Source organism: Dysidea avara, chromosome 9, assembly GCF_963678975.1.
Source record: "Dysidea avara chromosome 9, odDysAvar1.4, whole genome shotgun sequence".
In the NCBI taxonomy this organism is placed as follows: domain Eukaryota; kingdom Metazoa; phylum Porifera; class Demospongiae; order Dictyoceratida; family Dysideidae; genus Dysidea; species Dysidea avara.
Genome location: NC_089280.1, coordinates 25296852 through 25364080, shown reverse-complemented (window position 1 = coordinate 25364080; position 67229 = coordinate 25296852). Strand labels below are relative to the sequence as shown.

The 67229-nt window shown below is 38.5% G+C and overlaps 3 protein-coding genes across 3 annotated transcripts; 1 reads left to right on the top strand and 2 right to left on the bottom strand.

Moving 5' to 3' along the window:
* Positions 1-6597: 6597 nt before the first annotated feature.
* On the bottom strand, positions 6598-17013 carry LOC136267611 (class II receptor tyrosine kinase-like). The gene is made up of 4 exons (XM_066062770.1): positions 16917-17013; positions 16330-16869; positions 16268-16288; positions 6598-8494 (listed from the first exon to the last, which is right to left on the bottom strand). The coding sequence occupies exons 1-4, from the start codon at positions 17011-17013 to the stop codon at positions 6741-6743; spliced, it is 2412 nt and encodes an 803-aa protein (XP_065918842.1). The 3' UTR covers positions 6598-6740.
* Positions 17014-42814: 25801 nt separating this feature from the next.
* On the top strand, positions 42815-44294 carry LOC136267610 (E3 SUMO-protein ligase ZBED1-like). Its single transcript, XM_066062769.1, has 2 exons — positions 42815-43342; positions 43554-44294. Exons 1-2 carry the CDS (start codon positions 42815-42817, stop codon positions 44292-44294), a joined length of 1269 nt encoding a protein of 422 aa, XP_065918841.1.
* Positions 44295-53530: 9236 nt separating this feature from the next.
* On the bottom strand, positions 53531-55771 carry LOC136266787 (class II receptor tyrosine kinase-like). Its single transcript, XM_066061801.1, has one exon. The coding sequence runs from the start codon at positions 55738-55740 to the stop codon at positions 53704-53706; it is 2037 nt and encodes a 678-aa protein (XP_065917873.1). The 5' UTR covers positions 55741-55771; the 3' UTR covers positions 53531-53703.
* Between the last annotated feature and the right edge of the window lie 11458 nt (positions 55772-67229).

The following is a 67229-nucleotide window of genomic DNA, read 5'->3' as shown; positions in this document are numbered from 1 at the left end:
ACAAAGAAACCACCATGTAAAAAGAGTTCAGCTGCAAACAAATCACCTGAAGAGAATTCACTACAAACAAATCACCCTGTAGAAAGATCAGCTAGAAGAAGTTACCTTGTAGAGAGTTCAGCTACAAACAAATCACCCTGTAGAAAGTTCAGTTAAAACAAGTCACCCTGTAGAGAGATCAGCTAGAAACAAGTCATCCTGTAGAGAGTTCAGCTAGAAGAAGTTACGTTGTACAGAATTCAGCTACAAAGAAACTACCATGTAGAGAGTTCAGCTGCAAATAAATCGCCCTGTAGAGAGTTCAGCTACAAACAAATCACCCTTGTAGAAAGATCAGCTAGAAGAAGTTACCTTGTAGAGAGTTCAGCTACAAACAAATCACCCTGTAGAGAGTTCAGCTAGAAACAAGTCACCCTGTAGAGAGATCAGCCAGAAACAAGCCACCCGTAGAGAGTTCAGCTAGAAGAAGTTACATTGTAGAGAGAAACAAGTCACCATGTAGAGAGTTCAGCTAGAAGAAGTTACCTTGTAGAGAGTTCAGCTTACAAACAAATCACCCTGTAGAGAGTTCAGCTACAAACAAGTCACCCTGTAGAAAAATCAACTAGAAAAAAGTCATCCTGTAGAGAATTCAGCTAGAAGAAGTTACCTTGTAGAGAGTTCAGCTACAAACAAATCACCCTGTAGACAGTTCAGCTACTAACAAGTCACCCTGTAGAGAGATCAGCTAGAAACTAGTCATCCTGTAGAGAGTTCAGCTAGAAGAAGTTACATTGTAGAGAGTTCAGCTACAAAGAAACTACCATGTAGAGAGTTTAGCTACAAACAAATCGCCCTGTAGAGAATTCAGCTACAAACAAATCACCCTGTAGAAAGATCAGCTAGAAGAAGTTACCATGTAGAGAGTTCAGCTACAAACAAATCACCTTGTAGAGAGTTCAGCTACAAACAAGTCACCCTGTAGAGAGATCAGCTAGAAACAAGCCACCCGTAGAGAGTTTAGCTAGAAGAAGTTACATTGTAGAGAGTTCAGCAGTTTAGCTGCAAACAAATCGCCCTGTAGAGAATTCAGCTACAAACAAATCACCCTGTAGAAAGATCAGCTAGAAGAAGTTACCTTGTAGAGAGTTCAGCTACAAACAAATCATCCTGTAGAGAGTTCAGCTACAAACAAGTTATCCGGTAGAGGGATCAGCTAGAAGGATCACCTTGCAGAGAGGTCAGCTACAAAGAAATCATCCTGCTTCATCTTTTCTTCTTCCTGTAGTAAAGAAAAAAATGACGGATTAAAAAGCCCTAAAGCCGGCCATAGGCCGGCTTTAGGGTATACAAATGCAAAAAGAAGTGAAATCTAATCCAAAACAGCCAAGCTGTAAAAAAAGAGTGCGGCCCTGAGAAAGGCTATGTTGAAAAAAGATGTGAAATCCAAGGTGGCGGCCAAGAAATGGCTGTGATGGTAGGTTAATGGTAAAAATTTTAATAACAACAATTCAGTGAATTTGGTGCCGCTTGGTCTTGGCACAAAATTCACTTGAATTGTTGTTATTAAATTTTTACCATTAACCTACCATCACAGCCATTTCTTGGCCGCCACCTTGGATTTCACATCTTTTTTCAATATAGCCTTTCTCAGGGCCGCACTCTTTTTTTACAGCTTGGCTGTTTTTGGATTAGATCTCCTTATCTACTACACCGCTCCTCTGAAGAATACTGTGACTGCTCTATTAGAGTATTTAGATCTGACTGCTCTATTAGAGTATATCGATCTTTTAAACAGGTATTCAGGGTAGGGACCCGCCGAATGTGCTCATTATTTTACCTATTATGCTATGCTGCACTGCTCAAAAATTTACCTATTATGCTTAAATTAATGCTCAATATTTACCTATTATGCTCAAATTATGCTCAATATTTTTACCTCAGTTCCTATGTTTTTCTAATAACTTTGCACTTTATGGGAAAACAGTAAGTGGTTGAAGCACACACTGTAAATCCTTGCTTGTCAAAATACATGTCACAGAAAAGATCGATATACTCTAATAGAACAGTCAGCTTCCTGATAATTTTATTAGAGTTACTGACTGTTCTATTAGAGTATATCGATTTTTTGTGGGATATGTATTTTGATAAGCAAGAATTTCAGTATTGCACAAGTTTTCTGCCTATTATGCTAGCATTATGCTCAATGGTTTCAGGCACCTATTATGCTCATTATTATGCCAGCATAATCGGCGGGTCCCTAATTCAGGGGGCCCTTCATGGGGCCTCCTGGGGCCCCTTTCAGGCTGGGGCCCGGGGAAAAATGTCCCAGTTGCCCCCCCCCCCCCCCCCCCCCCCCCCCCCTGTGGGCGGCCCTGATGACAGCTAGTATTACAACTGTTCTGGAACAATTATAGTGTCATTTCATCATTATTACACTTAGGTGACTCATGAAAGTATTATGAATCATTTAAACAAAGTGGCATCATTTTTCAGTCAAAAATATTGCCAAATTTTAATACTGAATAGGCTAAATTTGCAAAATTTTTCTGTAGGGGCATGCCCCCAGACCCCCCTAAGTAGAGCATGCTCCACATGCTGAGTGTGCTTTGCACACTATGGTTAGTTGTATTAACCAGTTGTTGCTTTTCTTAGCATACCAACCATTATGTTAGCACTAGAGTTGCACCGATATGCATTTTTTCACATTTGCCGATACCGATTATTTGCCTATTCCTGTAACCGATATGCCGATATTTACCGATATTCTTCATTTCTTCAGAACAGAGGAGGAGGAGCAGAAAATCACCTAAAGTTTATGCGTATAAACTGCATTTGTAATGATAATGTAATCAATGTAATTAATTACGTGGGCGGCCGACTTTTACAATGTTTTACACAGTTTTGCTACTATCTCCTTTCATGGAAAAGGAAGCCAAGTAGTTATAAAACAGCTAATCAAACAGTGTTTTAGTGGGACTACAGACTCTTTGTGAAGAGTGATCAACTAATTGCGTGGGCGGCCGATAAATATACACAGCCTACTATAGCCTTGCAACCACATTTGTGCAAACAAACAAACTCAAATAGTTACAAAACAGTTACAACAAACCACTTACTGCTACATTCACCACCTTCTTTACTTTCACCTGTTCATTGTCGTCAACTTAACGATTGATTGTGGGTTTCGGTTAACCGGCAAGTTATTCCGCTTCGTAGCCGATACCGATACTTGTAAAATTAGCTAATATCGGTTGTTACCGATAATTCAACCGATTATCGGTGCAACTCTAGTTAGCACCCCCCTTCTGAAATCCTAGATCCGCCCCTGCATAGGGCTCACCATAATCTTCCTTTTACACTCTAATTATCACTTGCTGTATATACATGTGGCCTGCACACTCTGAAATACCTTAGTTTCTACCATATCCATGGACTCAATGGATATGGTATATAGAAACTTAGGAAAAAACAGTAGTATCTCCATAAAACAGGGGCAGATAAGTACTGAAATTGCTTCTGTATAATTGTTTATTTGAGTTCAAATAGATATCTCTGTGTGTTTGACATGCTGGCTTGTTTGACTCTTATTTCTTTACTTTTTTCAGCGATTTCTATTCCCATGTTTTAATTATTTTTACTCAAGCTCGCTTCTATATTTTTTTGCTCATCCTCTGCACACTCTGTGTTAGCTTCAATTGGATTGTACTACATGGCTACTCAAATTTTAGTATCTACTTAAGTTGTACATCTACAACACTAGGGTAACTAATGTCATAGTCTACCATTGTGGTAGCTAGGCCTGAGTCAAAATAATATGCTCAAAATTTTGCCCAAAATGCTTTCAGGAATTTCTCAAAATTTTCACCCATTATGCTCTTTCAGTGTTCCTATTATGCTTGCATTATGTTCCTAAGTTTGCAACACTTGTTAGAATTATCTTGGAACATTTCAATCAGTGAATGTTCTATTAGAGTATTTCACTATAAAGTGACTGTTCTATTAGACAGTATCGATCTAAAGATCTATGTACAATGCAAATGAAATTGAGTGCTCTACTGCAGTTTCCACTGACTGCTCTATTAGGGAGTTTTTTTTTTTTCCCGGGCTAGATGTAATGCCCTTTCCTACCACCCCCAGCACAAGAGGCAAACGTGCTGGACAAGAACTGAAAATCGGGACATCTAAAAGTCCCTAGGGCCATTTGTTAGGCCCATTTCCGGGGAAGCATCTGGTGATCTAAACGAGATGGAGCGGCTTCCACGGATGCACATCGTCGCTGACCTCAACAGGGAGAAAGATAGGGTACAGCGAATCCACGCCAAAGTACTACTATACGATAAAGCACTACGTTTGGAAAGGAGCTCAGCAAGCCGGCGATAAAATGTGATGGCTTCCTTCCATGCCCCCAGTTGTGGCAAACACCAATGGAGCAAGGGGGTGTCACGTCGGCTCACGCTGTAGTATAGATCTGCGACCGCGGAAAATTTCACCTTGACCCTTGACTTGCAGCGTTTATCGTCTTTGACCTGTGACTTGAGAGTTTCTTGTCGAGCTTTTGACCTCCACTTATTTCTCTATTTTCCTACACGCACCTGCGCTTGTAACCTAGTATAATATTTTCTTAATGCGTGCTACCAGCAGCTGGGAGAGAAAAGTTATCAAAATTACGGCGAAACGCCTGTTGGACCTTTAAAACATCTTCTTGGAGATCCTTACTTATTGTGAGTTACGTATAATTCCGTAAACTTGATAATAGCTACGTATAGTTTTCGATTGTGGGTTTCGAACCTTCCGTATCGTCTTGACCCTTGACCCACTGTAAGAGCTATTTTGTGGCCTTGACCGTTGACTTAGAGTTTGACCGCGGTCGCAGATCTACCTACAGCAAGAGCCTGAGTGACACCCCCTTGTGGAGTAAAGGATGCAAACTCCACCTCACGGACACGGTCACCATACTCCCTCTTCTGCATCTCATGACGCCTATACACAGATGGTATCGAAACATTGCGGTAGCTTTGTGCGTTTGGGTGAAAAACCCTTACATCGAAAAAGGCAGTTTGCCGCCGCCCCCAAAATCCATGCATGATGGCATCATAGATACTACACCCCCCGGGGGGTGTAGTATCTATGGGCGAACAAAGGTCAAACCACCATGTCGACAGATCATTGCATGATCAGCAGTGAAAGGTGAGCCACACACACAGTGGCTAGGAGTATTCAGTAAAGTCCATCCATAACGCAGGTGAAGAGCATCCCAGAACTCTTGCTTTGTCAGATGGTAACCCTGGTCTTACAGTGGTAAAGCCAAAAGCCAAGAAGAGGCTCCAGGTTCACTATTCAGATCAATAGCTCTTTGAAGATGTGAAGAGAGACCATTTCTGATCTCAAGAGCCCGTTTCTTAGAAGCCTCACGCCGGTGTTGGTGAACCTGAGTCTTGATGGATCGAGTATCTGGGGGATGAGCAAGTGCTACCTGACTAATAATCAAGTCTTTTAGTGGTGCAGTAATTCACAGGGAAGCATCAAACTGAGATTCACAGAAAGCTGTAGGGTCACCCATACCGAGCCCACCGAAACGACATGGCAGAGAGAACAACTCACGTTCACCGGTGGCGCATGCAACATGTCCAGTGATAGAAGGAAGAAGTTTGAGTCTGATAGCATCCTCTAACGGCTGAAGTAAAGAACTAATGTTTGGAATGGTTCTCATCAGGTAGACCCAGCAGCCCATCATACCGTGGGTAAAAGCACAATATGCAGCATGTGGCCGACTACTTGCAATTCCAACCAAGGCAGATACCTCAGCAGTCCAAGACTCAACCTTTGAAGCCATGTATTCTTCAGCAAAGTCTCTTGTAAGTGATCTGTATATTAGAATCAGCAAAAATAACTTGTGCAGTGGATAGATGTTCTGGCTTCACAATTAGGACTGTCTTGGTAGCATTTGTAAAATAACCATAATCAGGTCCAACAGAAGAGAGATGCTGCCACCAGGAAAAAGTTTTGAGTGATCCAACAGCAGTAGCATCATCCGCAAACCATGCCTGAGAGACATCGGGCACCGTTGTACGGAGATGTCTAATCAAAGGTACAACTCCCAAAGCATACATGGCCATTGCAAGGGGGTCTCCTTGAGTTGTACCCTCAGTTGATTGAATTTCCCCCTCACCCACTACAAACAAACGAACAGGTGCACCATAAGTATTGTGCAAGACGGTTGCAAAAGATGGGCAAAGAACTGAGATGTTATTAGGGAGTAATAATCTATTTTCATGGAATTAAGCTTCATAGTTTGAAATACCCACTTAATATGCTAGCATTTTGCTGGCACAGCCTATTACGCTTTTTATTATGCTGGCATATTTGATGCAGGCCTAGTGGTAGCTATACTAACTTGTATGTAATTGATGTTATAATATAATAGCTGTTCTAGTGTATGTAAACAGTACAAATCCTCTTCAATACCAATTTCATACACAAATATGCAGATACTTCATGTGTGACAGCAACCAGTACAAATTACTAAAGATTTACAAATTTTCTATCTTTAGAGCCTATAAGGTGATTTAGAATCACTATAATAAATGAATTATAGCAATGAAATCACAGAGTATAACTATAATAAAATGTTGAAAATATATATACAAAAATGTGTACAAAATATTTTATCCTTAAACTGTTATTTCTGCAAAAATGATTTTCATAACTGTCCTAATAAAAACTCAACAAAATAAATGAAAAGTACAAATGATAAAATTCTACAAAAGGTTTGAATAAAACTCATTTAACTGATCACACAGTACATCAAATCCTGCCCTCTCAGATGGTTCATGTGGGAAGCAGCTCTTCATAATGGTGTATACACCATTTGGACAGATCTCAGGTTGTTGGGGTATCATCCTGTCCTTCCCTTTGATAGCATTCTCAATTACCTGTTGATCTGATAGCTCATAGAATGGCTGGTGCCTGCACAGTGTGAATATCTCCCAAAGAGTAATACCATATGCCCACACATCTGTCTTGATTGAGAACTTTCCAAAGAAACACTCGTAAGCCATCCAACGAATAGGTAATACAATACGACCACCAACTTTGTAATAGTAAGCAGAGTAGAGGTTCTGACTCATACCAAAGTCAGCAATCTTCACAGTGTAGTCCACCCCAACTAAGATGTTTCTGGTAGCCAGGTCACGATGAATGAACTTGTGAGAAGAAAGATACTTCATGCCACTGGCTATCTGGAATGACATGTACACTAGGGCAGGAAGGGTGGTCTCATCTGGACCAGGTAGCTTCTCTGTTTCTGATGTAAACTCAAACTGCTGCAGGTACTGGTTGAGGTCTCCATTCTCCATATACTCCATCATTATGAATGGTGTGCCAGTAGTACAAATTCCCAACAGTCTAATAACATTATCATCCTTCAGTCGTGACATGAACTTGATCTCTTTCTCAAATGACTTCTGGACTTCATCAGTAGGATCAGCTTTAAGTGTTTTAACAGCCACCTTGATGGAAATACTGCTGTTGGTACTGTTGCCTATTCCAAGGTACTGGTGGCTAAGTCCAACAGTGTTAGCCAGTATGACTTCCCCAAATTGCCCAGTTCCTAATTGATGAAGAATTTCTATGTTCTTGTTAGACACAATAGGAGGACCTTCAGATTTGTCCAGGGGCATAGGATCAGCATAGATTGAAGCATATGGACAAAGATGATCTGCCAATAAAGCACTATCATATGATGTACTACCCATAATGTCACTGGGATTAATGGTTTCACTATATATCGGATCATCTTCATTTTCATCAAACATTGTACTAGCTTCTGTGCGTTCAGGTAGGTCAGGGGCAGCATATATATCCAATTCCATCCTACGTTCATAGTCAGGATTTATCAGTGATAGTGTTTGCTCTCGTGAGCGTACTTTCATTTCTGGTGAGCGTTGTGGTCTGTAGTTAAAGTCAATACTTGACCTCCTTCGTAGCTCAGTACTCTTTCTCATCTCCTTCTTTTCCCTCTTGTTGGGAACAGCATATACCATTTTGGGTTTTTCATCACCGTTGGATTTTTGCTGAGTTTCACCTGGACTATCGTAGTAGTCTTCATTTTGTACAGATGAGGTATGCTGGACAGTGGAGTAGTAGGGGACATCTCTACTAAGGTCTGTAGTTTGATCATAGATGTGGTAGGTCTTCCTTCTTCTCCACCAGATGAACACTATTAACACTACTATTATTATGACTGCTATTAATATGATGACTATGATGGGAGCCACTATAACACCAACATTAGTAGAACTACTAGAACCTGAACCTGGAGAGGATGATGGTTCAGTACTGATAACTGTGGTAGTAGTAGATGCAGAAGTAGAGGTGATGAATGTTGTTAACATGTTAATGTTCATAGTCGTTGCAGAGCTACTAACAGTTACAGAGTCACCAGCAGTTGTAGAAACATCCACAGTAGTAGAAACATCCATAGTTGTAGCAGTAACAGTACCATTAGGAGACACTACAAAGCAGATGAGAGTGATAGCTATACATGCGAGTGCATCATTATAGTGATATAACATAGCTACACTAATTTACAGCTTTAAATTAGAAACACATTAGAAAGCTTAGGATACTTTTTGCATTAATACAGTCTGAAAATAATTTTCATATACACAAGTGGTTGATTTTAGCCTGAAAATTGGAAGTTAAGAAAAGTTTTAGACTACGTATAGGAACCACATGTGACCCTTGATTCACATGCATGCACCTATAAAAGAAAGGGTCTGCAACGGTATGAGACTACTGATTTATGTGCGTATGTGTGAATGTAACATTTACTTCTTAACAAAATATATTCCATTAAAGCTCTTAGTCAGTGACAATCAAATTTTTTGACAGTGACATCCTTTCTCACAGCTCAGCTGTTTTCATTAAGACAAGTAGAAGGAAAATTAGGAATTTCATAGGGATCAAAGGAAAAAAGTAGTGAAACAAGAGATACCTGCATAGTGGAGATTTAATCCCTGTACTTCAGTCTATATATACGTATCAGTAAGTAAGTATGGTACTGCCCAAGCACAACGTCGTTTCTCACAAATACACGCAATTAAAAAATCACTAATTAAAGGGCATGGCAGCCATTTTACTTGCCAGTCATTATCAATAACACGCACTTGCGAGAAACAGTGTTGCACCTGGGCGGTACCATAACTAAGTAAGCAGTGTTGGGGGTTATGCATTACTTATGTAATGAGGAGTCACGTAATGTTATTACTTAAATAAGTGATACTGTAGGGTGAAGATAACAAATTTTGAGGATTTTGTGGATAATTTGTAAACCATGAAAATAAATATCCTCAAAATTTTGTCCTGTTCAAACTTCGGTTAAAACTGCCATGGCGCCAAAATTTTTGTTGTGTAGGTGGTGGTGAAATGGTTTTGTGGAAATGCTTCAAGTGAAAGATCAAGACTCCTTTTCCATCATCTAAGGTAGCTACTGCTCAAATGCAACATCGTCTTGTCTGATCTTGATCTACCTACTCTGCAGAGCAGAAGAAACAAATTAAAATTGCAAATGCTGTATAAAATCATTCATCATTTAGTTGATGTTCCACATGATTGTTTAACTCCCGTTCCCTCCTTTCCGTTCCCTCTTTTCTACAAAGTGTCTATTTTAATCAACTAAATACTAGAGTGGACAGTTTTAAAATTTCCTTCTTCCCTTCATAATTAAACTATGGAACAATCTACCCCCAGAACATTGCACGGAACATCGTTAATGCTCCCACATACACTGAGTTTTGTAATGATTTGGACACTTTTATAATTACACCTGTGTATTATAATCATACATGATTCCTGCACAGTACACAATAATAATTATACAACCAAGTACTAAAGATAATATGAAATGTGTGGTCAAAATTACGTCGTAAATAATGAATTAATGTACGCAAAAACTGCAAGGCATACAGACATGCACTAACCGGCAATAGAATTGCCATTGAATGAAGGCACAAACATATAATGCTTACTCATTTTCATACTGGTGACTAAAAAGCCATGTTATTCCATATAACGCAGACCACAAAACAGTTAAATAAGGAGGCCACGCCCGACACAATACGAAGGAAGTTCGCCCAGCCAGCTACACAAGACAAGAAGAGGAAGAAGATTAATAGCAGTATGTTTGTTTGTATGTATTGTTTATTTGTATGTTACATATTCTTCCACCTGACTTGCTAGGCTCTGGTTGGCTTGGCTGTCTGTTTGTAAATGTATTGTAAACAGCGTGGTATGTTTTAATGTTTACTTGCATTGTACATTTTTCCTTCACCTGGCTTACTAGGTTCTGGCTGGCTTGGTTATCTTTCTTTATCTGGCTCACCCGGCTAACCCATACTCTTAACTACTACAGTATTGTGTATCTCCTACAAGTTATGTATGTATATAGTGTGCACCTATCATTGTGCTATTGCCAAACCACTGATGAACCCCATTTGGCTACCAGCGACCTCTAGTTGATACTGTGCTGTATATTGGCTAGCTACGTAGCTGACTATTTTCCATCTTTGGTGATATTGCCAATAATGTATTACTGCATACAATACTACAATGATGTATAGCTCTCTTCTGTATGTTTTGTATGCATATACTGTGTACATATCACTGTGCCATTGCCCCACCATTGACACCACTAATGTACCAGCACTTAGCTTCTAGTTACGATGCCACTATTGTGTTATATCTGTAACTATTGTGCCATAAGTTGATCTGGGACCATTGTTATTTTGACTGTGCCTTCACCACCTAGTTGTGTGCATAGCCTCACCAGGGGGTTGTCATGTTGGTGTATGTACTTGGTTGTATGTGACCTGGCCCTAGTAATTATATAACCAAGTACTAAATAATAGTTAGACGTCAAGAACCAGGGTTCTACGGGATTTAGAAAACTTGAAGGCTCTGGGCTGTAGCGCCTGAGCGCAGCGAGGGCGCTACTAAGGGCCTGAGGGTTTTCTAAATCCCGTAGAACCCAGTGGTTCTTGACGTCTAACTTATTTAGACTACAACTCGTTATTGTACCTTGAGTTGACAGCTGCTTGTAAATAGGAAATGTATGGCTAATTACTAGAAACAAGCCCTCTACACCTCCCGACATGGCGGGACCTCAGCGTGGCTGTTGCTACCCGTTTAAATGCCCATGCGTTGCCAATGTTACAGGCGCGTGCTATGTATTGAAGTACTGGACTCAGCGAGTGGACTACAACTCATTGTTGCTGTTGTTGTGCCTCGACAGCTGCTTGTAAGCAAGTAATGTAGTGTTGATTAGTACAAACAAGCCCATTACACCTCCCTCTAATTCAGTACGGCTGTTACTAGCCATTTAAATGCCCATGCGTTGCCAATGTTACAGGCACGTAATTATCGTGTTTCGTATCGCCTCAGAGCGTGGTCTCTATTGGACATGACCATGGCTCTACGAGATTTAGAGACCACGTTTTCAGCCAATCAAATTTCAGTATCAAACTTGTTGTAGTCTAATAATAATACAAAATGTGACATCATAAATGATTAATTCACAGACAAAACTACAAGATATAGAACAGAACACTAACCGGTATGGGTGAAGCGATATCCAAACATTAAATAAAACGATGGGCTTGTTTCTGTAACCAAGTATGGTTTTTTAAATAACGCTGTCCTAGCAACATCAGTTCAGTTCCTAGCAACCAGTTCAAACGTATCACATGTTACTGAGGGATAGTGGTAAAACCAGGAACAGAGAAACAGGAAATGGGAAATGGGTGGAATTCCTTCACTGCAGAACACTCTTCATTTGTAATTGAAGGGGTAGCAGAGCACAGATTTTCTCACGACTTTGGTGGCTGAAGTAGCAGTGACTGTTGTATTAGAGTGTTTTGCAATAAGCATATAACTGTACTAACAGAAATGGCAATTGTATAATGTGTTGGGTCAAAATTACTGATGGAAGATCATCCTGGTGGTATCAGTGGCTTAAACTGAAGTGACTGCTCTATTAGATTATAATTATAGTCAGCTAGCAAATGCACTGCCACTACAAATTAACTTAAATGACATTAAGGCCTAAGGCTGGCATGTATATATATACCACTGTATTAAAATTCTCAGAAGCTTGTAATGATGTTAAACTTGTAGTAATACTCTGATCATACTGTGATGGAGCAGTCACTTTAACTTAAGCCACTGATATCACTGAGGATACCATCAGGGTGATATGCATTATCAACCATCAGAAATTTGACTATTATTATAATCCCTGTGTAAAACTTCTAAAAGAGTTGACAAACACAGACATTCATACAGGTGGTGCGAAGGGTATAAGTAGAGTTCAAGTTCTTGTATAAAATCATCAACATCATTAGTGATTAAGGAATATCATTTGATAATTTTACTGCTAAAGGTAAGACAGAATGTAAATATGTTTTAGTTCTAATTGGTGGACTGATATAACATGACGACGAGAGTGACCACAAGTACATGAAGTTAAGGGAGTTAGAGTAAAATTGATGAAACTTCAACAAAACTGTGAATCAATTTTAAAGAGCAGAAGTAGCTTAAGACATTCTCTTCTTTTGCTCTGAAGTTTGCCAGGTCCAGCATGCTGGTTACACTACTGAATCGAGACTGATGAAATGGGCTGCACTCCTCTGGACTTTATTCTACTGATTTAATAGATTTGATATTGTACCAAGACATTATACAATTGCCGTTCTGTTGGTACAGTTATATACTTATCTTATCATTATTTAGCAACTGAGTTGCAAAACACTCGAATACAGCAGTCACTGCTACTTAAGTCATGAAAAAATCTATTCTGCCAATGAAGAGTGTTCTGCAATGAAGGAATTCCATTTCCACCCATTTCTCATTTCCCGTTTCCTATTTCTCCATTCCTGGTTTTACCATTACCCATTACTAAACACCCACTTGTAAAACCTGTTTGAGTGTCCAGCAACTACATAGTTTATTAAGTGCGATTTTTCGCTCATAGCAACCGGTCTATATGTGCTGTGCATTAAACTAGGTGTTAGATATACTGAACTTACACGCCTCTATAATCTACAGTGGAATTTTGACCTCATGATGCCCCGAACCATAGATAAAAGACACCCCCACCATCTAAGCCTGAACTCATGTGATACAAACTCGATGTATTTGTATAACCAAAAGTGTATACAGCAAACTCTACAGAACTGGACCTAGAATCTCGCCTAGAATGGGAGTGTGAGACAATCACCAAGCTAAACCGAAAATCGGAACAGAGTACAGTGAAATGGAATATCAACTGAACGGAAGTGAAGACAAGCTGGCTAGAATAGAAGGTTTGCAGCTAGATAAGTGTTGGAATTAAATAGGCAGAGGTAGAAAACAAAGAGATGCTGAAAGTACAGCAAGTGGGTGGACTCTAGTGCTGAATTTCTGTACTCATAACCACACCTTCCCCCACACAGGTGGATCCAGGGTTTGGCAAGGTGGGTGCGCCAGGGTAGTAGGTATATGGGGCAGGGGTATAAGAGTATGGGATGGTGCTGGGGGCAGATGCAAGTTTACTTGCGCATTATTAGCCGTGGTGGATTTGGTTATCTGCAGTGACTGTTGTATTAGAGTATTTGACTTTTTGACTGACTGCTCTATTAGAATATCTCAATCTTGTATGCATTTTGTGGGGCATACACCCCCCTTGGATCTACCACCACAGGTCTCTTTTTGTGGTCCAGCTTTTGTTGCATGTGTCTGAGGACATACCTGTGTTTTACATGTTGTCACAGAGCAAAGAAATCGATTTATACAGCAACTATAATACAGCATGAAAAAGGTGGGTTGGTTGGGCCCATGAAACATCTAATTAAGTTGACATGGCCTAGTTTGATTTTCTGAACAGTTAACAATATAACGTGATTGTTCTATTAGACTATCTGATCACACATTGTTACATATGGTTGGCTTTCATGTTTTAACTCCACAGTTGTTAAATTGATTACAATGCAAAAGATTTGAGCAACTATGGTTAATCTATGTACTGTATCTACAAATTCGAGATGGAATTAATGTACAGTGAAACAAACTTCAAATTAACCATGCAAACTTCAAAATGATTGTTCTACTAGAATAGTTTAAGATTTCACAACATTTTTATTGTTTGAAAATGTATTACATTTCAGAGTTATGGACTGTTGGTCCCCAGGGTGCAAACAATCTTGGGGTTGTTACTTTTTAAAGTAATATAATACTTATTAGTCATTACTAATAGCAAAAGTAATGCATTACAGATTTCTGTAAAATAAAAGCAACTACCAGCAAACGTAACGTGTTATAGTTTTATATTATACTGTAAAATTAGCAATATATTAAGATATATTAGAGATCCAATTAAAATCAAGCTGCCATGTCTTCTTCCTGCTGGATCTTGCTCCAAAACTTGTTCTAGTTACACATTAACATGTCTTCAGCTCATGTTAGTCATATTTAACCTGTCAACACTTTGATTCCGCATGAAATACAAATTTCACATAATTAGCCTAATAATTTTCACTTATTAGAATAGTGTCATAATGGCCATCTGTAAGGACTATAGCAAGGATTGTAGGCTACGTGTATGTAGTTTACTACATTAGTTGCAGTCAGAAGACAACTTATGTAAATTACAGTAATGCATTATAAAAGTAACACGTTGCTTTTTCAAAGTAACAACCCGTTACATATTACTGCCCCATGAAAAGTAACATGTTATATTACTTATTATTTAACAATATTACGTGACATGTTACTTATGTAACGCATTACCCTAACATGGTTCAGATAACTGAGATTGCTCTCAAAATATCTATACCAGTCAAAAGCATTTTTTCGGAAAGTTGTGGATTGACAGCTATTGGGGTTAGCCTGAATGAGCCCCACACTGGCAGTACACAGTGGACCATCGTACGTACAAGCGTCACAATCCTGAGCGCTTATGTAATGAACACAGAAAGTCCCACACTGTTAGTAGAATATTCAACCATCATACGTACGAGTGTCACGTTCCCAAGCATTTACGCAAAGAACACGGAAAGTCCCACACTGTTAGTAGTTGATTCAACATAGTACGTACAAGCATTACGTTCCCAAACGTTTATGATAGTAATTGGGAAAAGTAGCCTCCAGCACTAGTGCACGTGGAAAGTTGTGACTTTTATTGCACGTGGTGCGTTCATTATGGCGAGTAATGTTGAAAGTGCAGAAGAGAGGGAAGAAAGACTCAGAAGAAGAAGAGAGACCAATAGGCTTAGAAGAGAATGAGAAACTGAAAAAGAAGGTTTGTTCCTTTCATATGGTAGATAAATTTATAATTAAAGTACAGTACTACATACAGCTGTACCGTACTGATGTTATATAAATAGCATGCCACTTTACAAAAATTACTAGCTACAGTAGAAAGTACCTAACTACCTTCACCCAGCCTTTATCTCTCAAATTGATAACAAGAGCATAATGACTGACTGCTTGAAGTACCCCACCTCAACCTTTAAGCACCCCTTTCGTGACATCATAAGTGTATCAAAAGTACCACCAGATTAATCTTACAGCACCTATTATTCAAAATTAAAGCATGCTGACTACACTTCACATACAGTTATATAGCTATATACTGGCAAGCTACTGAGCCTCCCAACTTGAACTTTTTTCACCTTTCTCCAGCTACCTCTAGAGTAGCCTGAGCATTACTGTATGTATAGCTACAAACACACATGCATTAAACGCTTAGTAGCGCCCTCGCTTCGCTCGTGCGCTACAGCCCGGGCCTTCAGGTTTATAAATTTCATAGACTCCACATTGTGCTCGTATAACTATTATATAAAGTTGATGCCGCATCAGTTTTTACACAACTCAGGCTCACCCCATCATGCTTTTAGGGTCTGTCTAGTTCATAATATATGGCAGGCAGGCGGGTGGGTGGGTGGGTGGGCAGGCAGTCAGTTAGTAGAAAACTCTGCTAAATAAAAAGCATCTTTGACTGCTGTATAGACACTTTGGGCTTGCTTATACCTCACCAATACTGTCAAGGCACCATGAAGGTACTGTGAGGCTGGTTTTTGGGGTGATTTTTTGGCCAGAAAAGCCAAATCTTGATGATCAGTACTATTGTACTGTATGATTTGCAATTAATGGACCCTGGGATTAATTCTACTGTGTATTTATAGTATACAAAAATGCTTTGGCTTAAGCAGTCAACAACACATTGTGTGCAAAGTGTTTAACTTTGTGTTACCTTGGTCACTCAAACACAATACTATATATACATACATATAAATAATTATAATGTGTACTTACCACAAAACAATACTTCACTTAAGAATATATATATCCCCCCAGTAAAGTTCATCACTATTCTCAATGACTGAACCATCAAACCATCATTGGTAATGTCAACATTTAGTCTGTATCGCTCATTCTCTACAAGTACTGGAGAATCACTAGTATCAATACTGATCTGATTGGATGGTGTAGTGAAGTTATCATACAGTGTCAAACTGGGGAGTGTTATGCTACCAAATGGAGCATTCCAAAACCACATACTTATCCTACGGATATTAACTGGTAGAGAAAACCTGAATGTTGTGGATACACTTCGTACAACAGCGCCAGTCCTATTCCACACCAAATATTCTGACAAATCTGACAAATTGATACTTTTCATAACTCCACGTTCACAGTCCATCAGAGTAGTCCCCACTCCACAGTTAATGGTCCCTTGTCCATCAATTGATGTACATTCATCATTACTGGGTCGCGTGACTTGTGTCCCACTTACATACTCATCTGACCTCATTGTAGTATATGATAATGGTGGTTGTGATATTCTAACAACATCTACAACTCATTATGTTATACAATGATACAGAACATGTCATACTCACCATTACGTTGACAATTACCACAATTAGGATACTGTTGGCCACTAGTGGAGTGAGCCAACAACAGTATTGTCAGTAAAGGGATGAGCACTTGTCCCATGTTCTACAAAAGATACACCATTTTTATATACTTATGTGTCTGGAAACTATAGGCATTTGACTAAAAATGCAGTGGGCTAATCAATGGGATTACAGAACGTCTTCCGGGGGACTAAAAACAAATTGAAGCCTATAGCCTAGTTATGGCAACAATGCATATGAGACTACTGACACCTTACTCACAAGCAGTGCATCATAACAATAACCATATTATTAGAAGAGTAATTACTATCTAATCAAAAACAGCCAAGCTGTAAAAAAAGGAGTGCGGCCCTTGAAAAGGCTATGGTGAAAAAAGATGTGAAATCCAAGGTGGCGGCCAAGAAATGGCTGTGATGGTAGGATAATGGTAAAAATTTTAATAACAACAATTCAGGTGAATTTGGTGCCGCTTGGTCAATTGGCACAAAATTCACCTGAATTGTCATTATCAAAATTTTTACCATTAACCTACCATCACAGCCATTTCTTGGCCGCCACCTTGGATTTCACATCTTTTTTCACCATAGCCTTTTCAAGGGCCGCACTCCTTTTTTTACAGCTTGGCTGTTTTTGATTAGATTTCACTTCTTTTTGTATTTGTATACCCCAAAGCCGGCCTATGGCCAGCTTTGGGGCTTTTAACCTGTATATTTTTCTTTACCACAGGAAAAAGAAAAAGATGAAGCAGATTTTATAAATACTTTAACTCATTCTGATTTTATCAGTAAATGTACAAATTATATATATAATGCATATATCAAGAGTTCATAATATAAAAAGAGAGCATATATTTATTACATGTCAATTAATCCCCACAGGATAATTTGCAGCTGATCTCTCTACTGGGTGACTTGAAATGTAGCTGAACTCTCTACAGGGTGATCTGCTTGTACGTAGATGAACACTTTACAGGATTCTCTCTACAGGGTTACTTGACCCTAGCTGAACTCTCTGCAGGGTTATCTGTTTGTAGTTGAATTCTCTACAGGGTGATTTGTTTGCAGCTGAACTCTCTACAAGGTAACTTCTTCTAGCTGATCTGTCTACAAGGTAACTTCTTCTAGCTGATCTGTCTACAGGGTGACTTGTTTCTAGCTGGTCTCTCTACAGGGTGACTTCTTCTAGCTGAACTCTCTACAGCGTGATCTTTTCATAGCTGAACTCTCTACAGGATGATTTGTTTGCAGCTGAACTCTCTACATGATGATTTCTTTGTAGCTGAGCTCTCTACAGGGTGATTTGTTTGTAGCTGAAATCCCTACAAGGTAACTTCTTCTAGCTGATCTTTCTACAGGGCGATTTGTTTGTAGCTGAGTTCTCTACAGGGTGATTTGTTTGCAGCTGAACTCTCTACATGGGAGTTTCATTGTAGCTGAACTCTCTACAGTGTGACTTCTTCTAGCTGAACTCTCTACAGGGTGACTTGTTTCTAGCTGATCTCTCTACAGGGTGACTTGTTTCTAGCTGAACTCTCTACAGGGTGTTTGTTTGCAGCTGAACTCTCTACATGGTAGTTTCTTTGTAGCTGAACTCTCTACAATGTGACTTCTTCTAGCTGAACCCCCTACAGGGTGAATTGCTTCTAGCTGATCTCTCTACAGGGTGACTTGTTTCTAGCTGAACTCTCTACAGGTGATTTGTTTGCAGCTGAACTCTCTACATGGTGGTTTCTTTGTAGCTGAACTCTCTACAAGGTAACTTCTTCTAGCTGATCTTTCTACAGGGTGATTTGTTTGCAGCTGAATTCTCTACAGGGTAATTTATTTGCAGCTGAACTCTCTACAAGGTGACTTCTTCTAGCTGAACTCTCTACAGAGTGATTGATTTTTTTGCAGATGAACTCTCTACATGGTGGTTTCTTTGTAACTGAAATCTCTACAGGGTGATTTGTTTGTAGCTGAACTCTCTACATGGTGGTTTCTTTGTAACTGAACTCTCTACAAGGTGACTTCTTCCCGCTGATCTCTCTACAAGATGACTTGTTTCTAACTGAACTCTCTACAGTGTGATCTGTTCATAGCGGAACTTTCTATTGGGTGATTTGTTTGCAACTGAACTCTCTACATGGTGGTTTCTTTGTAGCTGAACTCTCTACAGGGTAACTTCTTCTAGCTGATCTTTCTACAGGGTGATTTGTTTGTAGCTGAATTCTCTACAGGGTGATTTATTTGCAGCTGAACTCTCTACAAGGTGACTTCTTCTAGCTGAACTCTCTACAGAGTGATTGATTTTTTTGCAGATGAACTCTCTACATGGTGGTTTCTTTGTAACTGAACTCTCTACAAGGTGACTTCTTCCCGCTGATCTCTCTACAAGATGACTTGTTTCTAACTGAACTCTCTACAGTGTGATCTGTTCATAGCGGAACTTTCTACTGGGTGATTTGTTTGCAGCTGAACTCTCTACATGGTGGTTTCTTTGTAGCTGAACTCTCTACAAGGTAACTTCTTCTAACTGATCTTTCTACAGGGTGATTTGTTTGTAGCTGAATTCTCTACAGGGTGATTTATTTGCAGCTGAACTCTCTACAAGGTGACTTCTTCTAGCTGAACTCTCTACAGAGTGATTGATTTTTTTGCAGATGAACTCTCTACATGGTGGTTTCTTTGTAACTGAACTCTCTACAGGGTGATTTGTTTGTAGCTGAACTCTCTACATGGTGGTTTCTTTGTAACTGAACTCTCTACAAGGTGACTTCTTCCCGCTGATCTCTCTAAAAGATGACTTGTTTCTAACTGAACTCTCTACAGTGTGATCTGTTCATAGCGGAACTTTCTACTGGGTGATTTGTTTGCAGCTGAACTCTTTGCATGATTGTTTCTTTGTAACTGAACTCTCTACAAGGTAACTTCTTCTAGCTGATCTCTCTACAGGGCAATTTGTTTGAGCTGAACTCTCTAAATGATGGTTTCTTTGTAGCTGAACTCTCTATTAGGTACCTTCTTCTGGCTGATCTGACTACAGGGTGACTTGTTTGTAGCTGAATTCCCTACAGAATAACTTGCAATGTAATATAATTGAGTAAATTATAAATACAGCTGAATGCTTTATTAGGGTGACTGTTCTATTAGAGTATTTCGATCTCGCATTTGCTACACGTAGTTGCCTTTCGAATCATAACTCAGTGGTTTGTAAACCGATTCTTCTGTACTACTGCAAGGACTTTCTATGATGATTATTCCAGCTACATACTGATTTTCAGCTCATTGCTCTAAGCGGTTTGCCTGATAGACACGACAACTAATAGTATTTTTATTCATAAAAATCGATCGCGTAATTTTGACACAGGTCGGGTTTTGTGTCATATCTCCGTGGTCTTTATCCCGATTCCTTTCAAACCACAAAAAGGCACTCCTACGATGGTTGCTCCATCTACATAGCAATTTTCAACTGATTCCTCAAAGGAGTTTACCCTGTAGGCGTGACAGACCTTCGACCTTATTTTACACAAATAATCGGTCATAACTCCATGAACGTTCATCGGATTCCTACCAATGTTGGTACAGAGATCTGCCTTAATAAGCCCTTTAAGTGTGCCAAATTTCAGCCCGATCTGAGCATGCATTCGTGTTTTATGGCGGATTTTGCGAAGTGTGCGAAATGACGAAGAAGTAGAAGAAAAAAAAATGAAGAAATTAAAATGAAATTTTGCTCGCTTGTATCTCGGAAATGGTTGGAGCGATTTTCTTCAAATTTGGTGTGTAGACTCCCCTTGCTGGCCGGCACCTCTCTAGCAAATTTGGTTCCAATTGGATAAGGGATCACAGAGCTACATAGATGTGAAAATTGCGTTTTCTTTCTTCCTGTTAATATACTCACGGGTGGCACGCCGGCTTCTTGGGCCGCACAACACACTACCATGTGTCTTGATACATTTGAACCATATGCAAAGTCTGAAAAGTGCTTTTGCAGTGAGTTATCTATTCCGGTTAAACAAGTACTGCAAAATTACCCAACAAGCTTTACACAAGAACCAACCCATATTTTTAAAAAAACATACAAGCTCTTATACACTGGACTGACCAGCTCACTAACTCCCTCCATTAGGCCACTATTTAATGATCCTGTTTTTCATCAGTGCCCGCATATACTTTTACTGCCACACGTATTTTCCCAATACAAAAGATTATTTGATCTGATTAACAAAGTATTGAGCATATGCAGTTCACTCTTCAAGATTGCTGCACTCATACGGTAGCTTCGTCATGCATTGTAGCCAAGAGAAGTGAAAGATTTATGAAGTGAATGCTCTGACAACAGCATTTGCAGAATTTTGCTAGTATGAACCTCTAGTTGAATTCATTGAACTGACACGAAGGATGACTATAGCTACGTAGCTACAACTGAAGTGGACCAGAATCTTGTGGTTGTTACTTTAGAGGATACCACACTATAATTACAAGTGAGCTAACTGCCATTTATGCAGAGAGTTGAGGTGAGGTATCATACAGTACGGTAGTGCTGTATAGTAGGGATCATGCAGAACTGGGGTTTTCCAGCTAAAAATATCACCCTAAAACCAGCCTCAATTTCCCTTCATGACAACTTGGCGGTATTGGTTACAAGCCCAAAAATGTCTTCAGATCAACCCTAAACCCTTCTGAAAAGTTTCTATGGAATTTTTTCTATTTAACAGAATTTTATTTTGACTAACTGATGCCTTCAGCCAAGCATAACTCGACAATGTATATAGCTACAGGCTTGATTTTTTCACTGTTCGACGTTGCTTCATCCCGAGATGTGCCTTTTCACCAACAGCAGTATGTACAATACATGCATCATGGACTTTCCTTTGTCCCCAGTTCTTTTCACTGACAATGCAAGGTGTTCATTTATTTGTGATAGCACATTAGTGGCTTCCTGCTAATAATTTGTTCAGTATGCACTGCTCGATTTTCTGTGTTAGCCGCTCATGTTTGTTTTTCATGCGTTTGAGTTCACATGATTGTTCCAGATGACGGGTGTACTATAAGAACTCGTTTTTTAGCAAAGTAGAACAGGCATGTGCTGATTAGTTGGCACAGTTTAATTGCTCGCGTTTCTCTTTAGGCCAATGAAACTTGATTAACAGTTTCATGTCATCACCCACATGCTTTATAAACCTGCATGGAATTTTCATTATTGGTATTTCAGATCGAAATACTCTAATAGAGCAGTCACTTTTACTCTAATAGAGCAATCAATTATATTCTAATGGAAAAATCATTTGATTAGGAGTAACAGAAATAGCTGAATATTCTTATATGGATTAGCAATGTACTTGAGCTATTTACCGCAAGAGTAATTAATGTAATTTGTAGCTTTTGGAGTGATTATAGGAGTAGCTATAAGCTAACTGATTACTTTTATCCTTTATTATACTACGTTCTTAGACATAGCTGTTAGATTGATCACCAATTGATCACCAATTCTATAAAAAGAACAGAAACAAGTATAAGCAAAAATTAGGAATTTTAAACTAGAGTAGGGATCAACTAAATATAGTGCACCAATAAAAAGTACTGAAACAAGCTTAAGTTAGTAATTGACAGAAAATTACTGTACACAAAAAGAAGTGGATATCCCTACTGTGCATTTTAATTACAGAAACTCCACAGCACATTATGGATTTTCACTTCTTTTTGTGTTGCAGTAATTTGCTATCTAACTCAAACTTGTTTCAGTACTTTGTATTGGTGCACTATATTCTAGTTGATCCCTACTAGAAATTCCTAATTTTTTCTTATACTTGTGAAAATAAGCCTAGCTAGCTTTATTGTGGAAAGTAGTATAGGGATAATGGATAATGAACAATGGTAACGACTCGTCCACCTGCCTGCACTCTACATTTGGAATTTTCTGGTTAAAAAAACAACAGAAAATCACCAAATATATAGTGGTCTTATTATTAATTACTCCCATAAGAAAACTGGCAAACCATAACTCTTTTACCAATTAATTTTACTTGGGTCTGAGACATAGTTTTGAACTTACATAGTACGAGTGATAGAATGCTTGCATTATGAACTTACAGTATCTTTCCCCTCTTTATATGTGACTAAAACCGGCCTTATTGCCCACAACAGCAGGTTTGATTTTTTGTCACAAACACAAAGCTACATGAACATATTATCAGATTTCACTGTCACAACCAGCCTGAGTTAACTGGTCTGCTCATGCTGGTTGCTTTTTCCAAGCCCAGTGGTGAGCTGTACGAGTGGTCTTGGGCCTAAATGGAGCTCTTGTCAACAAGTAGATGACTGTACAACTCCATGGTGTTGGATAAAGACTAGTAGTACTGTTCATTTACTTTCATTTTAGCCAGGTTTGAGCCCTGAATGGCCCATAACTTGGTCTTATTCGCCCTTTGCCTTCCTCTTCCATTTTCCTTCATTGACCCCTTGCCCTCCCACCGCCACCACCTCCACCCATTGTAATGCTCGCCTGATACAGCCAAGTCATGGTCAACCTTGGTAAAAAAACTATCTAAAATGGCAGGAAACATGGCTGTTGGCTACTTGTTCACTAGATGGTATTATTAAAGGTAACAAATTGGTAAAAAACGTGTGAAAATTTTGTACTCGTAACTAAAGCCATTGGTGAGCTACAACACTATGAAAACTTAAAACCGGCATAATTCAATACTTGTAAATAGGCGATCAGCCCAGTTTTGTCAGACCAGGTCACATATGTAACTACTTATTTTTCACCAAAACGTTCATGCTGTTGTCTCAACGTAACATTACTGAATCACACCTTTTGCTATGAAAATACGGGCATCAATTCCAGGGAAGATATATGTAGCTCAACCATATCAAAACTAGAGATGGACCGATACCACTTTTTACCGATATTTCCAATACGAGTATTAGTACTGAAATTATTTGCCGATGCCGATACCGATACCGATACTATCTAGACAAGTTTATTATAGAAATTTCATTGTTGTGATACATAGCTCAGAGACGTACCGAGGGGGGTTTCCAGGGGTTTCAGGAAACCCCTTTGGATTTTATATGCTACTTGAAACGTTAAGAAATTGAAACTTCCAGTTTCCAGAATCTGGAATCTATCATGGAACAGGACACATTTTAAAACTTTTAACTTAGTTAAATAATAATTTCTAACATGATAGCAACACTAGCTTATAGTTAGCATTTTTCTGAATTGTGATTTTTGGTGAAAAGATCGAGATACTCTAATAAAACAGTCAGGTAATATAAACTACTCTAATATAGCAGTCCTGTAGCTGTAGTGGAAACCCCTTTTCAAAATTCCTGTGTACACCCCTGATAGCTAGCTATTAAAATATCACAGTAATTGATTGATCTCAGTTCAATTAAGTTTTAAAATATTCATTGTATAACAGCTAAACATGATAAACATCATTGTGGATTACTAATTTCTTGATTTGAGGTAGTTTTCTTGTATGCTTATTGATAAGGCAATTAATTGCGTGGGCAGCCGATAATTGTACAATGTTTGTTACACCTTCTCAACCAAACCTTTTCATGAAAAAGCAAGCCAAGTAGTCATAAACTTATTTCTTGGGGAACAACTGCACTACCATTTAATTACAAAGGATTCACGTGCTCTAATATATTAGAATACACACGGAGCAATTGCAGCAATACTTGGAAAAGAGTAACAAAGGCTTTGTTTCGCTACTTTGTTAAGTTACTGATTAGCTCAACTAAGTTATTAGCAGTGATGCACCGATACCACTTTTTCACTACCGATCTGATACCGATACATTTGAGGCCAGAAATGGCCGATACCGATCCGATACCGATACTTTTCCCCACAGGCATTTCTCACAAGAAACAGCTAGTGATTTAGCCATAGATATTAGAGAGAAGGGATAAGCAACCGAGCGCGCGCCGTGTATATCTACCATTGATTGTGGTTGAAGCACTCCTCGGTATTGATTAAATCCATGCGGACAGGATGGCAGTTTGTGGTTTAGTCGTCTTACAGTTGATTTCAACCACCTTGTGGTATTGTAGTTGATATACAAGACTTTTAATGCTTCTGGCTTCTGTTGTTTAATCGTCTTGGGTGGTTTTCATCGCCATTTACGATTTTGATCATCAATGGATACCTCCGTTTTTTGTCTACCTGTTACGAAGAACAGAAGTCTAGTTCCACTGGGGAAATAGTGCTGAAGTCTTCGCAATACTTTGAAGTTTTGCACAGTACCACTGAAAGATGTTTTTCGCATAACAGCGCTTGTGTTGAAGTTGATAAATCATGGAGTAGTATTTTAAAGAACCGAGATGAGACTGCCAAAGGGCATTAATCAAGCGGAATAATAAAATGAAGTACACCATGCAAAACTATGTTACTTTAGGGTTACTGTGGCATTGTTTGCCAGTCGAAAGTGAACTTACCATGAACACAACAGGTACACAAAAAAATCGTGTCAACGGAGATTAAAATGATTGATGGCGGCAAAAACTCACAACAAGACTTACAATAGGAGTTTGCCTAGTACTTGTAAAACATAAAGAGATTGTCATGAAATACTCCACGCCCGTAGAAAGTAGTCCAGAGCAGAAGACACTATTTTGGCCTCATGAATTCACCAACGGCGGAGTGTTTCAGGGCGCGCGCTAGTTTCTAATCCCTGTACTCTAATATCTATGATTTAGCTTACTAAACTCAGTTGCTAATCCCATCAACTACAGATTGTTGGTTTTGTGGCTATCAATTACATGAAGATAATAGTTTATGGCTTCATGAATCTTATTTCGTGGCTTACTTCAGTTTCCACTGTACTAATAATGCTAGTAGCTAGCTGGCTTCTTTTAAGGAATTCATGGCTTATATCAGCTTTTGCTCAACTCCGTTCAATGCGCTATGTACGCCACCATCTTGATAAGTAATTAAACGACGTCATCTAAAGTATCGGCTGGTATCGGGAATTTATAGCTTTACCAATGCAAGTCCGATACCGTCAAAATAGGGCCGATACCGATACTAGTATCGGTATCAGTACATCACTAGTTATTAGCTACTGGAAACTTAGCTAGAGATGGTTTAATAAAAGTGGTGAGTGTCTACTGTGGTATCTGTACCTTGTATTACCAATACCGATCCGATACCGATACCACTGGTATCGGCATCGATACCGATACTGGTATCGGTATCGGTCCACCTTTAATCAAAACAGCTAGCCAAGTTCTAAAAAATGTTTGGCCTTAAAAATAGCCATTGGCATTACTTGATTTTACACCTGTAATAGCATTACTCATGTGAATAGTTGTTGTATCTAATTATTGCTCCCCTGATAACATCGATTGTAAGTGTTACCTCGTGTTGTTTGGTGGTCATCATTAAGCTTCTATTGTGCTACTTTCACTGAGCTTACATCAGTGCTGAAACCAGGGACATGGCAAATAGTATTTGTATACCAGAAATTTTATATCATGATGGTGCAAGATCATGGTTTAGGTGATTCAAACTCTGTGCAGCTACCAATGAGTGGGACGCTGTCAAACAACTGCTACGCCTTCCAACATGCCAATCGTGGGCAATATATGAACCTCTTGGTGATGAACTCTGGGAGTTTACCAGAATGCCTTTTGGTTTAACTGGTGTAACAAAGACCTACCAGAGAGGCCTTAACAGTATTCTGCAGAAATGCAAAGACTTTGTCGATAACTATGTAGATGACTGCATTGTCTTTTCTGATGACATGAGTGGACCTAGGTGCAGTCCTTTCCACTACCAGGGGCAGAGTGATTGAATGTGCTAGCTGAATACTAACCAAAGCAGAACAAAGCTACTCTACAACTAAGAAAGAGTATCTGGCCATCGTCTGGGCATCGTAGGGTACATTTTGTTACTGAGACTGACCACAAGCCTTTAGAGTGGCTACAGTTGAAGCAACCTAGTCATGCATGCTCCCAGAAGCTAGAGAGGTGGACCCTGCAGTTATGAGAATTTTATTTTCAATCACACAGTCAGGGATCCGCAATCAACGTGCTGATGTACTTTCCAGCAAACCAGGCTCTATGGTAGCTATTAGCAATGAACTGGACAACACAGCGATTGCAGCAGCCAAAGAGACACCATCACTTACCAACAAATGGAGAAAATTCCGTCTCAAAATATATTACCAGATCTGGTTCCAGCTGACCCTCCATGGTTCTGTACTGTACCGTAAAGTGAAGACACCAACCATGCAAGAAGAAAGCTACTCCTGATTGTACCAAAATCACTACAGAGACAACTCTTGAAGAATGCTCATGATCAGGCAGGACACCAAGGAGCCGATAGAACAATGGCACAACTCTCCGAAGCACAACTGAGTCACATGTCAACACACCAAAGCAGCAAGCATGCATCCAGCCCCACTACAACCAGTGATAGCAAGCAAACCATGGGAACTGGTAGCAGTTGATATCTTCAAGGTACCAATGTCACGCCATGGGAACAAGTACATGCTTATCATACAGGACTACTTTTCAAAGTGGCCTTTTGCTGTACTTTTATCCGATCAGACAGTAGTCAAGATAGTGCACGCCTTAAAAAACCAAGTATTCACATTGGTTGTACCCCAAAAAGGCTGCACTCTGATCAGGGCAGAAACTTCGAGAGCCAGATACTTAGTGAACTTTGCAAAGCATTTAGAGTGACAAAGATTCGCACTACACTATATCATCCCATGGGTGATGGACTAGTGGAACGGATGAACAGATCCATATTGAGTCTGCTGCGTGGTCTGGTTGAGAAAGAGAAAGACTGGGAAGAGCATCTCCAACTTCTCCTTTATCTTTACAGAACAACACAACAAGTTTCTCCCCATATGAGATCTTATGCGAATCTAATCCACCACTACTGAACATTCCAACATCTGGCATAATGTCACATCTGGACCCATCAGACTACTGTTCTTGTTTACAGGGAAACTATTGGAGTTAAGGGAACTAGTTGAAACTAACACTGTGGAGATGGCTAACAGAGTCATCATGGCAATGGACCCTTGCGATTACAAGTTGGATAGGAAGTACTAATGGATAATCCCACCAAGGGAAAGGAAAGCTGGACCCACGTTGGACTGGACCCTAGATGGAAGGGACCCTAGATGGAAGGGACCCCTGAATGTAAAAATAAGAATGAACAACAAAGAGTGGGTGGTTCACGTGTATAGAGTTAGACCACTTCTGAGACCAGACCCAAGGACTGAATGCTCAGTACCTGAAGGACAGTAGGGTCCACCATTGTTTCAATACCATTGTGATGAAAATCCAGCTCTTGCCACTTGTGATGAGCCACCAGTAACTCCTCAGTCTGGACAACCAGTTACAACTAGGAGCGGAAGAGTCGTAAGACTTGTTGACTATTATTGTTACTGACAATACATACATTCATTTTATTATTATTAACACTTTACAGTGACCAGCACTGAAGGTCATTTTCATGCATATGCACAACATCTTTTTTCTGTAATGGTGTTTAAGGGGGGAGGTATGTAATAGCATTACTCACATGCATAGTTGTTGTTGCTCCCCTTGATGATGTAGATTGTAAGCGTTACCTCGTGTTGTCTTGTTTTGTGGTCATCAGTAAGCTTCTATTGTGTTGTTGTCACTGAGCTTATACACCCTAGGTTGCACCTTTCTTTCATAGCATGTACAAAATGGTATGCATAAAATGCTTTGATCTTTTGGAAGATAATGAGGTCTTTAAAATCCACTAAGAGACCTCTAAAATGGTTAGAGACCTGCTAGCAGATGTATCCAATCCAAAACAGCCGAGCTGTGGAAAAGGCGCGGTATAAGAAAAAAGTACTATTATATCAAAGGCGGTGGCCAAGAAATGGCTGTATTAGTATAATAAAAAGTAAATTTAGAAATAAAGTTGGGTTCCAGTGATAAAACAAGAGATAATGGTAGCTACGAGGCATTGTAGCAATGTAGGATAATCCTTTCCAATACCAAAGTAGCCACATTGCTATAATATAAAGCGGGTATTTTCCCTCATAGCTACCATGATTTCTTGTTTCAATACTTTTGTTGCTGGAACCCTACTTCATTCTATTTAAAATTTTCACCAGTTGCTAGAGCATAGTAGGACGTACAACAATAATGATAACATGATTATTGTGATACCTATGTCATTATTGTGATACAGATAATGAATTTTCTACTACTGATATCACAAGATAATAGTAAAACTCTGTAAACTATTGTATATTAAAAGCAGGCAGATGATACTCTTGTGAGTAAAGTCACAATCAGCTGTGGTAATACTAAAAAGGTGATTTTTCTAATCTGATGGTAAATGGGTTTTATTGATTTCAGCTGTTACCAAAGCAATTAAGCATGCATAAATTTTTTTATATAGCATACATATTTTTTACCCAGTATATTTCAATACATTTTTATGAATTTTGCAAAAGCAGTCAGTTTTTGCTCAGCCAATCAGCATTAACACCATTACAGCCATTTCTTGGCCGCCACCTTTGATATCACAACTTTTTAAAACCCAGATACTTTAAAGCCACACCTTTTTTTACAGTTTGGCTGTTTTGCATGGATTTCACTTCTTTTTGTGTTTCAACTACCATGTAGCCAGTCATAAGCTGGCTTTGGGGCTTGTTTTTACCCGATTTCCTCTCCTCTATAGACATAATGATACATAATTGTGGAAGATAGAAGTTACAATAATATTGTATTGCAGACTTTATTTGACTATTTTAACTTGTATATTAAAAATTATTAATTAAAAATGAATTACGGATCCAAGTGATATAAAGTGGTGAAATGAGAGATGAACGATAGTATTACAGCATAGCTCAGTGGGAAAATTTGGCATGTTATAACAATCATTTTGTTCAATGCCAAAGTAGGGATTTTCCCACCAAGCTATGCTGTAATACCATCATTCATCTCTTGTTTCACTACTTTTTATCGCTTGGATCCCTACTTCATTTTAAAAATAACTTTTAATATACTAGTTTGTTTGGTATTTTGTTATAGCATACAGCTCTACATATGTGACTGTTCTATTAGGGTGACTGCTGTATCAGAGTATCTCAAGTTGGCCTTTCACTACCAAGGGGTGTGTCACTATTTCATATTTTCATTGTGTTAGCATTAAGAATACAGCTAGATCAATAATAACAGGCTGTGTCATCATGATAGACTGTTAAGAAGAGTGGTGGTCTCAGTGCTCGATTGTTATTAATCAACCAAGATCGCGCTAATTAATTAATAAATAAATAGCCGTGAGGTTACAGGTATCTACCAAGTGCAAGCACTTAAATAAGTCTGTGGCATTTAAATATGCTGCTCAAGGAAAGTATTTATAGGAAAAATTTGTGCCTCAATACAGATTTATCGCAACAAGAAAAAAATGTTCATCCTGATTGAAGATAAAAGGAAAGAACCATTTAAGTAGGGATTCCCCCAAACATTTTGCGTGCTGCCCAAAATTCCGCCTTTGAAAATCATCCTAGAAACATCTTACAAGACAAAAATCACCTTTACAGAGTAGTACTAGTCCATATAATACATAATAAAGCATTAATTACTTACAGGTGGCTGGATATAGAATTTTTTTTTATATCGCCAAAACTCAAATTTTAGACTGACTACCTGACTGCCTGACTAATCAGTCACAAGGCTAGAGGCCAAACGAAGCAGCACACGGCCACCATTTTATGTCACAATAACAAACTCACCAGTGGGATGTGCCTTTTTGGGGTTCCAACGAGTGTAAGCCCTCTGTGCCTTGTCTTTTATCTTCAATCAGGCTGCTTGTCTTCTTCATTTAATGAAACCATATCGAGTTGTTAATTTTTCGTATCAAGATTTTCTTTCAGCAGAATATTTAGATGTCGATTTCAGAAGCACTGCAGTCCTGGCGCTACTAAGAGGTATACTAGCTACAACTTCACGATTGGGATCTGTTCGCAACTAGGCGAAGACCACATGCACACCTCTTAACAATCTAGCTATTTACTTAACAGTAAACAAGATGACTCACCCCTTATTGGTCTAGCTAGCTGCACACCCCTTGGCTGACTCGAGACCAAGACACACGATAGTGTGTCGTGCAGCCAAGAAGCCAGCACACAACACCTGTGAGTATATTGACAGGAAGAAAGAAAACACGATTTTCACACCTCGGTAGCTCTGTGCTTCCTGTATAAAACAAGATGATTTTAGCTGTGGATATGCCCACCAATGTCAGTACTCCACATACCAAATTGAGCAAAATCGCTTGAAGCGTTCCCGAGATATGCGACTTCAAAAATTGGCTTAGTTTCTTCATTTTTTTTCTTATTTTTCTTCCTCTTTTCGCACACTTACAAAAACTGCCATAAAATGTGAACACCATCTCCGACTGCCTTGAAATTTGGCATACAGAAGGAGGGTATAAAGGCGCATCTTGATACCAAGTTTGGCTGAACTATGACAATCTAATACAAAACAGCCAAGCTGTAAAAAAGAAGTGTAGCCCTCAAAAAGGCTATGGTGAAAAAAGGTGTGGCGGCCAAGAAATGGCTGTGATGGTAGGTCAATGGCAAAAAATTTTAATAACAACAATTCAGGTGAATTTTGGTGCCACTTGGTCTTGGCACAAAATTCACCTGAATTGTTGTTATTAAATTTTTTATCATTAACCTACCATCACAGCCATTTCTTGGCCACCACCTTGGATTTCACATCTTTTTCACCATAGCCTTTTTGAGGGCTGCACTCTTTTTACAGCTTGGCTGTTTTGGATTAGATTTCACTTCTTTTTGTATTTGTATATCCCAAAGCCGGCCTATGGCCGGCTTTAGGGCTTTTTTAACCTATCTTATATATGGCTGTTTTGGATTAGATTTCACTTCTTTTTGTATTTGACCACTCTTATATACCACAGGAAGAAGAAAAGATGAAGCAGATGTTAAATACTTTAAATATTTCTGACTTTATAAGTAAACGTACAAATTATAATATATAATACATATATTTATTACAGAACTCTATAGTATGTTCACGTTGAGCTGAACCCTCAAAAACATTTAATAACTCATGGATGCAATTACACACGATCTTGAAATTTGGCTCATTTGTAGTGCTGCTTGACCCGCTAAAAATATTTCAAAATCTTTTTGTTCAAATGTTTGGCATAATATTTATGGCCAATCAAAATTTTCACAATAGATTTCCTATGGGGAAGCCATATAAGTACAGTGTCCATTACAGCCCTTTCCGGAACTTGTAATGGAGCCAAAGCATACGTGTCTGTTCTTGACACCTTTGCTGTTACCAATAATCATCTGGTGGGCTGAAATGTTAACTCTATTGAGAAAAAAATCCGCTTTTAATTTTTAGCTGTTTTTCAGGATTCAGCTCAACGTGAACATACTATACATGGTGGTTTCTTTGTAACCAAACACTCTACAAGGTGAGTCCTTCTAGCTGATCTCTCTACAGGGTGAAAATTGTTTGTAGCTGAACTATCTACAAGGTAACTTCTGTACAGGTGATTTGTTTGTAGCTGAACTCTCTACAAGATGGTTTCTTTGTAGCTGAACTCTCTACAAGGTAACTTCTTCTAGCTGATCTCTCTACAGGGTGATTTGTTTGTAGTTGAACTCTCTACATGGTGGTTTCTTTGTAGCTGAACTCTCTACAAGGTGACTTCTTCTAGCTGATCTCTCTACAAGGTGACTTCTTCTAGCTGATCTCTCTACAGGGTGATTTGTTTGTAGCTGAACTCTCCACAAGGTAATTTCTTCTAGTTGATCAGTGAATTGATTGTAGCTGAACTCTCTACAAGGTAACTGGTCTCTGTGATTTGTTTGTAGCTGAACTTTCTACAGGTGATTTGTTTGCAGCTGAACTCTCTACATGATGGTTTCTTTGTAGCTGAACTCTCTACAAGGTAACTTCTTCTAGCTGATCCCTTTACAGGGTGATTTGTTTGTAGCTGAACTTTCTACATGGTAGTTTCTTTGTAGCTGAACTCTCTACAAGGTGACTTCTTCTAGCTGAACTACGTAGTTGAACTCCCTACAACGTAACTTCTTCTAGCTAATCTCTCTACAGGGTGAATTGTTTGTAACTGAACTCTCCACAGGGCAATTTGTTTGTAGCTGATCTCTATACAGGTTACTAGTTTCTAGCTGATCTCTTGAATTCTTTTCAGGATGACTGCTCTATTAGAGTATCTCGATCTCACACTTGCTACACCAAGTTGGATTTCGTGTTATAACTCCGTGGCTTTAAGTCTGATTCTTCTACAGCATTGAAGAGCCTTTCTAAGATGATTACTCCATCTGTACAGCAAATTTCAAAGCATTACCCCAAGCGGTTTTTCTGGTAGGCGTGGAAAGTAGTCGTTTTATATCAGCTAATCTCGATGGCATAATTGTTACACACTGTTGGTTTTTTTTGTTGTATCTTCCTAGTTTTTAGCTCGATTTCTTTCAAACCACAAAAGGTTTGAGGTTCAATAGTTAACCTATTCACCTACCAATTTTCAACTTCTTCCCATACACGGTTTACCCTGTAGGCGTGACATATTGGTGTTGTTTTTCATGAATACTTGCTAATAACTCTGCCTGTTTATTGTATTCCAGCCAAAGTTGGTACAGAGATGCGCCTTTATACTCCCCTTCTGTGTGCCACATTTCAAGGCAATTGGATATTGCGTCCATGTTTTATAGCAGTTTTGTAAGTGTGTGAAAAGAGGAAGAAAAAAAATGAAGAAACTAAGCCAATTTTTGAAGTCGCATATCTCGGGAACGCTTGAAGCAATTTCTCTCACATTTGGAATGTGGAGTACTGAAGTTGGAGGGCATGTCCACAGCAAAAATCGTGTTGTTTCATCAAGGCAGCACAGAGCTATGGAGGTGCGAAAATTACGTTTTCGTTCTTCCTGTCAATATACTCACGGGTGTTGCGCACCGGCTTCTTGGGCTGCACGACACACTACCATGCAGTGAAGGAGTTATTAGTGATTATTCACAAAATATAACACCAATATGTTGTAATGTCTACAGGGTAAACTGCCTATGGGAAGAAGCTGAAAATTAGTGGGTGAATAGCTTAACTATTAAATCTCAAACCTTTTGAGGTTTGAAAGAAATCGAGCTAAACATCACAAAGATACAACAAAAAAAACTAACAGTGTGTAACAATTATGCAATCAAGATTAGCTAATAAAAAACAACTACTTACCACACCTACCTGATAAACCGCTTGGAGTAATGCTTTGAAAATCGCTGTACAGATGGAGTAATCAACTTAGAAAGGCTCTTCAATGGTGTAGAAGAATCAGACTATAAGTCAGAGAGTTATAACACGAAATCCAACTTGGTATAGCAAGTAAGAGATTGAGATACTCAAATAGAGCAGTCACCCTGAAGAGAGATCAGTTAGAAACAAGTAACCCGCATAGAGATCAGCTACAAACAAATCACCCTGTAGAGAGATCAGCTACAAACAAGTCACCCTGTAGAGAGATCAGCTAGAAACAAGTCACCCTGTACAGATATTAGCTAGATACAAGTTACCTTATAGAGATCAGCTACAAACAAATCACCCAGTAAAAATATGTGCTGGAAAAAAATCACCATATAGAGAGATCAGTTAGGAACAAGTCACCCAGTAGATAGTTCAGCTAGAAACAAGTTACCCTATAGAGAGATCAGCTACAAACAAATCACCCTGTAGAAAGACCGCCTGGAAACAAGTCACCCTGTAGAGATATCGGCTAGAATCCAGTTACCCTATAGAGAATCAGCTACAAACAAATCACCCTGTAGAAATATGTGCTGGAAACAAATCACCATGTAGAGAGTGCAGCTAGAAACAAGTCACTCTGAAAAGAGTTCAACTACAAATGATGAGAGTTTCAGCTACAGTTCAGTTATGTAAGAAGTCACCTTATTAACTACAGTATGTAATAATCATTAAATATACAAATATTTTATACACACAATTACTTCTTTGTTCCACAATTCCTGCAGTAAAGAAAAAAGTTAAAAGGAAGCACCAAAGCCAGTTTATGGCCGGCTTTGTGGCTTGCAATACAAAAAGAAGTGATATCTAAACCAAAACAGCCAAGCTGTAAAGAAAGAGTGCAGCCCCCAAAAAGGCCAGGGTGAAAAAAGATGTGAAATCCAAGGTGGCGGACAAGAAATGGCTGTGATGATAGGTTAATACCAAAATTTTAATTATGACAATTCAGGTGAATTTGGTACTGAATCCAAGTGGAGGAGACAATGCAAATTGACCTGAGTTGTCATAATTAAAATTTTTGCCATTAACCAATCATCACAACCATCTTTTGGCCGCCATCTTGGATTTCACATCTTTTTTCACCCTGGCCTTTTTGGGGGCCGCACTCTTTTTTTACTGCTTGGCTGTTTTGGTTTAGAAACTCTAATACAACAGTCACTCTAATACAACAGATAATCTAATAGAACAGCCACAAGTTACACTCTAGCTAGCTGTGCTACTACTACAAAAAAAAATAGTATTTTTAAAAATTGTTTTAAAAATGAAGTAGGGATCTATGCAACAAAAAGTAGTGAAACAAGAGATGAATGATGGTATTACAGCATAGCTCGGTGGGAAAGTCCCTACTTTGGCACATTAGCTCTAACAATTATTTTGTTCAATGCCAAAGTAGGGACTTCCCACCGAGCTATGCTGTAATACCATCATTCATATTTTGTTTCACTACTTTTTGTTGCATAGATCCCTACTTCATTTTAAATTAACATTAAAAAAAAAACTATATTAAAGTAGTTAGGCATGTTGTCACATACGTATGTAAGTGAGCTATAATGAGAGTGCTACCACGCAGTCAAGTTATAAGTATTTTGGGGGCAAGAATTGGTAGATTACAATAACATATTATAGTTGAACCTTTTCTCTAGCATTGCCTTGGTCTTGAACAAGAACATGTCACTCCTTTTCTATTAAATAAGAGAATGTGACATTAACTACTTCAGTACAATCTGTAACTGCAGTTAAAGTAGCGATCAATGGACAATGTATCGGCAGCAAAAAGGAGGGAGGGCTAGTGAATCAAATTCTCTCCTCAACCAGCTAAGGGATCTATAAGTAAGAATTTGAGAGGAATTAAAAATCATGAAAAATATGTACTCTAATAGAATATTCAAATACCCTAATAGAACAGTCAAAGTGCTAAAAGGTGCCTTTCTGGAATGCTTTTGAACATGGCATCTGCAGTTGGAAGGACCATCAAAATCATTGCAAATAATTGGCGAAGCGTTAAGATCTCTTGTGACAGATCCATCTCTCTTATAAATGTGACTGGGTTTGCGAAAAGGTACTTTTTCCACATATTTTACATGCCAGCAAACAAAGTGATGTAACACTTGACTAGGCATACTGATTAACTTGCTCTTAGTTTCAAAATATACCACGTTAGCTTGGGCGTTCAAAGGTGCCGCTCGGTGTTTAACTTGCATATTGCCCAGGGAATATCAAGCTATTGCCCAGGCAATATCATGGGAAAGCGGTTTTCCAATGATTTTGATACCCAGCCAGTTCAAAGAATGGATGCGCTTTGACTCGTTATATTGAGTGACACAGAGCTTTGCATTGTACAACTCATTTTGTAGTGTGTGCTAAGCTGAGTATATTTGCTAAGATAGACTGGTTGGTTGTTACTAAAGGATAATGAAGGCACAAAATAATTGTTTGGGCGATTGTAGATGCATGTTTTTACCCACTGTGTATCAGCCTTTGAACAGACCATGGAACAGTAAAGCTACTACTGCTATATACGTTCAAATAGGTTAGTAACTTACAGTACTAAGTACTTAACTTAATATAATAACTTACTTACTGTCCCAATAGCGAAGTTAGTTGGCTTAACTTAGTACAAAAATGATAACAATATAAACTCCATCCCACAATCACAAGTTTTCTAACATTGCGTGTTGAAGCATAGTAACATATTAATGATGTTTAACTTATGGATAACGTTCTGATGGCTATTAGCCCACACTATTAAAACCACGATCGATCTTCAGATGCTACTGTATAAAACAAACAGGATGAGTTCTCAGTAGTTCTTTCACCTATTAGGCGAGTGCACCCCAAGTGATATATATCACATATACCATGGCTGCTTGGTATTTGCTGATATTATACACCTGCAGCCCTCAGGCTTTGGGTGTATATATCAGCAAATCCCTTGCAGCCATGGTATAACTATTAAATGTAGCCAGATACCTTAGCTGCACCCATGGAAAATTTCAGGCAATTATATGCAAAGATACAAAAGTTATGAAACTTCAAAGTTCAAAAAAATAAGTCAAATTTTGTGTGCAAAAAGCTACCTTTTTGCAAATCCGGTCACAAATTGTGTATAGTTATGTGTTCATTGTCATTGATATTGGGTTTAACTTGACTACTACTGACTTGGCACTATTTTGCAGCCATGCATATTGTTGACTTTCACTTTGACCACGGTTACCTGTTTGTCTGTTTAAATCACTGGCTTTTATGAAAATGGCACATTCTACGTATGGGAATATTACAGAAGCAGATCTAGACATTTAACACAGGAAGAGACATGGTAATTGCACTAGTATATTAAAAATTGTTAATTTAAAAATGAAGTAGGGATCTATGCAACAAAAAGTAGTGAAACAAGAGACAAGTAATGGTGTTACAGCATAGCTCAGTGGGAAGTCCCTACTTTGGCATTGAACAAAATAATAGCTAATGTGCCAAAGTAGGGACTTTCCCACTGAGTTACGCTGTAACACTATCATTCGTCTCTTGTTTCACTACTTTTTATTGCATAGATCCCTACTTCATTTTTGAATTAACAATTTTTAAAATACTAGTTTGTTTAGTTTTTGTTGTTGCACAAATACCTACAATGTAACTTGTATTAGCCCACTTGTATTTTCCGCACCTGTAGGTATGGGAAAGGCAGATACCATCACTTATAAACATCTTGCCCATTTGCTCAGTGAGAAGTGGAGTTCCCCATATTCTGTGGTTATGGGCAGGCTTTGCTGTACTTTGGAGTTCTCCTTGCTGCTCTCTTCAGTGATATGTATCAGGGGATCACGTTCTAGATCCAAGCGTCCCTGTGTGCCTCCAGCCGTCGACCTTGCTGTTGCTGAGGGGGGTACCTGTCTCCTTTAGAACAATAATACTAATGTTATATTGGTTAGCTTGCTTCTTTTTCTTATAAAAATAACTTGCTATGTCTACCATAAAAGTGTAACTTGTAACTCTTCTATCATACATGACTGTTGTATTAGACTCATTCAAAAGTCAGCCAAAGGCTAGCTAGACCTGAGGTGATCTTGTTTATTGTTAAGTAAATAGCTAGCTAGATTGTTAAGAGGTCAGGTCTCAGTACTCTTTCACTATTAGTCCACCTAGATCTTTATTCAGTGGGTGCGGTCAAAAGCATATCGCGAAGTGGATACCAATCATGAAGTTGCAGATATCCAGCAAGCATATTTCTCGTAGTAGCGCCAGGAATGAAGCGCTTCTGAAATCCAGCTCTGAAATAATTCTGTGGCATCTAAATATGCTGCCGAAAGAAAGCGTTGATACGGAAAATTAACATATGGTTTCGTTGGATGAAGAAGAAGACAAGCAGCCTGATTGAAGAAGAAGACAAGCAGTCTGATTGAAGATAAAAGAAAAGACAAGGCGCAAAGGACCTATACTCGTCGGAACCCCAAAAGGCAGATCCCACTGGTGAGTTTGTTATTGTGACGTAAAATGGTGACCATGCGCTGCTTTGTTTGGCTGCGACTGTGGTCAGTCAGGCAGTCAGTGAGACTAAAATCTGAGTTCTAGCAATTTTTTAAAATTCTATATCCGGCCACCTGTTAAGCGTTTTGTTATATTTAATGCTGTAGTATGCATTATATGGACCAGTACTATTCCGTAAAGGTGATTTTCATCATGTAAAATGTCTCTAGGATGATTTTTGAAGGTGGAATTTTGAGCGGTGCCCAAAAGTTTCACCACAATCCCTACTTAAACGGTACTACTGTAGCGTTTGATATTTAGCTACCTAGCAGTATTTCATATCAAATGATCACTGTTCAGCAATGTTTCACTGCTAAATTTTACAATTTAAGCCTTTAAAAGGATCTGTAATAGCTTTAAAATAGCAAAACAATATTATTATTATTAGAGCATATGAAGATGTTGGGATAGCACGTTTGTGTGATTTTGCAACAAAGAGAGGCAAAATGAGTGTTTTGCCACTATAAGTGTTTGACTGACTGATAAACTGATTAGTTTACTGAACATAACCTTTGAGATCGAAAAGGGGTTGATTTGACCCTTGAAAATTTTGAAAACTTCACGACACTGTAGCTTCCGCATGCTTTGGGCTATACCAATGGGGTCACATTTAACAGATTGTTTGATGAATGGGGATTCCAGTGATGTATGTTTTAAAAGACAGGAAATCGTAAAGAACATCATGTTAAACAAGATGCCATTTTATAAACACACGTAATTTCTTCTTCGAAATAAACACGGCCATAACTCCTGCATACTTCAGTGTACGGATTTGGAATAAATGTCATTGGATTTGCCACGTGATTCTGCATACAATGGTTCTTAGTTTTCGATTATGGGAGTTACCATCACCAAGATATGGACGCTTACCAAATTGGTGTCAAACATCACAAAGCCGGAAGAAAGGTTAAGGATTGTATGGCATGTTCCACCCCTATGATTCGCCTGATAATCACTGCAGAGGTGAACCATTGTATATAGATCGACTTCATAAAGTTTCCTTGTGTCCGGGAAGAAGAATTTAGACCATACAGCAAATAATCTATTAACACCACAAAACCGCAAATTATTTTAAACACATTTTTCAGGTCTCAAAGGGAATTAATTAAGGTAATTAATTAACAGAAATTCATCAAGGAATATTAACACTCTTCTGAAAGTTGGGTTCCATGGAGTTCTTCAAACCTCCCCTGGATCTGCCCCTGTATTCGCTACATAATAATCAAATAAAATGTTAAGTAATGTAGTCAATGAAGTGTAGGGAGTTTGGGCATAAAGGTTCCATAATGAAAATTGATATTTACAACAGACTAACATGCACATATGCCATAGAATGAAATACAATTAGAACAAATCCTTTGCCAATTTTCTCATAATTAAGTGATTTCAGTTATCATACAGTACGATAGTAACTGTATAGTAGGGACCACAAAGAAGTAGGCGTGGCCCACGAACTAGCATCATCCAGAAACCAGCCTCAATTTTTCCTAACGATGATAAGGCAGTATTGGTTAGGTAAATCTAAGCCCAAAAAAGCCTTCAGATCGACCCAAAATGCTTTCAACAAGTCGCTACGGATTTTTTTTTTTTTAATTTATTCAACAGAATTTTCTACTGACTGACTGACTGACTGATGTTTTCAGACAAGTGTACCTCGATAACAGCTGCATCTAAGGGCTTGATTTTTTCACTGTTCAACGTCGCTTCAGCCTGAGATGTGCCTTTAGGCATGCCGCAGTGCGTACCATGCATTCTTCATGGACTTACCGTTGTCCTCCTTTGTGTCCCATTCATCTTTGCTGACAGCGCAAGGTGTCGATTCAGTGATAGCTATAGCTAGCCGCATGATGGCTTCTCTAGGTTTGTAACAGAAATTGTCCATACTTCTACAGTGGCTATTTTGATTACAGAGATGTATTTCTCTTGGCATTTCATGATTCTTAATAGGACAACGAAGTGCTCTGATGAATACTTTGGCAATAGCGTGTGATGGCTTCCCTAGGTTTGTATAATGGAAATCATCCGTATTTTTCATAGTGGCTATTTTGATTGCAGAGACACTTTTCGAACAGTTCTTGATTTGTAATGCTGTGTAACGGGCTAACAACAAAGCATAATGGATACTGCATCTTTAGACCATAATTGATAACTGGGGCACGTGATACTATTCCTTCTTTTGATGCGGTAGACATGGGTTCACCAGTCATAATTCCATTTTACAAAAAAAAGCTAACAAAAAAGTACACACAAAAATTTGGAATTTTCAACTAGATAGAATAGGGACCATATCGAGAGAAAGTACTGAAACTGTGCACGATATTAAATCACAGTAAAACAATAAGAAGTGTTACATCCCTACTGCGCTTTGGTAACTCAGGCACAGTAGGGATATAACACTTCTTATTGTTTTACTGTGATTTAATATTGTGTACTACTCAACCTAGTTTCAGTACTTTTTCTCGACATGGTCCCTACTCTAGTTGAAAATTCCAAATTTTTGTGTATACTTGTTCTAATAACAAATCCTAAACATTCTGTAATACCTAAAACTACCTGTAAACATGATTTGTTGCACCTTGTACTGAAACTTTATGCACGTCACAGTAGTTTTCAATAATCTTCCATGTACAGTAGCATTGCATTATGCTTGTATAGTCGAATTCAGTCAAGGCCTACTTTCAATTTTGACCATTTGCATCAAAAGATTTTGTGTACATACATTAATTTCTGACACAAATGATGTCTAAAAGTTCAGTGATCAAGAAAGCATTATAAAATGTTAGAGCCACAGGCATATGTGACCCACTGAGTATAGAAATGTATTGAAATAAATTGGGTAAAAATAAACATGTTACATAAAAATTACAAACATTTTAATCACATCGGTATGCATTGCAATAAAGATCAAATCAATAAAACCAGATTTGCCTTTTCATGGGGAATAAGAAAATCTTTGTTTTGTGTTTGTGCAGTGTAGGCAAGTGAGTTATGTATGATGCTGTAGAATTAAAGTTTACTGTCATCATTTCATTGTTTAAATGGCCTTCTCCTTTGTCCACACAGAGACATACAGGAAAAACACTATACTTCGATCAATTTGCCAGTTCATGGTGAACAAACCCTGTCTTCGTAGCTTATTTCAGTCATGAGTTATAAACAGACTTGGGGTAGTTACTTCAGAAAAGTAACTAGTTACTAGTTACACGTTACTTTCATCCTATGTAACTTAGTTACAATTACAGTTACTTTTCAAAAGGTAACTAAGTACTCTAGTTACTAGTGACTTTTGCAGTAAAAATTATGCCTTGTTTTTAGCTTTTGTAACATGAATTTTGCTCTGATATGCATCATTAAGGATGCAATACATATGTGCACTTAAAAGAACAATTCTGTGGCTATTTCAGGTCAGTTTTAATTATTGCTACGTCTGTCACTCAAGCTGAATCATAGAGAACAATAAACAGAATATGTCTACTTAATGTGGCTGTAGCATATATAGCACAAAAATTGAAGTGCTCTTGCTTTTAAAGCATAATTAGTTGTAGTTACAATTAGGGTTGGGCGGTATTCCGGTATTAGTAGTTAACAACGGTATAAACCCAATACTGGTATGCCTTTTTAATTATACCGAATACCGAAAGAAGTGCGCATGCATAAAATGGATGCTAGTGAAGTGGACCACGAGGACAGTAACAACGATGAAGAAGCCACTGACAAAGAAGAATCCGACAATGTGAGACAAAAAGATAAAACTAAGTCAGTAGTGTGGGTACACTTTCGTGTTAATAAGGAGGGGAAAAAATTTGTTTGTATTGTAAACGCCCTGTTGTTGCACGTGATGGGAATACCTCTAACTTGTTTTCACACTTACGAGCGAAACATCTGGACAAGTACGAAGTAGCAGTCAAAGCTAAAAAGCAGCAGCAAGGAAAAAAGGGTAAACGCCGCAAAGGTCCGAGTACTAGTACCATGGGAATTAAGGAATCATTCGCTCGAATGGGGAAGTATGATAGGAAGTCAAAGTGATGGAAGAAACTTACAGACGCCATCACTGTATATTTGGCGAAGGATATGGTTCCCATCTATACCGTTGAGAAACCTGGATTCAAACAACTAGTTGACGCGTTTGACAAGCAATATGAACTACCTTCTAGAAAATACTTCACCAAGACAGCCATTCCAACTTTACATAATGCTACCAGGGATACAGTGGCTGTGGAAATCAGTGATGTGATGTATTTTTCGGCAACAACAGATTTATGGTCCAGTGAAGGAATGAAGCCTTATTTGTCTTATACAATTCATTTTATTCGTGATTGGAAATTGAGGTCCAGGTGTCTTCAAACCTCATTCATGCCAGAGGATCACACTGGTGAGAATTTAGCGGAAGCTATGAAGTGTAGCCTGGAGGCTTGGGAATTGGATGAAAGTAAGCAGGTGTGCTTGACAACAGATAGTGGGGCCAATATAGTGAATGCAGCATCAAGACTGGACTGGATGAGATTGTCTTGCTTTGGCCATAATCTACGTCTTGCAATCACCAATTCCATTAAGTGTGATGATCGATGTACAAGAGCTCTAGGGCTAGCCAGAAAGATTGTGAGCACCTTTTCCATGTCATGGAAAGAGACGGGATCTTGCAAAGGCTCAGACAGATAACAGTCTACCTTCTCACACATTAGTGGCAGATTGTCCTACCAGATGGGGGTCCATTCAAAAGATGGTTTCTCGCATTCTTGAGCAAGTCCAAGCAATCCGTATAGTGTTGAGTGCTGACCGCAAGTATTCGCATCTCTTACCAACTTAGCAGGATACTGAAGTTCTTGAGGCTATCAGCACGGTGTTGTCTTCTTTGGATGACCTCACAGATTTTCTCTCTGGCGAGCATTATGTATCAATCTCATCTATCAGGTCTGTCATCAAACATATTCATGAAGAAGCTTTGGTTGAGAAAGATGATGATGTTTCATTAGTCAGAGATATGAAGCGTCGTATACATACTGATCTAGATTCAAGACACAGGGATTCCAAGGTTCAATACTTCTTAGACATCTCTTCTTTCTTAGGTCCAAGGTTTACAGTGGAGCATATAGCTGAGGAAAACCAGACAGCTTTTAAGGAAGCAGTGATTCAAGAAGGATTACAGATTTTCCATCTGGCAGTAGCAGAGGAAACAGAACCAGCTCAGTCTTCACTTACCTCAGTTGCTACAAGTAGCAGTGACCCTTGTGATGAGCAGTTACCTCCAAAGAAGAAGTCCAAACTTGCAAGAATTTTGAAGAGTTCCAATGACAGTGAACAGCGAAGGCTGACGCCAAGGGACAAAGTAGTGAAGGAGGTAAGGTCTTATACAGACAGGCCATGCATAGATGTTGAAGATGATCCATTAGAATGGTGGCATATTGAGTGCCATAACTACCCTTGCTTGTCTCACTTGGCTTCCAAGTATTTGTCAGTGTGTGCAACAAGTTCACTTTCTGAACATGTTTCCAGTGCTCCAGGGAAAAATTGTCACACCCCATCGCAGCCATCTAAAGCCTGCAATGGTTGACAAACTGGTATTTTTGTCCCAGAATCTTGCTTAATTCTGACTCAGTCACTTAGTAGTAGTATTATGTATTACTAATTTGCTACATGAGTACCTGTGTGTGGTTTTGTTGTTTGAACTATATCATAGATGATGTAATATTCATATGTACACAACTTGTGAAAAAGTTACAATCATAATCAGTTATTTATGTCATAAAGTACAAAAACTAGTACACATACATTATAATGATATTAGCATAGCTATACTGTACGTCAATAGTCAATTTCAAATAGAGTGGAATGAACTAGTGACCACTTGGCCAAAGACCCAAAGTGGTTGCATCAGACAGGTGGATCGCAATACAAATGTTTTCAAGAATTTAAAGTCTGGTCTATTTAGTGAGGTGGTCACTTAGACAGGTTCCACTGATGTTGAAGGTATTTACTTATACCGAGGTATTTTTAAAAATACCGTACCAAACTTTAAAATGCAATACCGCCCAACTCTAGTTACAATGTAACTATTGTAACTTAGATACTTTTCAGACAATTACTCCTAGTTACAAGTTACTAGTTACAAAGCAAGTAGCTAGTTATATTACTAGTTACTTTAAAAGTAATCAGTTACATAACTTAGTTACAGAAGTAACTAGTTACCCCCAACTCTGGTTATAAATGATTAAATAAGTGTTTCTTTTTATTTGCCATATTGTTGCTGTACAAATTGAATTTATTCCTGTTCCAACTGTCTAGCACTATAACTCCAAAACTATCATCACAAAAGGATGAAACTTCGGCTGTACACTCCTTTGTTACTATAGATAATAAAATTGAATTCAAAACATATAAAAACAACCAGTTTTTTGCTCAGCGGGTCATAATTATATTAAAGTAATTCACCAGAAAATAAAACAGCACTCAAATCTTCAAGAAACAGTTCAACAATTTTAAGCTACTAGAGAATAATAGATTGGTGAAAAGTGGTAAAATTTTTAATCACAGTTAGCATAAATCACCAATTATCAGCACCACTTCATCACACAATTGTAAATCCTTAATTCATTGACATATGAACTTCCGGTTTGAACCATTTAACAGAGCAGTCCTTCATCTCTTAGCGCACCAAATTTTAATTACCTTACATGAGTGAATGTCTTGTTATAAGGAAAATCGCAATGCGTATCGTGTGCCAATTATCAGCATGGGGTACCTATTATCAGCACCTGTACTTCTGTGATTGACCAATTATCAGCACAAAGTGCGATTTTGTACATAACTCCATGATGGCTCGTTGGTTCTTTGTGAAATTTTTATAGGAGGTGCAGTCCTTGGATAACTCCGTTACACAGAAGTTTTACAAAGATGAGGCCAGCTGTTCGAGAGATATTCAGGTTAGACACAAAAACATACTGGTTTTCATTATAAAATTATTTTTACGCAATTCCATGGTTAATCGACATAGCTTGTATAGCACTTTAACAACAATAATTACCGAATGAAAACAATCGTAAGAAATGTTTGAGGGTATAACAGCCCATTGTGTTACTGGGTAGCCTCCATATATCTTGTAGCCACTATACTTTACAAGTGCCGATAATTGGTACCTGCCGATAATTGCCGACTTACACTACAATTACATCCAGTGTGCACTCAAAACGGCAATCAGTTGAAAAAGCCTAGGCTCTCCACTTCAGCACTAAACCCATCTTTAGCAACATGCTGCCTAGGTGATATAATATAAGTTCAAGTATGAAAATAGATAATTAGGGTTTCCAACATAAAAATTCAACTTCTTCAAAATAATTTGCTAATTGCTGTTACATGTTGGACTAACTATCACTTGAATACAGCTGCAGTGGTGATAAATTCCATTGCCTTCTTGGGGTAGAAATCGATCGAAATATCTACAAAATCCGAGATTATGAGCTGTAACTCTCAGAAGCCTTGATCCTTTATTGCAATACTGGAGTTCAACCTTCCTCTGTGAGTCAACCTTCACCTAAAAGCATCGGTAGTTTGATTGATGAGGTAGGTTTCCTGTCGCTGCATCATTTGAGCATGATTTTGGGTTCTAAAAACAGGTTTTCGTCTATGGACACCAAATGATTGATAACCCAAACTTCCTCACACCACAGTAGTAATCATCCATTGACAAAGAAGTCACATACAAAGTATGGTTAAGTTGTGACATCTCTAACCATCTGGGTGAACATGATATAGGGCATAATTTTCCCGAAATCACACCTTGACTGCACAACTTGTCCACTCAACTGCTTAAAAATAGATATCTTAGTGTAAAACAACCGAATGATCCATAAAGTATAACTAATAGCAGAGTTATCATCACTGCGATTCAGATGCAAATGCACTTAGCCTATTCAATCAGGCTCATGTGGCTAGGCTTGGGTGTGGTCAGTAATGATACACTGCCTACATTTATTTGTTTATTATTAATGGACAGGCAATATTTATATTGAGGGAAGAATCACAGTTGTCATAGCACTGCATAAGACATCAAGTATTTAAATGGCAGAAATCACGCAAGCTTACTGTAACTTCCTTAGCGCCATTTTATTTTACGATACCTGACAATGATAACCTCACTTCTAGCTGTACTTTAGGGATCATACAGTTGTTTACGCCAAGATTTCTATTTTTAGCAGTTGAGTGAGCAAATTATGTAGTCAAGGTGTGATTTAGGACTAATTTTACCCTCTATCATGCTCACCCAGATGGTAAGAGATGTCACAACTTAACCATACTTTGTATGTGACTTCTTTGTTGATGGATGATTACTATTGTGGTATGAGGAAGTTTGGGCTATCAATCGTTTGGTGTCCATAGACGAAAACCTATTTCTGGAGCCCAAAACCGTGCTCAAATGTTGCAGCGACAGGAAACCTACCTTACCAATCAAACTACCGATGCTTTTAGGTGAAGGTTTACTCACAGAGGAAGGTTGAACTCCAGCATTGTGATAAAGGATCAAGGCTTCTGAGAGTTACGGCTCATAAACTCGGATTTTGCAAATATTTCGATCAATTTCTACCCCAAGAAGGCAATGGAATTTATCACCACTGCAGCTGTATTCAAGTGAGAGTTAGTCCAACATAAAACAGCAGTTAGTAAATTATTTTGAAGAAGTCGTGGAAACCCTAAGATTGTAGGTTTTGTATGAAAATAGAAAAGCCAGGTGCAGTAGTGCAGTCAAGCTTGAGTACAGTACACCCGACACATCAGACTTGTGTATCTTTTTTGAAGACACATCTTATATACTGGACCAGCACACAACTGTACACTCACTGCAAATAGTCAATAAACTATTGTAGAGTTATCTACCAAGCATGACATTCAATTAAAAATTCACGAAGTTATCCCACTTGTGTAGCTGGTCACTCCCACCTATCATATGGCCTTATGGTAAACATTTGATACACAACGGAGTCCACCATTATGCGTATAATCAATATATCACAACACACACTAATGCAATGAGTTGTACTTGCAAAATACTGAGCTAATGCAAAATTGATCGTCAACGGATGTGGGCACATCGATATTGAGGAGAACAGAACCGTTGGGGGAAAACCATACCGACAGTACTAGTGTTAACACTTTGCTAATTCATGTACACATACAACACTTAATACTATTACACTATTATTCATACAACAGATATACTCACAGTTTCTCTTGCGTGAACAATACCCAAGACTAGAGACAATATCGTAAATTTCCGCACAACTTCCGCGCACTAACGCTCATTAAAATGGATATTGGTTGGTGTAATATGATTTTTATTGACACAACAATGCACTAAAAATGTAGTTTAGCTATATTTGACCATGGTGTGGAATGGCATGTAAGGAGTGTAGTCCAAATACTAGTGATTGTAAGATATAAATAAAGTACAGTGAGTCTAGCTAGCTATACACACACTCACATCAAAACACATTCATTCATTGCCTGTTAGTAATTTCTTTTAATGCATCAAACAAGTCAACGAAATTGGCTCTCTTGCTAGGATCATGGACCCAACAGCTGAGCATCACTTCATAGAGTTCATCTGGACAATTGTCAGGTTTGGCCATTAGTATTCATTTCTCTCCTTTCAAAACAGAGTCAATTACTTGTTGGTCACCCATTTCATAATAAGGTTGTTGCTTGGCTAGTGTAAATATCTCACACAGGGTGATACCAAATGCCCACACATCTGTCTTGACTGAGAATTTACCAAAGAAACATTCATAGGCCATCCAGCGGATTGGTAAAATGGTACGACCTTTCACCTTGAAATAATAAGCACTGTAAAGGTTCTGGCTCATCCCAAAGTCAGCGATCTTCACAACATAGTCTTTACCAACTAGAACATTTCTTGTAGCTACGTCACGATGGACATATTTGAGTGACGACAAGTACTTTATTCCACTAGCAATTTGGTAGGCTATGTAGGTTAAAGTGATTGGTGTAATTTGTGTGGGTGATGGAGCTTCGTTGGGTCAAGAAGGAGATCAAACTGTTGCAGTCTACTTGCTAAAAACAGCTACATGATCATGCATATGTTACTTCCTGTAGTCATGTGCTGCGAATCACCCCATCTGTTGATTGAAGTTTCCTGATGATTGTTCACTACTTGGCATAAGATACATGCATTTACTTCAAACTCAGTAGGGGTGATTAAGGCTGGATAAATAGTACCAGTGAGAACAATATACTCTAATTGAACAGTCATCAAGATTGATATATTCTAATAGAGCAATCAACACCACAGTCTTACGCTACACTCATTGACTAGGTAAGGAAAGAAATATTAACATATTATGGAGTGCACACATAGTATGCACCAGTGTTGAAACCGGGTTGAGTCACCCGGGTCAAATGGGTCACATTTTGTCCAGGTCATCCAGCTCTAAAAATTATCCGGTCTGACCTGGATTCGATCACATGCAAAGCAAATTAATACGGTGGTATATAAACACATCATAGTCAAGTCCTGATGCAACCCAGCTTTTCATGAGCCACGCCCACTTATTGGATGACAGCCTGCAGCCACTCCCATTTATTGGTGATATTAAAGTCTACAGGTATGCACAAAACCATGCTCATAGCTGCCTGCTGGCCTATGTGGAGCCACGCCCACTAATCGATTGTACTAAATTCAGTCTAAGCCAGCTTCTTTCATGAGCCATGTCCACTTTATATTGGGTATGTGTCATATTATGGTGTGTTAGGTATGTGAAAAGCCAGACCCACTTGCAGGAAATGTACCTTGCTTTCCGCAAACTTACGTGGAATCATGTCCACTAACTAACATCATTAAGTATAGACACCCTTGTGCTTAACGTGCTAGTCAGCACTCAAAACATAGCTCTTGGCGCATGTATCACTTTTATTGATTTGGGTCAAATCTGGGTATGACTCGGATTGCTATGCGTGTCAGCAGTAGTGACCCAATTTCAAAGCCGGTATGCATGTGTAAGTTTCTGACACGTACAAATTTCAGTTGGCAAACCTGCAAGATAGTGCAGATACCATTGCTAGTGCCAGCAATCCATCTTTATTTAGTAAGTGTGCAAATCACATCATCTTAACGAGTACTTGAGAGCCAATTTTCCTAATAAAATTTAAAATTCTTACTGAACATCTGATTATTTGCAGTGGCACTAGTCAAAAAGCATGAAGGACTGACTGGCAGAAGTAATTCAGGTGCAAAACAGTAGTAATTTACTACACAATAAAAACAACTTTTTGCCTTTATGCAGTGATTATTCTTGAACTCCACTCCAGTGGGGATCAAATCAAGGTTTGCCATTATCAAGGGAGGGGGGTGGGGGTTAAGCATGTTATGCATGCTTAATGATTTGGTCTTCAATAATAACATGCTCCAGTAGCTCACAGCAAAACCCGTAATATTGATGATACTAACTCCATAGCTAGTATAAATAAACTAATCAAACTCACATTCCTTATTACTCCTATTATTAATCCTTGGGAATCCAGGAATGCAACTGAAAACCACGAAATACATTAAATCTAAATACCCAAATAAAACATTCAAAGTGCCAAAAAGGTGCCTTTGTGGAACACTTTTGAACATGACATCTGCAGCCGTCAAGAAAAGACCTCTTGTTGCAGATCCTTCGGTCTTATTGTGTATAGCTATGTGTTTAATAATTGTCATTGATAGTGAGTTTAACTGTTTGTCCTTGATGGCTTAGCACCGCTTTGCAGCCTTGATCATTTGAGTTTGCCCATGGTTGCAGATCAACCCACCCCTGTATCTGTGTAAATCACTGGAAAATGTTACATTCTATGGGAATATTAGCGATGCAGTAATCAATTATAATGTTGTTAAGTCAACAAAGCGCAGGGAGCTTGGGCATAAAGGTTCAGTAATGAAATTGATAATTATGGGTAAACTACATGCATGAAACACAAGTAGAACAAATCTCTATGCCAATTTTCTCAGAAAAGTGATTTCAGTTATTCCATTAACTAATACCTGAAACTACCTGTAAATGCTGTTTGTTGCACCTTGTATCGAAACTTTATGCATGTGCCAGTAGTTATAATAATCTTCCATGTAGCATTGTGGTATGTCCTGCTGCCACTTGTACAGTCGAAGGTCTACTTTCAATTTTGACCATTTGTTTTGCATCAAAAGATTTTGTGTACACACATGCTCATACATTAATTACTGACACAGATTATATCTAAATTTAAATTTTCAAGTTATCAAGAAAATGATATAGCCGCAGATCCATACTACAATAATTCCCAGAAAATGAAACAGCAATCAAATCTTCAAGAAACAGGTAAAAGCTCCAAATCATGGTAAAACTTTGATCACAGTTACAATTACATCTGGTGTGTGCTCAAAATGGTAATAAGTTGAAATATCCTAGGCTCTCTCCACTTCAGCACTAAACCCACCTTTAGCAATACACTGCCCAGCTTGTAATAGTATGAAAATACAAGGTGTCACACTGGCTCTTGCTATAGGTAGATCTGTGACCACAATCAAACTCATAGTCAACAGTCAAAGGTACAAAATCACTCTACGGTAGGTCAAGTGTCAAAACAAGACAAACATTTAAATCCCACAATCAAAACTGTACGTGGTAAAAAAAACTCACAAGACATAACAAGACATTTTGTTGAGATTGTAAAGATCTTTCTTTCAGCATATACCAAGAAATTATTATACTAAGATACAAGCACAAGCACATATTGGAAGATAGGGAATAAAGCAGAGGTCACAACATCGAAATGCTTAAGTCACAGGTCGAACACCAATAGATGGTCAAGACTTTAACCATGGTTGCAGATTGACAGCATAGACACCCTTGAAATAGAGTAATCTGCATAGATACCTTTTAACATTTTCACAGAGACATTTTCGTTACACGACCTCACAATGGTGGAACAGATTACAGTATGTAAAGTTGAGCTGGATCCTGATAAACAGCTAAAAGTGGAAAGTGGATTTTTCCCAAAAGAATTAACAATTCAGATAACCAGATGATTAGTGGTGACAGTAAAAGTAGCAACAACAGACACATGTGGTTTGGCTCCATTACAAGTTTGGGAAAGGGTTGTAATAGATATTGTACTTTTATAGCTGCAGCACATGTTGCTGTCAGACCTTCAGTGCTGGTCACTGTAAAGTGCTAATAATAATAAAATAATAAATAGTTTCTCCATAGGAAATGTATGGGGGAAATTTTGATTGACCATTAACCATTAACATGTGCCAGGGCTTTTGAACAAATATATTTTTAGCAGGTCAAGCAGTGCTACAAATGAACCAAATTTCAAGATACTGTGTAATTGCATCCTCCATGAGTTATTAAATGTTTTTGAGGATCCAGCTCAACACGTATATACTATAATGATGAGAATTTTACTGTTGCTATTAGCGACAGTCGTTCTTTTCTGCTTTCATGTGTAATTTGTTCAAACATGTTTGAAGTTAAAGTTGTTGCACTTGTTTTTATGTCCACATATTTGTTTTGTATCCATGTGTTAAGTTTTGTACTTGTTAGCTAAGTGTATTTGTCTACTGCTCTGGCAAGGAAGAACAGTAGTTGCCAATAGAGCGGGAACACCTGACGTCACAGTAGTTACATAATCACTTCCACGGGACAGAAAATGTATGCATGTTATTGGAGCATGAGTTTACTTTGTCTCAGGTTTGTTGAAACCGTATTTCTCAATGCGGCCATGTTATCAGGAATAAGGAGCAGAGTAGTTTAACAGATATTTAAGTAGCATGCTGGGTGAGTTACAGCTGATAATTGGCAAAAAATACATGGGCACAAATATTTTGACACTTTGAAAAGTACGATAGAAGAGTCCCACAACGTTTATATTGAAAAATCGACATACAATAGTTCGCTGTTTGGTGACAATCACTTTTTTGAGTTGAGCTCAAAATAGTCGTTTTATCCCTGTAACCTGGATAAAACCAACCCAATGCTCAAATGATGTTTTCATCATCTTTCCCAACTTCTGTTCTATGTCCTATGTAAGTTTTGTGTGGAATGAATCACCAGAAGCCAAGTTGTAGCCTCTTGAAGGAGCCCCACCATTGACTTTGCCCCACATAAGTTGTGGTTACGCATTTTAACTTATCACTCTATTGTCAGAGGGTAATTTATAAAAGAATAAAATAAATTAGTAAACATGAGATGATCAGATGTTGCTAGATTTCTTTGTAGAGAAACCAGACACTTACAGTACAACCATTCACCACATCCCTGAGAAATAGTCTATAACTATATATTCCAGATCAGAAGTTGCCAAGCATGACATTCAATTAAAAATTCACGAAGCGGGTTAAAATTACCCCACTCGTGTAGCTGGTCACTCCCACCTATCATATGGGCTTATGGTAAACATTTTTATGGAGTCCACGCACCATTATGCGTATGATCAATATATCAACACACACTAATGCAATGAGTTGTACTTGCAAAACACTGAGCAAATGCCAATTGATCGTCAACGGATGTGGGCACATCGATATCGAGGAGAACGGCACCACATTGTTGGGGGAAAACCATACCGGCAGTACTAGTGTTAACACTTTGCTAATTCATGTACACATACAACACTTAATACTATTACACTATTATTCGTACAACAGATATACTCACAGTTTCTCTTACGTGAACAATACCCAAGACTAGAGACAATATCGTAAATTTCCGCACAACTTTCGCGCACTAACGCTTATTAAAATGGGTATTGGTTGGAGTAATATGTTTTCTATTGACACAACAAATGCACTAAAAATGTAGTTTAGCTATATTTAACTATGGTGTGGAATGGCATGTAAGGAGTGAAGTTCAAATACTAGTGATTGTAAGATATAAATAAAGTACAGTGAGTCTAGCTAGCTATATACACACACATCAAAACACATTCATTCATTGTCTGTTAGTAATTTCTTTTAATGCATCAAATAAGTCAGTGAAATTGGCTCTCTTGCTAGGATCATGGACCCAACAACTGAGCATCACTTCGTAGAGTTCATCTGGACAATTGTCAGGTTTGACCATCAGTATTCGTTTCTCTCCTTTCAAAGCAGAGTCAATTACTTGTTGGTCGCCCATTTCATAATAAGGTTGTTGCTTGGCTAGTGTGAATATCTCCCACAGGGTGATACCAAATGCCCACACATCTGTCTTGACTGAGAATTTACCAAAGAAACATTCATAGGCCATCCAGCGGATTGGTAAAATGGCACGACCTTTCACCTTGAAATAATAAGCACTGTAAAGGTTCTGGCTCATCCCAAAGTCAGCGATCTTCACAACATAGTCTTTACCAACTAGAACATTTCTTGTAGCTAAGTCTCGATGGACATATTTGAGTGACGACAAGTACTTCATTCCACTAGCAATCTGGTAGGCCATGTAGGTTAAAGTGATTGGTGTAATTTGTGTGGGTGATGGAGCTTCGTTGGGATCAAAAAGGAGATCAAACTGTTGCAGGTACTGGTTGAGGTCTCCATTCTCCATATACTCCATCATTATGAATGGTGTGCCAGTAGTACAAATTCCCAACAGTCTAATAACATTATCATCCTTCAGTCGTGACATGAACTTGATCTCTTTCTCAAATGACTTCTGCATCTCTATGGTGGAGTCTAGCTTCAGTTTCTTCACTGCTACTTGTAAGGAAACACTAAAATCTTCCCGGGGACTCAACTGTAGATAGTACTCACTCAGTCCTACTGTGTTAGCCAACACTACTTCTCCAAACTGGCCTGTACCAAGTTGATTCATTTCCATTATATTATCTACCGTTACTACTGGAGGACCTTCTGATTTATCCAATGGAAGAGGCTCAGCATATATTGATGAGTAAGGGTAGAGATCTTTGGCCAAGTCAAACTTTGGGTCTTCGGTGGTGATCAAAGTATCAGGCTCAGAAATCTCACTATATATTGACTCTGCCAAATCAGATGATGTGCTATATTTGGGGCTCTGTATACTGTCATAAATATTCAATTCAAGTGACTGGCCACTAGTTGCAGCATACAGTGGGTTGAACTGCATTGAACGCTGTAGACTACTAGCCTGACTACTGGTTGACTTTAGGGGACTTAGCACATTAGATGGCGTAGAGCTGGAGGATGATTGTTGTTTGGGTTTCTGTGTTGGTGTCTTCGATGGTGATTTGCTTTTGTCTCTGCGAGGAGAAAGTCCCTTCTTGCCAGTATATACTGGTGTTGTGCCATCTTCTTCGTCAAAACTGTCGTCAAGCACTTCATTATCTATACTATCATTATCAACCTCTGTCTTACCGGTAACTGCAAGGTGGTCAACTGGAGCTTGGTCATAAAATGGGTTAATAGTCACTTCATTTGCTGTTTCATCATAAGCGCTGGTCCGATGTGGTATTATAGGACAAGAGGATTGATTGCTGATAACTGACTGAGTCTTCTCTACTACTTGCAGTTTCTCCAAGGTACTAGCTTCTTTTCTGCTGCTCCTTCTCTCGGGTACAGAATATCCAGAGACATTTGACTGAACATTGTTACCATTTAGTTTCTCACCAAAGTGATCCTCGTAAGTATTGGAGATAACTGTGAGTGACTGAAGTTTTGTTTCCTGGACTGAGTCATAATAATTTTCATTGTCAATATTTGATTTCTTCTGGTTTCTCCTCTTATACAAAACAAACAAAATTACAAGGACAACAATTACAACTAATAAAAATAGAATGACAATAATCGGTGCTACAATGACTCCTGTATTAGATCCTCCTCCTCCACTACCACCAACAGTTGCAATAACTGTTGATGACATACTGGCACTTGTACTACTTGACATTGTTGCTAACATAGCACTAGTGGCAGATGGTATAATGGTAGTATCCATTGTTGACAGTGATAGATCATTGTTCATACTATTTCCTGGTATAACATTAATAGTGGTAGTGGTAGATGTAACAGCCATTGTAGAGGTAGGAGTAACAATTGGTATACTAGATACTGGTGAAAAACAGCAATTATAAATCTATCACATTTATAATGGAACAATCAATAATGAATGTGATATACTCATTGAGATATATATGTGATATTAAGGTGTGATATTAAGGTGTGATATTAAGGTATGATATGATCTTGCATGGTTTATATTATGTATGTACAATGGCACTGGAACAAAAAAAATCAGTCTTTGAAAAAAACTACATACTGTCATGCTTTTGAGTTTTCGATGCTCGAAAACAATGTTGAAACGCTTATATATTTCCAAAATCAATTGTGGCACCACTCAAGTGTGGCTACTATTGAAGGTGTGGTGCTTAACCAAATAACTATAATTATAAGTGTAGTTGATTTAAAGTCTCCAATTTCTGTCTGTTAGGTTAGATAATCCAAAGGCTGCAACACATGTTGCTATCAGACCTTCAGTGCTGGACACTGTAAAACTGAGTAAAATAAGATATAAACAAAACCAGACTCAGCTTTCCAAAATAGGCTCTTTTACTTGATAATCACATGCAAGGTGCTTTCTTTATAAGGTGACTTTTTAAGTGTGTTCTTTAAAATATTTGTAAAAAATGGGTGGTCCCTACCATGAACATAGATAGCAATAAAACATTAACATAAGCAAGAATTTCTTGTCTCCTACAACTGAAATATTGCAGAATGACCAACATATAATTTTGTCGTGTTTATCCCGGCATGGTATTTAAGCTACATACATAATACTTATGATGAACAAAAAAAAACAATAAAATTTAAAAAGCAATGATGAAGGCATCACTGTGGCAGACCTTATTTACATACTCAATTATAATTATGGTACTATATTTTCTATCACATGGGTAGAAATGTTTTAATGGTAGGTATAGCAAAATTTGACCCTTAATGTTTCCTGTCTTCTCAATTTGTAAATTCAGAATCATTAGACAATGCACACAAATTGATGATGTGACATATTGAGTGGCATGTCTTTTTAAGAAATTTCTGCAATTTGTTGTCACTGTACACGTACCACATCTATGGTTGTACACTGCCATAAAGCTTATACCCATGTACAGTTTATTTGGTACTAGATTAGATTAGTTAGTCAGTGGAGCCATAGGCATAGAAACTTGTGTGTGTGTGTGTGGGGGGGGGGGGGGGGGAGGAGGAGGGCTGGAATCCCCAATTGTTTTTCTGCTTTTAGTTTGCAAAAAGATTGATATACTCTAATAGAATAGTCAATTGTTCTAATAGAGCAGTCAGTGTATAAAATTTAGTGCATAAACGAATGTTCTGAAATTTGAATGTTCGTTAATTTGGGAGCATTTGAATATGAATTCATAACATTCAAATCCTTTATGCAGGCACCCAATGTATATAATTAGGTCATGTGCCGCTGAAAATAGTACTAGACAAGACACGTTCCAGTTGTCATTATGCAGGCACCCAATGTATATAATTAGGTCATGTGCAGCTGAAAATAGTACTAGACAAGACACGTTCCAGTTGTCAAGTTGTTAAACATGTACTTCGCTATAGACCCTTTGCAGGTGAGCTGCTGCCATAGCAACATCCGACATTTTGGAGTACAACCCGCTTTGCAACCCTGATAGCCAGTGCTGAGCAAGTTACTTTTTAAATGTAACTAGTTACATATTAGTATTACATATTACTTGCAACTGAACTATTTAGTTACAGTCACATATTACCCATAAAATAAAGTAACTATAATAATATTACATATTATATTACTTTGTGTTCACAGCCTTAAGCTGTCACGTGTGAAACTACCACCTTATCACGTGACATGATTGCATTGTTGGACAATGTGCAAATCTTGGTTATAAGTAAGAAACTGGTGAATAAGCTTCATTCAGTAGGCTTCGATACTTCGTTGTGGCTAGGCGTTACTCAGAGGATAACTAACGAGATTAGTAACTTCGTTACTTGTAGTAATTGGGGCGAGCCTGAGCTAGCCCCACACTAGCGAGTCAACGGTGTAATGGACCCGTTTACAAAAAATTACGATAAGAAACGGAGTCAATGTGTAATGGACCCGTAATACGACAATAAATTACGATATAAAGCGGATACCTTACACGTAATGATTCATATCACGATAAATCAACGGCGTAGATTACTTCCTTCCCATATTTGGCGATGTGTAATGGACCACATCACAAGAATTACCGGCCTAGATTACTGCTTTCCCATATTTGGCGATGTGTAATGGACCATATAACGGGATTTACCGGCGTAGATTACTGCTTTCCCATATTTGGCGATGTGTAATGGACCATATCACGGGATTTACCGGCATAGATTACTGCTTTCCCATATTTGGCGATGTATAATGAACCATATCACGGCATTTACCGGCGTAGATTACTGCCCTCGTTACTGCCCAGCCACGTGCAATGGATGCAGATGAACGCCTTCGACGCAGGAGGGAGCAGTACAGGCGCAGAAGAGATAGAGAAACCCCTGAAGATGCGGAAAGAAGAAGGTGTAGAGACAGGGAGTATATGAGACGGCGAAGAGCAGGGATGACAGCGGCCGGAGCAGAGGAGAATTGAAAGAACTAGAAATGCACTAAAAGCATCAAGCTTGTACTGATACAGGTAAAATCCATGAGCAATATGAACTATTCATACAACTCGTAAGGTCTATAGTAGTTTGCACTGCCATCAATACTTCAAAGTCATCAGGCTCGCCCCACGATGCTGTTTGCATCTGTCTAGTAATATTACGTAATATTAGACTCGTTACAGTAACTATATTACTTAGGTAATGCATTATATTTGTAAGTAAAGTAACTTGAGTTATATTACCTGTTTTTATAGCGTATTTCGTTATATTACTTAGGTAACACAAAAGTAATAATATTACGTAACGCGTTACTCCCAACACTGCTGATAGCATAGGAGAGAGCATAGGTTTAACCTGGTCAACCTTTGCCATAGAATGCAGAAGAAGCAGCTTTACTTACTGGTACTGTTTTACTCTTATAGAAACTGATGTTATCAGGGTTGCAAAAATGGGTTGTACTCCAAAATGGTGGATGTTGCTATGGCAGCAGCTCACCCGAAAAGGGTCCATTGTTTACACTTATAACAGCCTGTTGTCTACAGTCAGGTGCATGTGAAGCCAAAAACGCTGCACGCGACAGCTAGCGTGCCAGGTGTGAGGTTGATTACAGCAATAAAACTACTACTTCGCTACCGTTTACACTGTCTATATCAAAGAGTATTTCAAGTAAGTGCATAGAATCCTCATAGATTCAATAAATTAAAATTTTAATTGTGGGTTTTAAATATTAGAAAAATTCAAATAATCCGCAGTTTTTCATTCAAACATTTGAATGCTCAAATCTAGCATTTGGTTATACACTAATAAAATTACCATCAGAATTGCTCTCAATAAGGCTACGATTTTCCTGTGCGGAAATACCCTGATACCCCCCTAGAGAGATCATGGTTTGCATCCTAAGTATGCTTTACACACTGTTTTACATAGCTTTGGAACAGATTCCCCTATCTAAAAATATCTTGTTACCCTTGTCAAGTTGACTTGCCAGAAGAGTTTGGTAATAATTTTTTTCACAGATTTTCCTATTACATTCATTGTTACTTTAAAGCGGACTAAAATTTTTGCATTAACTTAGTTGGTAGCCCAATGTTCAAGTCAGCAGATGGGTTTTGGTAGTTATTGGTCATAACCAGTTAGTAGCACAGTAGCCATATTACTGTTGTGATTAAGACATCCCACTGTTGTATGCATTGCATTGAGTTAGCAGCTTTTAATTTGTCAGTAGCACATTTCACCTACAAAACAATCTATAAGTAGTCATGCACTACTCTAATATATAGAACAAACACCATAACAAGTTAATTTCTTGTTTCACTACTTTTAATTAACCCATGGATCCCCTTGCTCAGTGGCAGATTCAGACATTTTAGAAAAGGAGTCTAACAATTTTTTCTACATTGTCCCAAACTACAATTGCACATAGGGACTTCCTAAGTTAAGTCGTAATAGCATCTATTGTTTCACAACTTTTTTAACCCATAGGTCTCTGCCTCATTTTCGAATTTTTAAATGCACGAGTAAGGAATATACACTGCTTTTACGCACACTTTCTTATGAAGCAATTTGAGTGTTCTATTAGAGTATTTTTAAGCGTCACCCCTATAAAGTATACTTTCAGCTGTGTAACTTTATAGGCTTTATAAGCCCCCCCCCCTCTTGTTTTCTAGTGGTTGAATGCAGAGGAAATCCTGGGGTTGTGTGGCTCCTCAGGCACTTGCTTAGACTGCAAGCTTCAATCAAGTCACCACCTGGTCTGGTATTTTTTGTGCATTCAATATTTTTTAGTGCTAGGGATCATCCGTAATTTCAGCACCTTCACAAGCCTACACCTCCTCTCTCCTACACCCAAAAGTGTACTATAGAAATGTTGACGTGACAACTATTGTATGAAAAGTGTTAGTTTCTGTATCGTTTTCTTTAATACATCTGCCTGTAAAACCTCTGACTTCTCACAACATACAACAATTTATATAGCCTTGTGTGCACTACTTGGCTACATAGCCAGCTCCTGAAGCAGTCATTCAGACTCTTGCTGCAATTCAGTTTCCACCACCTTAGTTCCGCGCACTGACACTCATTGAGTGCATAGTCTAATTAACTAACCAAGGTAGTTAGTTGTTCACTAGATCGCCTGTACTTTTTTGCCAATCACTTAAAGTTGTTAAAGCCATATAATAGTGATTAATGGTAGAATATTCTAACGATCATATAGCTAAACTGTAACACTTTATAGTTAGCTACAGTTGTCATCCCCAAAATGGTATATTGACCATGCAAGTTTGTCGCTTGATGCATAGCTAGAAATTTCCAATAAACTTCCAATGTTTAGCTATCTGCCTTCTTTAAATAAGTGGTGCTTGGACTACCCAGTGGGGGCGGTACATGCAAAACCAGCAAAACCAAAGCCATGCAAAACATGTGTTATCAACCACTGACACCTATTTATTGACCACACATACATTTTCCAAGCATGTGTTAAGGTGACTACCAAGCAGTTTTCCAAGCAGTTTCCAAGGTGACTACCAAGCAGTTTTCCAAGCAGTTTTTTTGGTAGTCACCACCCATATCCGAGGTGACTACCAAAAAAACTGTGTCCCATATCCTGTCATGGATGCATGATGTAGCTACATCGGCATGATTCACTTGATTAATAATATAGGTGATAGGTACACAACCAGTATAACACACAAAATTTCAATGAAACAAGGACAAAACACCACTAGTCTTCAAACTTGACTTTCCCCATACTCCTCTTGAATATTGGCTACCTCAAAGATATTTCAGCTTCTGTTTCTGCCTTAGTACATGGTGATATGGGTGGCAGTGCAACCTTCCTTATAAGACTCTCTCAAGACATTGCATGCATTTAGCATCTTACAGATGACAAAACATCATGCATATGGTATGAGTGCATACCCAAGATACTATAATTATGTACGTGCAAAATAAGGAGTTGCATAGTTGATTTATAGCTGCTTATGTATATAATTATTTTTCCTCTCTGAGTGTACAGTTTCTTGCTAACAGCCAAAGTGGTGTATCAAACAGATTAGGCTATTTTGTTGGAAACTGATTTGCTGACTTTCAGAATGAAAACTACATATATACATTAAAGGTTGACTCACCATCAGACAGTCACCATACCTATTGAGCCAGAATAGATATCATGTGTAAGTGTTGGGCTTTACTGTTAAACAGTTTAACATAACTTGTTTGACTCTTGCTTTTTTTGCTTTTTTCAGTAATTTTTATTTCCCACATTTTTACAATTACTTTTAAATTAGTTAATGTTTTGTATTGATTCGCCATAGATGTAGATAAGCCATGCATGGCAAAGAATGACAAATAAGGAACAAATATAAGCCAGTGATACATGCACTAGCCATATTTAGCTATAAAGTGGATCACAAATTTGGCCTTATCCTGAATCTTATCTGACATATTCAAAGACTGAAGATCAGTCACATCACTGACAACTGGCTTTTTAGTTAACACTGCATTAGAGTACTTTTATAAGCTTCATTGTCTCAATTAAATGCCAGATCAAGTATTTATAGCTGTTTGGTACACGATAGTCGTCTCACGATATAAAACATCCTTTTAGGGGTATGATGTATGTACATGCTTCTGTGTCAGTCTGACTCCCTACAAAAAGAACAATCTCAGTTGTCTTTTTACAGCAACTTCTGCTGCACAGCCAAAGTGTCAACTTGAAAACAAGAAACCATATGATGGTATTCATAGTATGAAGCAGCTTTGCAAGTTGCATTTTTTTTGCTAATTAACACTTATATAGTTAGTGAGATTGCACCAATAATCAACTCAACTAAACTATTCCCACAGCCCATTAGTATATGTAGCAAGGGAGGATTTATGGGGGGTGCACCCCCTCCAAAATTTTACCATGTGCAAGCTAGGAAGCTTTTGAAGTTGCAGTATAGATGAAGTTGCAGTATAGATGCAATTGCACCTTATATGTATACATGGGCAATGAAAGGATGAAAAGAGAAGGGAGAATGGCTAACCTTTACTTAGAATTACTAAGAGGGGTTCAAATTATACTTTTGGTGTGAGACTTAACCTAGCTGCTAAAAATCGACTTATTCTAATAGAACAGTCAACTACTCTAATAGAACACCCATCATAATGTTGTTGTTTTTTTAGTTGCCAGTGTGTTTTCTTGACCTGTGCACTGCTATCTTACCATTGCTCCAAACATCCTGCCATATACTAATCACTTTCTGAGAACAACTTCTGTCAAATAGTTTAATATTATAGTGGGTATTTTCAGTTGTTGCCATACTGATGCTTGAGTTAACATGCTTAAATAAAACAGTTAATTTCTTAGCATATACAGTTAACAATCTGAAAACTGTTTGTTTTTGCTTTATCAGTCCTAAAGTTCCATGCTGCATTTATCTGAATCTAGCATCATTTGAAGCTAATAAAATTTAATGTCATACAGGGTTTGTGCTCCTAAACCCCTTGAAGCTCAACTTTATAAGCTCAAATGATACCACATGTACAGCATTTATGCTGTCACATTATAAGGGGTTAGTTGTGGCCAAAAATAGTATATATTATGTAAGTGACTTTCAACTCTGGATGTAAAACATTAATATGGTGATGGGGCCATATAGTTGAAAAAGTCAGTTTGAAATAGTAACAGACAGTCTGTAGCTATACTACAAAGTTGAAGTTATTTTTGTGTGCACTTTAAATCTCTACAGTGTTCTTGAGATCCAATCCTGTGTATGTCTTTGACAATCCACTATTATGTATTGCCTTATAATCCAATAGCATTTAAAGGTATAGTTCTGTTTATCTAAAATTGCTTACAACTGAACTTATCCATCTTGTACCCCCACAATCTTTCAGTACAATAGAGTATTTGGTTAACAATAGCTTCCAGATTCAATCTTGTGACAGCTATATTCCAAAAATTTCTAGAGGGAGTCTCACCCAGACCGCCCTAGCTGGAAAATTCTACATATGCATACTCTACACACTGCATGGTGAGTGTATACTTACCCTCTCTTCATTGTTACTGTTTGGACGTAATAGTTTGAGCCATGAGACTGTAAAGCACACTAGCTATACCTTAAGCCAAGCAATACACTAAATCAGTTTAGCAATCTTGTATATTGATGAATTAATTTGTGAATGATGTAATCAATTAGCTAGCAAAAAACCAAACTCCAAAATTGCTAAATTTAATGTACCGCTAAATTAAAGTATTTCAAACACAAAATTTATGGCAAGTATTGATCATGTATAGCTGCATCCTTCTCCTTCCTGTTCTTTATGTAAAGATTTTTAGTTACTGGCTGTGCCCTTATATGACAGCCAGGGCCGCCCAGAGAAATTAAGGGGCCCAGGGCAAAGAGTTAAAGTGGGGCCCTTGACCCAAGTTGTAAGGTGAAGACCAAAAAAAAAAAAAAAAAAAAAAAAAAGGTCACAACCTGCTGCTGGCAATGACAATTACTACCCTTCACCAACCATATGTGACCGGATTTCATATAACAAGGCTTCCACACACACAAAATCAAACTTACGATTTTACCAGAAATGGATTGCTGGTCTAATACACTATCATATTTCACACTGTACTTCCTTCAGCACTGGCAAGTCTGGTTTCTGTAGCAGCTTTCTTCCGACCCTGTCAAAGTCACGAGTGTGAGATTGGCACCATTAAATGGCCATGGCTTTGTGATAATGGTGTGTAGTGAGCTGGGACTTCACAGAGAGCTCGCCAATAGTGATCTCAGTCAATTTGGAGTAATTTGAGGGCCATGGAGAGCCCAAACTTGGCCTCTGGATTCCAATCGTCTTCTTGCTCCATTTTATACCCGTATATTACTACCACCGTCCACCCCCACCCTCCCACCCTATTACTACCACCGTCCACCCCCACCCTCCCACCCTATTACTACCACCGTCCACCCCCACCCTCCCACCCTATTACTACCACCGTCCGCCCCCACCCTCCCACCCTATTGCTACCGTCCACCCCCACCCTCCCACCCTATTACTACCATCTGTGATATTATTACCCGCTCGAAAAAAGCTGCTCAAAACAGGGCAAATTTTGGATATCAGAAATGTATACACCCACTCAGTGATAGCTAGTGAACAGATGAATGATTATGATTACTGAAAACACAGTTACAAACTGATATGTTCAGGTAAGGAAAAAACATTACAAATCACATAGATGAGAGTCAGTTATAATTTATCTAAAAATAACAATTGGTGCAAATTTTGTTTGCACAGCTGTAGGCACTGGGAAGTTATTACACAATGATTCCTTAAAATCGCCATATCTCCTAACAAAGCTTTGTTTTGTCAAATTCAGTCACATATCAAGACACACGATAGTGTGTCGTGCGGCCCAAGAAGCCGGCGCGCCACACCGTGAGTATATTAACAGGAAGAAAGAAAACGCAATTTTCACACCTATGTAGCTCTGTGATCCCTTATCCGATTGGAACCAAATTTGCTGGAGACGTGCCGCCCAGTTAGGGTAGTCTACATACCAAATTTGAAGAAAATCGCTCCAGCCATTTCCGAGATACGAGCGAACAAAATTTCGTTTTAATTTCTTCGTTTTTTTCTTCATCTTCATTTCGCACACTTCGCAAAATTCGCCATAAAACACGAATGCGTGCTCGGATTTGGCTGAAATTTGGCACACTTAAAGGGCTCATTAAGGCGGATCTCCGTACCAACTTTGGTAGGAATCCGATGAACATTCACGGAGTTATGACCGATTATTTGCGTAAAATAAGGTCGAAGGTCTGTCACGCCTACAGGGTAAACGCCTTGGAAGAATCAGTTGAAAATTGATATGTAGATGGAGCAACCATCGTAGGAGTGCCTTTTTGTGGTTTGAAAAGAATCGGGATAAAGACCATGGAGATATGACACGAAACCCAACCTGTGTCAAAATTACGCGATCGATTTTTATGAATAAAAAAACTATTAGTTTTCGTATCTACCAGGCAAACCGCTTAGAGCAACGAGCTGAACATCAGTATGTAGCTGGAATAATCATCATAGAAAGTCCTTGCAGTAGTACAGAAGAATTGGATTACAAATCACTGAGTTATGATTCGAAAGGCAACTAGGTGCAGCAAATGCGAGATCGAGATACTCTAATAGAACAGTCACCCTAATAAAGCATTCAGCTGCATTTATAATTTACTCAGTTATATTACATTGTAAGTTATTCTGTAGGGGATTCAGCTACAAACAAGTCACCCTGTAGTCAGATCAGCTAGAAGAAGGTACCTAATAGAGAGTTCAGCTACAAATAAGCCATCATGTAGAGAGTTCAGCTCAAATAAATCACCCTGTAGAGAATTCAGCTACAAACAAATTGCCCTGTAGAGAGATCAGCTAGAAGAAGTTACCTTGTAGAGAGTTCAGTTACAAAGAAACAATCATGAAAAGAGTTTAGCTACAAACAAATCACCCAGTAAAAAGTTCTGCTATGAACAGATCACACTGTAGAGAGTTCAGTTAGAAACAAGTCATCCAGTAGAGAGATCAGCTAGAAGAAGTCACCCTGTAGAGAGTTCAATTACAAAGAAACAATCATGCAAAGAGTTTAGCTGCAAACAAATCACCCAGTAGAAAGTTCTGCTATTAACAGATCACACTGTAGAGAATTCAGTTAGAAACAAGTCATCCTGTAGATAGATCAGCTAGAAGAAGTCACTTTGTAGAGAGTTCAGCTACAAAGAAACCACCATGTAAAAGAGTTCAGCTGCAAACAAATCACCTGAAGAGAATTCAACTACAAACAAATCACCCTGTAGAAAGATCAGCTAGAAGAAGTTACCTTGTAGAGAGTTCAGCTACAAACAAATCACCCTGTAGAAAGTTCAGTTACAAACAAGTCACCCTGTAGAGAGATCAGCTAGAAACAAGTCATCCTGTAGAGAGTTCAGCTAGAAGAAGTTACGTTGTACAGAATTCAGCTACAAAGAAACTACCATGTAGAGAGTTCAGCTGCAAATAAATCGCCCTGTAGAGAGTTCAGCTACAAACAAATCACCCTGTAGAAAGATCAGCTAGAAGAAGTTACCTTGTAGAGAGTTCAGCTACAAACAAATCACCCTGTAGAGAGTTCAGCTAGAAACAAGTCACCCTGTAGAGAGATCAGCCAGAAACAAGCCACCCGTAGAGAGTTCAGCTAGAAGAAGTTACATTGTAGAGAGAAACAAGTCACCATGTAGAGAGTTCAGCTAGAAGAAGTTACCTTGTAGAGAGTTCAGCTACAAACAAATCACCCTGTAGAGAGTTCAGCTACAAACAAGTCACCCTGTAGAAAAATCAACTAGAAAAAAGTCATCCTGTAGAGAATTCAGCTAGAAGAAGTTACCTTGTAGAGAGTTCAGCTACAAACAAATCACCCTGTAGACAGTTCAGCTACTAACAAGTCACCCTGTAGAGAGATCAGCTAGAAACTAGTCATCCTGTAGAGAGTTCAGCTAGAAGAAGTTACATTGTAGAGAGTTCAGCTACAAAGAAACTACCATGTAGAGAGTTTAGCTACAAACAAATCGCCCTGTAGAGAATTCAGCTACAAACAAATCACCCTGTAGAAAGATCAGCTAGAAGAAGTTACCATGTAGAGAGTTCAGCTACAAACAAATCACCTTGTAGAGAGTTCAGCTACAAACAAGTCACCCTGTAGAGAGATCAGCTAGAAACAAGCCACCCGTAGAGAGTTTAGCTAGAAGAAGTTACATTGTAGAGAGTTCAGCAGTTTAGCTGCAAACAAATCGCCCTGTAGAGAATTCAGCTACAAACAAATCACCCTGTAGAAAGATCAGCTAGAAGAAGTTACCTTGTAGAGAGTTCAGCTACAAACAAATC

What these genes read in the sequence shown, in the direction of transcription:
- LOC136267611 (XM_066062770.1), bottom strand. Translation starts at nt 17,013, where the DNA reads ATGGGACAAGTGCTCATCCCTTTACTGACAATACTGTTGTTGGCTCAC. An exon ending in AAGTGAAGTATTGTTTTGTG is followed by an intron (nt 16,289 to 16,329) that starts GTAAGTACACAT and finishes ATGTATATATAG; the next exon opens with TATTGTGTTTGAGTGACCAA. An exon ending in ATTGTGTTTGAGTGACCAAG is followed by an intron (nt 8,495 to 16,267) that starts GTAACACAAAGT and finishes TCTGCTTTGTAG; the next exon opens with TGTCTCCTAATGGTACTGTT.
- LOC136267610 (XM_066062769.1), top strand. Translation starts at nt 42,815, where the DNA reads ATGGTTCCCATCTATACCGTTGAGAAACCTGGATTCAAACAACTAGTT. An exon ending in TAGGGCTAGCCAGAAAGATT is followed by an intron (nt 43,343 to 43,553) that starts GTGAGCACCTTT and finishes CCAACTTAGCAG; the next exon opens with GATACTGAAGTTCTTGAGGC.
- LOC136266787 (XM_066061801.1), bottom strand. Translation starts at nt 55,740, where the DNA reads ATGGCTGTTACATCTACCACTACCACTATTAATGTTATACCAGGAAAT.